The sequence below is a fragment of the Meriones unguiculatus genome, assembly GCF_030254825.1.
Source record: "Meriones unguiculatus strain TT.TT164.6M chromosome 13 unlocalized genomic scaffold, Bangor_MerUng_6.1 Chr13_unordered_Scaffold_34, whole genome shotgun sequence".
NCBI classification, from domain to species: domain Eukaryota; kingdom Metazoa; phylum Chordata; class Mammalia; order Rodentia; family Muridae; genus Meriones; species Meriones unguiculatus.
The window spans coordinates 2,845,541-2,917,629 of record NW_026843646.1 but is presented as its reverse complement, the minus strand read 5'-3'; the positions used below and the strand labels follow the sequence as shown (position 1 = coordinate 2,917,629).

General features: G+C 38.5%; 1 protein-coding gene across 1 annotated transcript; it reads right to left on the bottom strand.

Moving 5' to 3' along the window:
- Positions 1-31,407: 31,407 nt before the first annotated feature.
- On the bottom strand, positions 31,408-62,476 carry LOC110543309 (vomeronasal type-2 receptor 26-like). Its single transcript, XM_060376237.1, has 6 exons — positions 62,256-62,476; positions 49,606-49,897; positions 48,047-48,856; positions 45,883-46,110; positions 41,302-41,425; positions 31,408-32,340 (listed from the first exon to the last, which is right to left on the bottom strand). Exons 1-6 carry the CDS (start codon positions 62,474-62,476, stop codon positions 31,442-31,444), a joined length of 2,574 nt encoding a protein of 857 aa, XP_060232220.1. The 3' UTR covers positions 31,408-31,441.
- Between the last annotated feature and the right edge of the window lie 9,613 nt (positions 62,477-72,089).

The following is a 72,089-nucleotide window of genomic DNA, read 5'->3' as shown; positions in this document are numbered from 1 at the left end:
GGCTGATATCAATAAATTAGAAACAAAGATAATAATTCAAAGAATCAACGAAACCAAGAGCTAGTTCTTTGAGAAAATAAAAAACACAGACAAATTCTTAGCCAAACTAAGTAAATGGTAGAAAGATACTATCCAAACCAACAAAGTCTGAAAGAAAAAGATATAATAGACACTGAGAAAATCCAAAGAACCATTACCTTTTATGTCAAAAGCCTATATGCCCCAAAATTTGAAAATCTAAATGAAATATACAATTCTATTTAAAATCCACTTAGCAAAGTTGAATCAACATCAGGTAAAGATATTAAATAGTCTTATAGTAAATAAGGCAATAGAGGCATCCATCAAAATACTCCCAACCAAAAAAAAAGCCAAGGGCCAGATGATTTCAGAGCAGAATTCTACAAGACCTTCAAAGAAGAGTGAATACTGATATTCTCCAAATTATTTCATAAAATAGAAATGGATGCAACATGACCAAATTCCTTTGGTGAGACCACAGTCAACTTGATAAATCCTCAAAGATCCCCAAAAAGAAAGAGAACTTCAGACCAATCTCTTTTATGAACAATGATGTAAAGATACTCAATAAAATACTTGCAAACCAAATCCAAGAACATATCAAAGGTATCATCCACCATGACCAAGTAGGCTTCATCCCAGGCATGCGAGGGTGGTTAAGTATATGGAATCCATCAATGTAATCCACTGTATAAACAAATTGAAAAAAGCCATTTTGTTAGAGGCTGAAAAAGCATTTGACAATATCCAACAGTTATTCTTGTTTAAAGTCTTGGAGAGACCAGGGACAAAGGCACATATCTAAAAAGAGTAAAGATAGTATACAGAAAATATACAGAATATATACAGAATAGTATATAGCTAACATCAAACTAAATGAAAAGATTGTTAAGTCAATTCCACTGGACTTGGGGAAAAGACAAGGCTACACACTCTCTCCAAATCTCTTCAATACAGTACTCAAAGTCCTATCTAGGGCAATAAGACAACTAAAGGAGATTAAGGGGATACAAAGTGATAAGGAAGAAGTCAAAGTATCTCTATTCACAGATGATATGACAGTATACAAAAATGACCCCCAAAATTCTACTGTAGGGAACCTCAAAAAAATACACTCCTGGATGCCAAAGACAAATGGACTGAAAAAAAATAGGAAAATAACACCCTTCACAATAGGCAGTAAAAAAATGTATTTTGGTGTTATCCTCAACAAGCCAGTAAAAAGCCTATATGAACAACAACAACAAAACCAAAAACTTCAAGCCTCTGAAGAAAGAAATTGCAAAAGAAACCAGAAGATAGAAATATCTCTCATGCTCATGGATCAGTAGGACCAACATAGTAAAAATTGCCATCGTAACAAAACAATCTACAGATTCAATGATATTCCCATCAAAATATCAACACAATTCATTAAAGAACTTGAAAGAACAATTCTCAGCTTCATATGGAAAAATAAAAAAGCCAGAATAGCTAAAACAATCCTGTACAATAGGAGATCTTCAGGAGGTATCACCATTCTTCATCTCAAGCTCTATTATAAATCAATAGTAATAAAAACTGCATGGTACTATAATAAAAACAATTAGTGGATCAATGGAATTGAAGTGAAGACACATAAATAAACCCACACACCTATGGCCACTTGATTTTTGACAAAGAAGCCAAAACCATGCAATGGAAAAAGGACAGCATCTACAACAAACAGTGCTGGTCTAACCTGAAGTTTACATGTTGAAAAATGAAAATAGATCCATATTTATCACCCTGCACTAAACTGCAGTCCAAGTTGTTCAAAGACCTCAACATGAAACCAGATACACTAAATCTGTTAGAAAAAAAAGTGGGAAAGATCCTCGATCTCATTCGCATAGAAGGTAACTTCCTCAACAGAACACCAAGAACACTGGCTCTAAGATCAAGAATTAATGAATAGGATCTCATGAAACAAAAAGCTTCTATGAAGCAAAGAACTCTGTCAATAGAACAAAATGACTGCCTACCGACTGACAAAAGATCTTCACCAACCCTTCATACAACTGAAAGAGCTAAAAAACAATATATATAAAGAGCTGAAGAAATTAAACTCCAATAATCCAAATAATCCAATTTAAAACTGGGGTACAGAACTATACAAAGATTTCTCCACAGAGGAATATCAAATGGTGGACATTAAATGCTCAATATCTGTAGTCATCATGGAAATGCAAATGACATTCCATCTTAAACCCATCATGGCTAAGGTCAAAACCTGAAGTGACAGCAAGTTAGTGAGAATGTGAAGAAAGGAACACTCCTCCATTGCTGTGGGAGTGAAAACTTATACAACCACTTTAGAAATCAATCTGATACTTTCTCAGACAATTAGAAATAGTGTTACTTCAAGACCCAGCTATACCATTTCTGGGCATATATCAAAAAGATGCTCCACCATTCAACAAAGATATTTGCTCAACTGTGTTCATAACATCTATATTCATAATAGCCATAATAGGGAAACAAACTATATGTCTCTCAACCAAACCATTGTTTTACAGAAATTGTGGTACATTTACACAATGGAATGCACCTCGGGTATTAAAAAAAAAAGGAAACTATAAAATTTTCAGGCAAGTAGATGGAACTAGAAATGATCATCCTAAGTGAGTTATTCCAAAACCAGAAAGACATGCATGGTATATACTCATTTGTAAATGGATAATGGTCATAATATAGGATAAACATACTACAATTTATAGACCTAAAGGAGCTAAATAAAAAGGAGGACCCTATGGAGGATGCTTAATTCTTATGCAAAAGTGCATATAAAATCGACACCAGAAGTGACTGAGGAGAGGGAAGAGGATGAGAGCCTAACATACATATCCTCCAAAAGACGCCCAGCAGGGGTTCGAAACAGATGCTAAGATTCACAGCCAAACTTTGGGTAGAGCACAGGGAATCATAGGAAAGAGTGAGAGGATAGAATGTAGAAAGACCCAGAGCTGGCAGGACCTCCATAAGAAGACCAACAAGGACAACAAATCTGGGCCCATGGGGACTTGCAGAAATTGATGGACCCACCAAAGACCATTCATGAAGAGGAAACAGACCCCTGCTCAGATGTAGCTGATAGGCAGCTCAGTCTCCATGTTTGATCCATAGTAAGGGGAGAAGGTGCTGGCTTTGACATGGACTCTGTTGTGTGCTATTTGATCATTTCCCCGTGGTGGAGGGGCATTGCTATGCCACAGAGGATGCAGGAAGTCCTAGTGAGACTTGATAGGCTGGTTTCAGATGGTAGGAGAGGAGGGTTCCCTGTATCTGAGATATAGGAAATGGGATAAGGAGGAAAAAAATGGAGGGTGAGACAAGGAAGAGTCAAGGGAGAAGATTACAATTGGGATGTTAAGTGGATAAATTATTTTTTTAATTTAATTAAGTTATTTATTACAATGTGTTCACTTTGTATCCTTGCCATAGCCCCCTCCCTCATCTCCTGCCAGTCCCACCCACCCTCCTTCTTCTGCTCCTATGCCCTTTCTCTAGTCTCCTAATTGGGGAGGGATTCCTTCCCTTCTAGATTATCAGGTCTCATCAGACCTCATCAAGGTCATCCTCTGTGGCCTTGCAAGGTTGCACCACCCAGGAGGAGGTGATCAAAGACTCAAGTTCATGTCAGAGAATAAATAAAAAAAAAACAATTTAAATTAAAAATAAATTAAATGTGAATAAAACAAACAAAATTAAAATAAAACAAATACAACTGGTAAGAAGAGCGTCACACACCTACAATTCAATGACTTGGAAAGCTCAGATAGTGTTAGTGTCATAAATAAAGGGCATCCTAAGAAATTAAATATACTCCCTGCCAAATTTCAAATGCAAGATGTTGATGAAGATCAACACAATAACCTATGCTTACATATACAAAACAAAAGAAAATAAATACCTAAAACTCTATATTCCATGCTCAGCAGCCAATGATGGTGATGTTGATGCCAGGCATGTTGGCCTAGATTTAAGCCCAACACTTGACTTGAGTTAGAGCTGTTAAGTTCAAAACCAGCCTGGTCTACATACAAACTTTCAGGAAACATCCAGGAACTCTGGGACATTATGATAACACAAAACATACTAATAATCAGATTAGAAGAAGAAGGATGAGATCAAAGTTCCAGAAGATATTTTCAACAAAATCATACAAGAAAAATTTCTTAACCTAAAGAAGATGTCTATGAAGGCACAAGAAGCATAAAAACACCAAAGAGACTGGACCAGAAAAGAAAGTCCTCTTAGCACAGAATAATCAAAATACAAAACATGCAGAACAAAGAAAGAATATAAAAAGCTGCAACTGAAAACAAAAACAAAAACAAACCAAACTAACCAACCAGACAAACCAAACCAAACCAAACAAAACAAAAAATAACCCACAAAAACCAACCAAAAAAAAAAAGAGGCAGATCTATTGGAATTAATCCTGTATTCTCAGTAAAAATGCTAGAAGTTGAACAGCTTAGACAGAGTGCTTCTGACTCTAAAAAACTACAGAAGCCAAGACAAATTACTAACCATGCCCAGAAAGTTTCAATCAGCAAATGAAGAAAAATAAGATGTTTCATGATAAGATCAAATTTAAACAATATGTATCTATAAATATAGCCCAACACAGGGTGCTAAAACCACCACCACCACCACCACCAAAATACCAGGATTTACAATCACTGTTTGTTGATATCTCTTAATACCATTGACCCAAATTCACCAATAAAAAGACACAGGCTCACAAAAATGGATGATAAAACAAAATCCACCCTTCTTCTAAATACATCAAACACAGCTTCACATCAAGATAGACATTATCTAAAGGTAAAGGGTTGGAAAAGATATTCCAAATAAATGAATTAGAATATCAAGCTTGTAAAGCAATTTTAATATCTAACAAAACAGACTTCAAAATCAACTAATCAAAAGATGGCAAAAGACATGACATATTAAAAAAACATCCAGCAATATAACATTTCAATACTTAACATCAATGCCCCTAACCTAAGAGCACCCAAGTTATAAAAGAAACACTTCTGCAGCTGGCATCACATCCTGGCCCTCATAAACCGATAGGAGAAGACTTCAATATATCACTCTCACCAATGGACAGGTCCTCCTGACCAAACTGAACAGAGAAATGGTCCAGATAACTGACATCAAAACACTACCCAAATGATGTTTACAGAACATCCACCCAAACAAAAAGATTGTTCTCTCTTCTCAGCAACACATATATTGTTCTCCATAATTGATGATATACTTGAACTGTGGAAGTCTCAAAAGATATAAGAAACTTTCAATAACCTCCTGCATCCTATCAGACCACTAAGGTTTAAAGCAGCACATCACCAATAACAAAAACAATAGAAAGCTTACAAACTCATAAAAATTGAACAACACTCTATTAAATAAAAATTGGATCAAAACTGAAATAAAGAAATTAAAGACTTTCTAAAAGTCGATGAAATGAATACATAAGATATCAAAAGTCATAGTACACAACGGAATTGTTGACCAGAAGACAGTTCATACCACTAAGTACATTCAGAAAAAATAATCAGAAAGATCTCTTAGTAGCAACTTAACAGCACACCTAAATACTCTAGAAAAAAAATGAAGTAAACAAAACTAAAAGGAGTAGACAGTGAGAAATTACTGAACTATGTCTTCACTGGTAAAACCAAATGTTACCACAGGAAAAGAAAGGAGGATCCTAACAAAATTGATAATGATTAGATTTTAATAGTGGAGATCTCCTGAATAAGCAGAGGTAACTTTTCATCAGACAGTGTGGTCATTCACTCCAAACTAACTTAATAAAGACTGAAGTTTTTTTTCTTAAATAAAAAAGATACTTTTGTTGTTTCATATTAAAAACAGTTAAGAGCTTTAAAAAGTTTTAAGTAAATTCTAAGGTATAAATTTTTTGAGTTGGAATAATTTGGAGTGACTATAACATATCTGAGCAGCATGGTGATAGACCATGCATTTAATCCCAGAAGAGACAAGCAGTTCTATATTAATTAGTTGTTTTCTAAATTCAGGAGTTACAATGACAGGGTGTTGGTGGTTCATAGCCTTAATCCCAGCATTTGGGAGGCACGTGCCTTTTCATACCACCTGGGAGGCAGAGGCAGGCACACAGGATTTACACTGATTTTATTTAAAAGCTGCTTGTAAAAGGCAGGCTGAAAATCAAAGTGAATATCCTTTATTATCTAGAAATAAATACACTTTAAGGTATATTTGGAAACTTTCAAAGATTTTTTTTAACTTTAATTGAGATATTATACTTTTTCTATTTCGAAAAAAACATTTTGCTCTATAAAAGATATAACATGCCTAAAAAGCTACAACCCTCACCCCAGAATTAGGGATGGGGCAGGGTTTTGATTTAATCTTTTCAGGAGAATAAAATCATCCAACTAAAGAATATGGAGACCACTGGACACATGAAACTTCTGAAGAAAATGACAGATCACCAAAAAAAATGTGAAAAGAGAAGGAGTAAACTGGCCAACTGGTATCACTCACCTTCATGTTATCTCTTCTGTCTTCTACAGATATAAGTGCAAATTGTCTTTATGTGATTGCTAAAGAACAATCCAAAATCTCTATCTCATATCAGAAAAGCCACCTGGTAAGAAACAGAGGAAAACAGAAAAATAAGGGATGATTCCATTGCCATGAATCTCATAATCTTCTGGCATGATGTGACTTTTGTACTTACTACAAACTTCAATAATCAAGAATGTGTACAGTGTTTGTGAAAGAATAAGGGGGTGAGAAAAAAAAGCCCAAAAAATAAGCCTAAAATATAGCCAAGCTAACATGAAAAGACATAAGTAACTCCTAGCATGAAAAATTGGCATGGAACCAGAGATACCTTTGATTTTCTAATTAATACAAATTAAATAAACACAGATTTCACAACTGCTACAAGACAAACTCAAAGTGACACCTAAACAGTTATATTTTCCTGACCCTCCAGCTACTACTAACCTCCTTTACAGAGAGTCCTTTTGCTTTAGAAGTCTCTTAAAAAATGGAGGTGATCATAAGCTGGGCTATGGCTTGCAGTCCCTCATGTCCCGTTGTGGGTTCAGGCACAGCCCAGCCCTTGCATACACTCACACACAAAAAATGATGGAGAATAATTTAGTTTCTGTTTCCTTCTGCATGATTTATGTCACAATATGTGGAATCTTTCCTATCCTCTTATTTAAAACCAGGCACACCTGACAAAATTCTGCATCTCAGAAATTCCTTTTGTACCCTGGAATTGAATTTCCCTAAATCATGCCATTGTGACTGGTGGTAGTTGAAAGGTTAAAAAAATGTAATCAAGTATTGCTGAAAGATGACCACCACCCCTCTTTTCTTCCAGGTTCAAAACGAGTTGTAAAATTTGTTATGCAAATCTCTATGTGGAATACAACATTAATCATTTCTAGAAATGAGACCTTCAGTTTTCCAATCTGTCCACTGCAAAACTTATGCTTGCGTGTGTACACTAGATAGTGATATTATAAGCACCACAATTTTCTACTGCCCAGGCGGCAAAGTCCTCACTTCTCTGGACAATCAACACTCAGGAAGGGTCAGAGGCCAAGGGTCTCTGTCAAGATCACCACATGGAGACCAACAGAACCACAGCCTGAACCACAGTCCATCTCATTCAAAGCAGATCAGGCTGTGATAGCTCAGGAGCCTGCTATTCCTGGCCTGGGGACAATGGCCCCACACTCAGCATGACATGGCCTCTGGTCTCACTCACAGCTCTTTAGAGCTATATCAGAGGAAAATCCCAAAACAAACCCATAAACTACCTCCCACTGTTGCTCCTGCCTGCTAGGCCTGCCCAGAGTACATCATTAGCTTGAACAATACAGCTGAGTCTTAGGACAGTAGTAGCTCCTCTACCAGTGGATCAAAGATCAAATGATGCTGATAGCAGAGGCATTCTAGCTTTGCCCTAACCCCTATGGGCACACAGAATGCTAATGTTGTTATAAAAGAATGAAAATTCCAATTATTTTATTTTAAAACCTTCCAGTGAAGAGAGGCAGAGAAAGCATCCATCTGACCATCCTACTCACCTCAACTCCAAGAGTAAAAAGCCCCAAAAGCTCACCAGTTCAGATGACAGATCAGGGGAGATAGGCCAAAGGAACCCTAGGCCAAAGGCTTTCTAGCTCAAAGCTCAAAAAGCCCAAAATCTACTATGTTAAAACTCCTTCCACTTTTACACTCTTTCTTAAATACATTTCAGCTGAAAGTTCCACTTACTCTTTAATCCCTGTCAGCTGGCTTCTTGCTTTGCCTCTTGATCTAGGGTTAACATTATTAAATCCTGTGCACAGAGAGCTTTTGAATTAAAGGTATGTTCCAGGGCTGACGGAACCATACCATAATCACCTCTTTAGAATAAACAGAAAGTTGTTGGAATTAAGGTTTGTGTTAGGGCTCAACCATACCAAACAAAGCACAGGTTTTTACTGTTCACAATCTATGGGATCACACTGGGATCAAATATCCTGCAACATCCTCATCTTGGAAATGTTTCAAAATACAATCTTCTACTTTCCCAGGGCACCTGCTCATCTTCCAAGATACAGGTCATTTATGTTGCACATTCCATTACATGATCAGTGTCCAACGCAGTCATCTCTACCTCATATTTGGGAAGTCCTTCAGCCAAACTTTAGTCAAAGCCAAATAGTAACAACCATTAAAGAAACAAATGGCCATGAATTTGAAAGAAAGGAGTAGGTAATGAGAGCTCAATGAAAATGAGAAATAAAACAAAAAGGATATGGCTGTACCTAGGAATGTTGGAATAGAAAGTTTATTATAGATATATGAGAGAACATAGTCAGACACAGGAACATCTGGGACAGTCTAGGATTGACATGAACTTGAGCCATGTGAGAGGAGAAGAGAGCCAGATGAAAAGGGTGGGAAGGTAAATGATAAATGAAAAAGACCAGGTAACCAAAATGGTTGGAATACATAAGGAATGAGAGCTGGGAGGAGGGCAGCTCAACTTCTGAGGTAGAGATCTGTGTATGACACCCATACCTTGTAACAGGAAAAGATTGAGGGATGCTGGGAGAACCTGACAGCCAGGTCTGCTTTGATTGTTAAGTAGCCTCCTTAAAGATTCATCCCAGCATTTGAGATGTAAAAGCAGAGAGGAATGAAAAGGTTGAAATGATTTCATTATAACCTTAAAATTATTTTTAAAAGTTGAAAATGGCCTTATGGTCCAATATTCTTCAGAGACTTTGAATATGTATTAGAGAACACCAAGTATTACTCACAACTTCTTTTCTCAGGTTGTGCATTTTCAAATGTGGGGAGGGGAAACATCCCTGTTAGTCACTACCACAGCAGTTTATCCAGAACTTCTGTTTTGTTTGAACTCATGCAACTATAGAAATTTGCTTCCCAGAAACAAGCTCAGCAACTAATCCATATTCTTGATTCCCTTTGTGTATGACTCCCCCCAAATGTACAGTTTTCACTTTTATTGACCATCTAAAATTGATTACATGACTCATTACCATCTTCCCTTCTCCCCCTCCCTTTCTGTGTTGTGACTACACCAGCTTCAAAGTAGGTTAGTGAACTCAATTCTTACACAGGTCCCTCTTTATTTGTAATTGCCCACCTCTAAAAATTTAGGGTCTTCAGGGGACATTAATTCACTGTTCTATTTTACTTCACACTCACTAGTCAGGGCCCACCTAAAAAGAGCTGCAGGACTATGTTCTAGGCACTAGGCAGTAGGGGCAGCATTCAGTGTTCCAATAAAGTGTAAACTACATAGCATGTGAAAGGCTGATCTACAGGAGACATTGCTTTAACAAAAACAAATATCAAAGCACTAGGGGAAAAGGAATGAAATTCTTAATGACTGGATTATCAAAGAATATTATCTAATAAGAGACTAGAGCAGTAATGCATCAACAAAATAAAATTTAATAATACCAACAACTGACTTATTTATTTATTCATATATTTATTTATTATTGATACAGTGTTCTGCATGCATCTACACTTGCATGCCAGAAAAGAGAACCATATCTCATTATAGATGTTGTAAGCCACCATGTGGTTGGTGGGAATTGAACTCCTGACCTCTGGAAGAGCAGCCAGTGCTCTTAAACTCAGAGTTGAAAAAAAAAAAAACACATAGCATACTGACTTTGAAAAACACAGGCCATTCTCTTGTAGAGGGAAAGCCATTAAGAAGATACTGTTTGATGTTATCCCTGTGTACAATATTAGCTGCTGAGACCTGTAACCTGACAGACACAGCTTAAGCCCATAGCCTGTGTCTCAAATTTGAACTTACACAACTGTGTCAATGAGGATTGTACATATGGGCATAGGACAGTCCCTTAATTTGAAATTCAATATTTACTGGAGCAAGATAACTGACCCATATTGTACACCCACCAATCTTGTCTGCTTTCATTTGCATTCATGAATTAATAAATACACATTGGGAATTTACAAATTAAAAAGACATAACCCTGACACATTTCTACACAATCCTGTTGAGCAAACATGTGTATCCCGGGATCCTAATCTCTAACAGGTCTGGTTAGCATACTGCTTATCTGTGGAGTGTTTTACAGGCAGTCTTCCCTCAGCTAAATTCTAACTGGTACCACTAGTTTCTCAGCGATAGTAAATCCTTTACATCATCAGTTCTACTCTTCTATATCACAGCTTAATATTTGAGTGCTCTCTGACACAGGACATATAATTTATAACCCCAACAAAATCCAAATGGATCTTTTAGAATGGAGAGACATCTTCAAAGGTCACCAGGAACTAGGCCTAAAAAAGGGCACTTAAATTTCACCAGAATTGTGACTCTATTATAAAGCCACCAGGAATTGGACCATGGGTCACCAATTCCAAATACAAGGTCGTAAGATTCCTTACCCAAGGAACAGCCTGAGGATAACAAGAATGGGAAGGTATCTTATCTCAAAGTGGGGCATTTGTGCTGAGCAGTCTACCAACTTTGTAGTAGAACCTTCAGTGACAAAGAAAATACCCAACATTCCTGAGGCCTAGAGATAGCTCCCACAATGTTAGTTATGTTAGCTAGCCAATCACTTTGTAAAAAGCTTGCCCTTGCTGAATGTCAACCAATCCTGTAACTATTAAACCAGAACTTCCTGGTCCTTCCTAAAACCCCAATCAAAACCCTGCCATGCACCTGCTCAGGGCTCTCTCTGATCCACTGTGTTTGTAAAAATGGAGAGACCCAGCATAAGCCCAAATAAAACTCTTTGCTCTTGAATATGTGGTCTGGCTCCTGATGATCTTTGGTCACCCTAAGATCTGGCCATAACATATGAGTTCTTATATTGGATCCCCAAGTCTCCCAAGCACCCCAGGCACATGGAGCTGAACAACAGCCAGTAAATGAGCACTCTGTCTATATCTGTCTGTGTCTTTCTCGGTGTTTCTCTAGTTTGTTTTTTTGGGACTCAAGGCAAAATGTGTAATATGTGTCGTCAGAAAGGTTAGAGCTGATGCTCTGGACAGCTGTGGGCCACAGGGGGTCTGGAAAGTTCCAGACCCCCCCCCCACAAAAGGGCACATCTGTAAAGGGAGTTGAGCACTGAGTTTTCTTTAATCTCTGGATCTTTGGACAAGGATAATGCAGGTAGCTCCTGCAGCAGAGATTCACTGATATCCTACTTTCCTTTTCCACTGCAGGAGTGGTGGGATCTGCTGTCTGGCTCTGTGTATTTTTCTGCTGCACAAGCAATGGGATCTAGTCTGTGTCTTGTTTAACTGTTTTGACTCTCTGTCATTTTTTGTCTCTGGGACTGACTGAGGACATGGGACAAAATCATTCTATCCCCCTAGACCTGATTTTTTTCCCATTTCAGGAGGCTTGAGCCATGCTTCACAGTCTCCAGTGAGAGTGGCAAGAATGTGGCAAGGGATTGATACAGTATGTGGAGCCCCAGGATTGGCAACTCTGCCAATGTTCTCTGGTCTCTGGTCTGGCAGATCTTATCCACTACTCTGGCCTCGGGTCTGGCAGAGTGTGTCCCCTGCTCTGGCCTCTGATCTGGCAGAAATTTGCTGCTGCTGTGGTCTCTGGTCTGGCAGAGTTTGGCTGGTGCTTTGGGCTCTGGTCTGGTAGACAGAGATCAACAACTATGTTGCTGCTCCATTCTCTGGTCTGGCTGAATGCAGGTCATCATTCCAAACTCGGGTGTAGTTGGATGGAGCCTGATTTGGGGGTAGGTCACCACTAATGGAATAGGATAGAGGGCCCATAGAGAGACAGGCCACTGTTCTGAGTTTTTGGTATTTTTTCTTCCATTCTCTTTGAGCGCATTATACCCAGTACATTTTTTCCTTTGTTGTACTTTTGTGATTTTGTTTGCTTGTGATGGTCTCAGTGGGCTGGTGATCAAACAGCTGTGCTCCATTGTGACTTTGCCTTCCCCATGCTCCCAACACTACAAGCTGGGGCACCTCTGGTCATCAGTGGAAACACATATTTCCACATATTTGGCGAGGAAGGCTCGGTTGGAGAGGGGTCTGTGTGCAGATAATCTTTCTGGGCTTGACCTTGTTGCCTCCTTGCTATCTCTATGAGGAAGTTCGGTGACCTGAGGTTAGCTCTAGCTTGGAACAATGACCACCAAATAATGCTCTTAGTTGAAAGGTATTGTAGTTATTACTATTATTATTATTTGGTTAGGGTCCCCTGTAGCCCAGCCCGGCCTTAAATTAAACAGCTATAAGATGACCTTGAATTTCTGATCCTTCTGCTCCACCTCGTATCAAGTGAGGTACACTTCCAATCCCACAAACTTCTTTTTTTTAGCCATAGGTGGCTTCAACAAGGAAGTGAACCAAACTCAAATAGGGAAGGCTTGGCTCCACTGAGTTCCTGGGTCTGAGCCTGTGTACTGGCACTGTACACAGAATACCCACCTGAGCATCTTGATATGTCACTTATTAGCATGGCTGTACTTATGAGATTGTCACCTGAGAATGAAAACAATTCTTTTTTAGTTAAGGTCTCATACTGGCAACTAAAAGAATTTTATTAGAAAATCTTAGAAAGCACATGTATGATTGTGGTTTGAATGGGTGGGGAACCTCTGTCAATGTGCTCCCCAAAGTGCTAAAGGTCATAAGCATGGGGAACAGGGAGGAGTAGATGAGGAATTCACCATGTCTGGGTATCTACCCTACCCCCCAGAAAATGAGTTGCTTTACTTAATCACCAATGCAAGAAAAAAGAAAAAAAAATAGCTAGAATGCATTTGAGGTTCAAGGTTTAGAAGTGAGGCTGCAGGGGTCCTTTTGGCAATGCTTTTGAAGAACTGCATCCATTCAAGTGCAATGTTTGTAAATTCACACTGAGCAAGGAAGGCAGGGAAGGGAAGGGGAGGGAGGAGAATAAAAAGGAGGACAGGGGAGAAACATGTTCAAACTTTTCCTGTCAAGAAAACAAAAAGGAAAAAAAAATCTTAATGAAGTCCCACTTTTTGTATGTGTGCCCAAGAATTTTTTTATCATTATTTATTTAATTATTTGTGTTAAATATTTTTTTAATTTTTTAAACTTTTATTAATTACACTTTATTCACTTTCTATCCCCCCATAAGCCCCTCCTTCCTCCCCTCCTAACCCCACCTACTTTTCCCTTTCTTCATGAATGATCCTCCCCGAGTCCACTGATAGGGGAGGTCTCCCTTTCCTTCCTTCTGATCTTAGTCTGTTAGGTCTCATGAGGAGTGGCTGCATTGTCTTCCTCTGTGGCCTGAGATCAAAGAGCAGGCCAATCAGTTTATGTTACAGGCAGTCCCTCTTCCCATTACTATGTAACCCACTTGGACACTAACTGTCATGGGCTACATCTAAGCAGGGGTTCTAGGTTATCTCCATGCATGGTACTTGGTTGGAGTATGAGTCTCTGGAAAGACCCTGGTGTTCAAATTTTCTCATTCTGTTGCTCTCCTTGTGGAGTTTCTGTCCTCTCCAGATCTTACTATTTCCCACTTCTTTCATAAGATTCCATGTACTCTGCCCAACACTTGGCCATAAGTCTCAGCATCTGCTTTGATAGTCTGCAGGGCAGAGCCTTTTAGAGGGCCTCTGTGGCAGGTTCCAAACTTGTTTCCTGTTTTCTTCTTCTTCTGATGTCCATCCTCTTTGCCTTACAGGATAGGGATTGAGCGTTTTAGTCAGGATCCTCCCTCTTGATTAGTTTCTTTGGATGTACAGATTTTAGTAGGTTTATCCTATATTATATGTCTATATGAGTGAGTATATACCGTGTGCCAAGAATTTTTAAGTTGTGTTTATGTGTACATTCCTTTCATCATATTTACATATATACTCTAAACGTTTGCTGAATAATGGTGTTTCAATGTCGTTCCCACATTTCAACTGAATTATTTTTGGGCACTAAATCTAAACCTAATTCTTATCAATATTTGGAGGTTTTACTTGTTTTGAATGTGTGGTTTTATTTTCTTAGTTAACAGTGTGTACACAGTCCCTTATACCAGGGTCATCATATTTGTGTCTCTAACAAAGTAATGAAAAACATTAAATAGTACTAATAATGTTAATGACTAAAATGAAAATAACTGAGTGCATTGTACAATGATCTCAGATGCTCTTTTCAGACAGGACATTTTATGATGAAATTTTTTTCATGAGGCACAAAATGCCTGCTAAGCTTAAGGCTTGTTTACAACATTCTCTTGAAAACAAGGTTCAAGATGAATCCTGAAGTCATAACATCAAATGATGTACAGAGAGGACATAATCACCTTTGCAGATATGGGCTCCTAGGGATAAGTATGGTAGGATTCAAAGCTCAGGACACTTTCTGAGAATATGACTTCTCATAAAACCTAATGAAAAAATTGATTCATCCCAGAAAATGAACATATACATAAAACCAAATACATATAAAGCAGGTAAATGTCAGGAGAAGGACCAGGTTAAAAACTAACACCAAATAAGTATCACTGTTGCTGTATCTGGAATTTCTACCTTATTTGGAATGCAGAGACAAGAAGACTGTTAACTCCTGTATTGAAGGAAGTGCATCTGCATAAAGAAAAGCAATGTTTCGATTCTCCTGTTCTTTTTTTTCTCCTCTCCTTCCTCCTCCTTCCTTACCTCCTATATGTGAAGCAAATGTTCTACCTCTGAGTTGTATTCCTGCCTTCTGTACAAAACAGGCAGAAACAGATAATCTTTAGATATAATGAAGCCAGATGCTCAATCTCACTGAAGCTTAAAGGAAGTAACTTGTTATGGGATAAATTAAAGAGAACACAGAGAAGGCAACAGGCATAGAGTAGGCTGTCCTAGTAACAGCAGTAACAGAACAAGACAAAAAGACTCCAGGAAAAGTTTTTTTACAGATGGCATAATGGCTGTCATTAACAAATAAAATGCTACATGCTCCCATCCTTTAGGTGAGAATTCTGTTTTACTATCAGATTATGAAGACTTTGTTAAAGGAATTTACTTTTTAAAAGGTTATTTGTCCTTCCACAGATAGTTATTGTGAATTAGGTACCCAATATTCTGCTAAGTCCTGAACACACAAAAATGATTGATGTAAACACCACTTTCTCTATAAGCTTACAATCTTGTGGGGTAATCCACCATAAACAAACCCATACACCATGCATAGAAATGTATACATCACTATGAATTCCACTATGAAACCTAAAGGAAAGCAAGAGGTACCTAACACCCCAGAAAAGATAAAGAATATACATATTCAAAGGCTGAGAGATGAGAACATTTTAGTTCAGTAGGTGAAATGAAAGAAGGTGAATTTGTTTTCAGTATACTAGGGAAGAAGAATGGAATGATGATGATGATGATGATGATGATGATGATGATGATGATGATAATAATAATAAAAGAATAAAGAGGGATGATAGCCATCCCTCTATGCTGCTGCTGTTCTTTTCATCCTTGCACCCTCTCATGTGCTTCTGTGCCCTCTAGTGGTGACGGGGGGCAACTTCTCCATCATTTCTCTCTGGAATTGTTGATGGTTTAATCAGCAGAGCCTGCAGGGCTGGTGGCCCCCAGTGAGAGCCCATGAGGGCGAGGCTTGGGCAGGTGACTCCCGGAAGTGACCATGCTCCCTCAACATTGTTCTGGTTGGAACTCGGAACACTGGTTGCCAGGTAACCAGACGCCAGCAGCAACAGCTGCCTGGACAGACCAGCTCGTCCAGAGGAGCTGGAGAGAGGAGTGTGTTGTTCTGCTTCCAGACCCCCAAAGGCTTAGGTCTCTTGGAAGCCAATGGTGGTCGCCTGGGCCGCTGCTGGAGACATATGGTGTGCTCAATGACACGTTTCTGGCCTGTTCCCCACCGTGAGACCAAGGTAATCAGGGCCGCTGTGTGGTGGGGGAGCTTTCTGGTCCACTCCCACCCCCCATCCACCGCGGTTGCGGCCTGGGCGAATGTTCCTGTTGGGTCACTGAGGAACACGTTTCATGTCTGCTTCCCTTTTCAGTGTAGGGAAAGGGGTCGTTGGTGCCCCTCGGAGTTTGCAAACTTCAAGCCTTCCTCCTGCCGTGGTCCTTCCTCAGAGCAATAGGAAGCTAGCCTTCTTGCATAGTATCCCCATTTCTCAGCAATGATGGCGTGAACTTCGTGGAGTAGATGATCCCCTATTTGCCCACCACTATTTCTGGCCCTTTATCCAAAGTTTGCGACCACTGGAATGGTTTTCTGGACCTGATCCTGAAAAGGCAGTCGAGCGGCTCCACCAGGGATCCAGCCCTCAGACCTCCTCCTGCTGTTTTCTAGGGCCTGTGCCCTCACAGAACCAGACGACTGTGTCGCAGCAGCCTAGGTTCTGGCCCTTTAAAGTGACATAGCCATACATGGGCCATTGGGGCAGGGGTGGGGCTCTAGCAGGTGCCATTCACCTTCCCCAGGGAGTGTCACACACCACCCTTTCTCAAGCCCTGAGCATCCTTTGGGTAAAGGATTCTGGACCCCATCTGTGGTGTTTGGGATGGATGGAACCCCCAGCACCCCCAAACACCTTCCTGGGAAGATTCAAATATCTCCCTCTAGACATCTGGGTGGGTTGGGGCCACGGGCCTTAGGGGTGACATCCCTGTGGACTGTCATAGATATAGATCCTTCAGGCCCAAATGTGAGGAGGACCAGAAAACAAGGATGTGAGTGAGCTTGGTCGGAGGGGGAGGTAAATGGGGAGGAGCATTTGGGACGGCCAGGATGGAGGACCAATAATGGCCAGAAGCCTCACCATTGGGGTTCTTGCCCTAGGGACTGTCCCCGCAACCTCGCCGGCTGGTGGAGGACAGAGGTCTCCCACCGGGCTCCTGGGTTTTGAGCAGCAGAAGGAGGAACAGGAGGGGAAGGGCCCTAGTGGACACCCATGCCCCCCAACCCCGCAGCCCAGAAGCAAGCCCAGGCTCCTGAACCCAAGTCCCTCTGTCCTGCTCTTGCCCGCAGGGTCATCTTCTCGTTCCTGTCCCAGTGGCTGCAGAAATTCCCTGTGGGGCCCCGGATCTGACCATTATGAGGCGGGTGCTGTACAATGCCAGGATCCATGTGCCCATTACAGAGTTGGAGCGCCAGGCCGGGGAGATCCTTCAGGCAATGGAGGAGCAGAAGGTTGGGAGGATGAAGCCCGAGTAGGAGGAGGAGGAGGAGGAGGAAGAAGATGAAGAGGAGGAAGAAGAAGATGATCATGATGATGATGAGGAGGAGGAGGAGGAAGAGCTCGGGGAGGTGTCTGGAGAACCTGCAGCTGGTTCCATCCCTGGGTCTCACTGGGAAAGTGTCCTGAAGCTCTTGCCAGGAGAGTAGAGCTGGACGCCAGTCAGCTTGACCGTCCTACAAGCAGGAAAGCAGACTGTGCCTTCCCTGGCAAGTAGACGCCATCTTGGGAGAGCTCACACCTTTTTGGGTGCCTTCAGGCAGTCCCCCTATCCCGGCTGATGGCTCACCCTCTTCTGTGTTCAGATCCTTGGGTCCTTGACTGCAGCCTGCACATGCAGGAGTCCTTGGGGATACAGGAGACACTGAGACCGGCTTCAGGGGCAGGAGATATGCCCCAAGAGGATACTGAGCTCCTGGATCCCATGGCTGCGGGTCCCCCAATCTTGCCAAAAGCTGGACCAGTGCAACCTCTGGCTTTAGCATCAGAGGACGCGCAGTCCATTGTGCACTTGGTGGATGAGCTACTGTTTCTCTCCACTGTGGCACACTTGGGGGCACCTGATCCCATGTCCTAGCTGCCCGAGGTGGACATATAGTTGGTACAATCGCCGGCTGGGCTGCACCCAGCGCCTGCTCCCCTTAGAGAAAAGGTTCCCTTAATTTTGTGTATTTTTAAATTGCTGTTTTTTGCTCTTGCGATATTGTTGTTGGTTTCATATTATTATTAGAAAGGTGTTGCTTACTTATCTTAAGTGATGTATTCGGAGATGGGGCTTCCCCATCAGCCCACAGTGGGCCCAAATCTCTGGGCTGTGATCCGGGCTGAGACAAGGGGTATGAAGCCTATTTTTGTCAAGAGTTTCCCGCGAGTTGGGCATGTGCATCCATCTATAGAAGATGTTGCCAGGTATGTAGTTGGTGCCCAAGGGGTCTACTGGGATAGATTGAGCCCCAGAGAGAAAGCCCAGAAAGGCCAGCACTTGACAGCGGACTTTTGGGGCCACAGCTGGGCTGAGGGCTAGGCTCTGAGGACCAGGACCGGAACAGTACCAGGACCCAGCTCCTTGGGCACTATACCTGAAGGGGAGAAACCCTATAATTTGAGATATAGAGTACATTTTTGGGGATCATTTAAATACATGATATTTCTACATAGTCATGACTGATTTAGAACGCAATATTTGGAGCCGGGCATGGTAGCACACATCTGTAATCCCAGCACTCATGGAAGAAGAGACCTGAATTTGAGCCAGGTCTACAAAGTGAGTCTAGGACAGCCAAGGCTACACAAGAAAATTCTGTCTAAAAAACAAACAAATGAATGAATGAACGAACAAATACAAAAGAGAACTCACTTTGTTGACCAAGCTGACCACAGTCTCAGAAAGATTAGCTTACCATGGACTCCCAGGTCTAGGATGACAGGGATGCACCTCTGAGCCAAGCTAAGATATTTTTAATGACCTATTCTTGAATCAAGGAATGAAAGGATAAAATAAGATGTATAAAGCTACCATTTTTCTTTTAGTGAACAGTAATAAGTCTTCAATATCTACATTTATTTACAATTGCAAATCATTTCTGATGTTGTCAATAGGTGAGTTTTCTCCTTTACTTTAATTTCATACATTGAAAAATGTTTGAGTACGTATCTGCCAGTGAGAGGACAACTTATTGCTGTTTGCTATCTGTTTGCATCCCATATATGAGTTTTCAACATGAAACCCAAAGAGTCTTTTGACCAGTGAAAAAACTGGCCCTTATTTAGGTTTAAAAATGATTTATGTATGTGCTGGTGTGTGAATTTGTATATACAAGTGCCCAAGTATAGAAATATTAGAAAAATCTATAGGAGTAATATGGGCTATCCAGAAATTGAGTTCAAATTATCAGGCTCAGAAACAACCAACTATTCCCACTGAGACAGTTCTCTGACATTCACTTATAGAACTGAGACAGTGTCATGAGCAAGTCTTTACTCCTAAGACTGAACAAACATATTCCAAAACACGAAAGGATTATATAATTTTAATTTGGAAATAGCATTTATTATTCAAATTATTTCATGTTATTCCATCCTTATATAACAATAAGTTTATAATCTGGATAGAAGACAATATTTTACTGATGTAATATTTCATTTAAGGTTATTTGAGTATCAATGAAATCAGTGGAGAATGTCTGTGGTAAGCAAAACTGGCAACATGACTTTGAATATCATATAACAATGACCAAAATAAGCCCCACAAAGCTGTCACCAGGTCTTCACACATCTGTCATGGCCTAAGAACCCATAATAACATTACACACCATAACATCCTTTTTTGAAATAAATATAATTGCTGTTACATTATTTAGCACCTCTAGCTAATTCATTCAGAAGGCAGTACTTCAACATTAGGTGCCATATAGTAACTAAAGGGAACATGAAGAAGAATGGAACTTCAAACTGTACACACACACACACACACACACACACACACATATATACAGTCATACATTCATACACACTATTAAGCATTTTAACATTAATGTTGGTAAAAATAGAACACATTGGGGGAACATCCTCCACCCTTGGACGTGTACTCAGAAAGCTGACATGAGAATCAAGACTTCAAATGCAGCTTTGCCTAATTACTGACATCCAAATCAGGCTTGAAAACAAACATCTTAAAGGAATTTGTGAAAATGAAAAACAAAAGCACCGTGCTTTCTCAGAGGCCCTTCATTGAAAAGCATGATCACACTCTACCTGATATTAATAAGCAATGGATGATATAGATGATGGGAATCCCATTCTATACTTTGCAGCAGAAAAGATACCTATCACCAAGTAGAAATGCATTAGATCAACAACAGCCACAGAAAGAATATCAGAAAGACCTAATAAGCTTCTGTGATTGGATTTGATACACATACAGCAAACTTCAATACCTACACCAATGTTTCAAAATAGAACACAAACCACAATTGGTGACCTCCTCCATTGCATTATAAGTGAACATGAGAAATAATTTACTTCCTCCAAAGCTATGATGAAAAACAGATAAAAATGATTCTTTTCGTGATTAGATTCTTAGGGTGTACAGATTTTAGTTTGTTTATCCTGTATTATATGTCTAATACCCACTTGTGAGTGAGTATATACCTTGTGTGTCTTTATGCTCCTGGGATACCTCACTCAGGATGATCTTTTCTAGATCCCACCATTTGCCTGCCAATTTCATGATTTCCTTATTTTTAAATGCTGAGTAGTATTCCCTTGTGTAAATCTACCACAATTTCTGTAATTATTCCTCAACTGTGGGGCATCTGGGTTGTTTCCAGCTTCTGGCTATTACAAATAAAACAGCTACAAACATGGTTGAGCAAATGACCTTGTTGTATGCTTGAGCATATTTTGGACATGTGCTGGATCTTGAGATAGCACTATTCCTAATTTTCTGAGAAAGTGCCAGATTGATTTCCAAAGTGGTTGTACAAGATTACATTCCCACCAGCAGTGGAGGAGTGTTCCTTTCTGCATATCCTCTCCAGCATATGTTGTCACTTGAGTTTTTTATCTTATTCATTTTGATAGGTGTAATGAGAAATCTTGGGGTCATTTTGATTTGCATTTTCCTCTGATAACTAAGAAAGACTTTTGAGGGGACAGAAGTTCTACAAGGAGAGCAACAGATGAAAAAATACTGGGCACAGGGGTCTTTTCTGAGACTGATACTCCAACTGAGGAACATGCATGGAAATAACCTAGAACCCCTACAACCCCTTCCCAGATGTAGTCCATGGCATCTCAGTCTCCAACTGAGATCCCTAGTAATGTGAACAGGAACTGTCTCTGACCTGAACTCAGTGGCTGGCTCTTTGATACCTCCCCCTCAGGGGGGTGCAGAGTAAGATAATGCAGCCAGTCCTGATGAGACCTGATAAGCTACGGTCAAATGAAAGGGAAGGACAACCTCCCTATGAGTGGACTTGGGGGTGGGAATGGGAGAAAGTTTGGAAGGATGGTAAAAGAGAGGAAGAAGGATGGGGCTACAGTGTGGATACAATGTGAATAAGCTGTAATTTATAAAACCATTAATAAATTTTTAAAAAATGAAAAAAGGAAACTATCTTTCATTATTAGAATGTTTTTTTGTTTGTTTGTTTAGTTTACATTCCAGGATTTTTTTTTTTCAAAAGAGATTCCCTGTATGGCCGTGACTGACTTGTCATGTTTTCTAGACCAGGCAGGCCTTGAACTAATACAGATCCGTCTCCCTCTGCCAGTCATAGTGCTGGTATTAGAGGAATTGCCAACAGTCCAGGCTTTGATTTTTTCTTTTAATTTATTATTTAATTTAATTTGATGTGTTTTAATTTTGAGTCATGGTGTCTCAGTGCATCGCTGCCAGTCCAGGACTCTCTTTGTAAACCAAGATGACTTTGAACTCACATAAACCCACCTTCATCTGCCTCCAAAGTGCTGGGACTAAGGATGTGTGCCACCATGCCTGGCAAGACTTTCTTATAGCGTAGGCACACTATGTAATTTCAGACATATCTAGTCATGCAGGTGTGAAGGAGCCAGTTTTTTAGACAAGATTTCTCTTTGTAGCTGTGCATGTCCTGGACTTGTTTTGTGGACTAGGGTGATATTGAACTCACACAGCAGCATGCTCATGTCTCCTGGAGAGATAGGATTAGAGACATGTGCCACCATGCCTGGCTCAGATTTTTTGTTTTAATCTTATTTTTGTTTTGTTTTTTAAGAACGAGTTTCATTGTGTAGGCCTGTCTATCCTGGACTCTCTTTGTTAACCAGACAGACATTGAACTCACAGAGATTGGTCTGTGTCTGACTCTCATGTGCCTGGATTAAAGGCTTGTGCAAGCACACCTGGCAGGACCTTAGACATTTAAGGATTTGTTTAAGAGAGGGATTCATATATCCTAATATTTTTATAAGGTTTCTGAGTATTATTATCAGTGTGTGCGTGTGTGTGTGTGTGTGTGTGTGTGTGTGTCTGTGGGTGTATAGATATTAAATCAGTCATTGCTGCCTTCCTCCCAGTCCTTCTCAGAGCAGAGCTTTATTCTCATGACTAAGAAATTTTATTTTATATTTTTAGAAAAAAATATCTCTTACCTTCCTGTTTGTGTGAGGGTGTGATATACCCTGGATCTGGATTCACAGATAGTGGTAGGTGTTAGGGATTGAACCTAGGTTCACCTCGAAGAGTAGACACTGCTTTATCCACTGTTCACTATGTAATTTTAAAAATATAGTATAATCACTGTCAAACAAAATGGTACAATTCATCAGATAGTGAAATTTTTGCAGTGCATAAACTTCAGAGATGCTCCCCCCACTGCCTGTAGGAATGCTGGGAAGACAGGCGTGTGCTGCCTCATTCATCTTTTTTTTTAATATTTGAAAGAGAATTAATATCTGTGTCTGACTCCCAATGATGTAATTAAAGGTGACCCAAGGACTGCTTCTCCAGCTACCAGGGCCTGGGCCTTTATTACTGTATGTAGTAGCAGCAGCAGCAGCAGCAGCAGCAGCAGCAGCAGAAACAGCAGCTAAGTGTGTTAACTTCCGGGACAGGGGGCGGGGCGGTGACATCACAAAGCTTCTGACCAATCATGATGCTAGAATCAGTATGGCGTGGCAGGGAGATTTACATACACCCGGACCAGGGGAAAGGCTCTGTGGGCTTTGAGGACGACGTTATGCCACAGTGGCCATCAGCATGGTGAAGAGGCTTACTGAGCCTACTGCCGGGCTACTCGCCTAACCACCCGAGAGTTAAGGCCAGGAACGCCAACATGTGATGGTGGGTACACCACGCGTGGTATTCTGGGATTTGTAGGCGGTACCTTGGTGTATGCGGTGTATGCTGGAGAAGGGGAGGCCGGTGCTTGACTGCAAGCAATCCCAGGGGGCATCGCGCGGACTGGACGCCATTTTGGTAGTTCTCAGATGCAATCCTAGAAGACCTTGCTCCGAAGACGTTTGTAGTTCTCAGGCGGGTGGGTCTCTGCCGCGATGCATCTTGGGACTGACCAGCGAGCGCTCCCAAGTGGGAAACCAATGATAATGGTCGGTCTGTGACTAGAAGCTTTGTGTTTACGAACCCGTGTCCGAGGCCAGGGAGATGGCGGGAGTGGAAAGGGGGTGGGGGAGGGGACTCAGCCGTCAAGCCCTGAAGTCTCTGCTCTCTGCAGGGCAGATTCGGAATCAATGGCAACAGGTGCGTCAGTAGCTTTGTGGGGTTTCCCAGGTCAGCATCTTTCTTATTCAAGCTCTCCACCAGAATTTCACACAGGGGGAAGGTACGGGGTTCCCTGTCCACCACCCGCCTGCCTGGGGTCCTCGAGTGGCTCATGCATGGGGCCTACCGCAGGAAGGGAGATGGCGGAAAGAGAGAGGCACAAGCCTCCTCTCCCACTCTACCTGCATGCATCCTGGGGAGATGGCTTTACCCCTCCCTGGCATGAGGTTGTGCACAACCAGGTACAGGGTGTTCTGGCGCCCTCTGCTGGCTTTCAGGTGCATGAGCAGGCAGGACATTGTAAATAATGCTTAGGGTGTTGGAGCCTGAGTAGATAAGGTGGTCTGAGCTTAGCGGTTAGGGTGCTGGGGACTTGGTACACAAAGATCGGGCCATATCTGCTGGCCTGAATCATACACATTTGGGCAAAGAGAAAAAGTAACAGGTGGAGGAGAAGGAAGAAGAGGAAAGGAAGGAAAGAAAGACAAATGTCTGTGTGGGTTTTACAGAAAAATTCCCAGCTAATTAAAATGTGGGTATTATTTGGTGTTGATTTGCTGAACTTCAACATACACAGGAAAATGTACAGGTATTCTATAGTGATATTAATACCTGATGTTTTTCCACATGGTAAATAAAATAGTTTCGGCCAGAAGGAAGGTGTGGAACACGGCAGAGCAACACATTATATTTAGAGTCTGTATCAAATAAGAATGATTTGATGAACGTTTTCAGAGGAAGCTTCTAATATTCAAAGACAAGAACTATCCTTGGATTAATGAATTTTCTCTAGTCACCTACACCCTCCCAGTACCCAGGAGATTCTTACTTCCATAAGTTCCAGATTGACAATTTTGATTGTTCACCTCCTGCTTTGCTGTGTGGAAATAATAAACCGTATCCAGGAAATATTTCTACAAAGATTAAACTGGAAAAAATGATGTGATGACCATTTCTGAGCCTAGCTATTCCATATGGTGTGCAGTGTATGCAGTGGTGCTTGCCCTCTATAAAATGCTGTTGAGCAAAACAGAAATGAGATCTGAAGAAGATACAAATACCGACTGACTTTAACCATGGCAGGGGAGCATTACTTGTAGGCCAGGGAAGCATTGGGATCTTACATCATTGGTAAGTAATTTATGTGGTGAAGCCAATAAAACATTTTCATCTTATAAGTAAAAGTATAAGTTAAAATGGAAAAGGGTTCTGTCACAGAGTACATACGTATGTCTGTAGTTTTCTTCATGATTTTTTTACATTTTAATGTTTAGTTGAATGAAGACTATTAAAATGATTCGCTGCTTTCCTCAGTGCATGTTCTAGTGTGTTAGATCAAGATTGATGCGGTTGACATGAAATTAAAAGAATGAAGACAGTTTCTGGCTTTAGTCCAGCCTCTGAGGTTTCATTCAGTAATTGTGTATGCCCACAATTATTCTTGAGCATGGGGTAGATTTGAGCAAAAATTTCCAGTCTTGAGGTATTTTCTTTAGTGCCTGTCTTTGTGAGGCACTAGCTCTGATCAAATACTGTGTGTGTGTTCATAAAATAACAATAAAATAAACACCATAGTTTTGCAAAAGAGCAATGAGTGGTGTGTGGGAGAGTTTGGAAGGAGGAATGAGAAGAGGATAATGATGAAATCATGCTTGAAATTACATCATAATTGGAAAATAAAAGAAATAATAAAAATGGTAAATAAAATCACTATCATTGATGTATTAAACGTTCCTTGAAGGCAGCAAAATTCTCATTGAAATTTTGTCTAGCATCTTTGCCACTTTTTTAATAAAATTGAGTCTCGTACTACTGACCTTTGTCTAAAAGATATTTATAAATTTCCATTATTTTGTTTTTTTTTAGTGTTTCCTTAGATTTTTTTAATTTGATTATTATAAGTTACTTTCATTTCTCTGTTTACCTATAACCTAACTACAGTCACTTAGAACATTTAGTTTTCCTATAAAAGGAAATGTTGTTCAGCCCTGAAAACATACATATAGCATTATAAAAACATGCAGTTTATATTTCAAAGTACATGTGTATATAACACATGAAATAACAATGAAGAAAGAAGCCATAAATTTGAAGGTGAGCAGGGGGGGAGTCATGTGGGAAGGCCTGGAGGGAGAAGAAGGAAGAAATTTTGTAATGAAATTATAGTCTCAAAACAGTTTATAATTGTAATGTCCAGAAGTGAATACCCAGGATGGAAAGACTGAGACTGATGAATTCAAGGTCAGGGACTGATATTTGTATCTTTTTGTATACCTAAACTTAATCTGTTTAGGCATCTTGATGAGGTATTCAAAGGTTTTATTTAGGTGTAAATCCCCAATTTCCAGATTTGGAGCCTGGTGCTTTACCATCTGAGCTACTGAAGGCTTTCTGGTCTCTCAGCCACAAAAATCACTATTTAAATACTTTCTGTTACTTAACAACAGGAAGTCTTAATTAGACTGACAAAGAGCTCCAGGCTTGTTTACTCAGAGACTTTGTTCAGGCCTCTAGGGGTTCAGTGACAATCCTCTATCCTCTCTCTGGGGCAGGGTCCCTGGGATGGTGGAGGTTTAGGGGCCCATTAACCCTCTGCAAATGAAAATGGAGAGAAAAGAAAGGATAAGGTCCACTGAAAAAAAGTGGATGAAACAAGAAATTTTACCAACACATTCCCACAAGATTACATATGATGATGATGTTGATGTCAGCTAGCATCTCCTCTGCAGAAACTGCAGCATGTTCAGGGTGCCCTTGGGGAAAACATCTTCCCTGACCAGCTGTAATGGCTGGTTCACACATACATCCACACACATACGCAAATGATCAGACATATGAAGCTGTACATATTTATGCACCTATTTCATGGATGTTACAAAAGGAGCACCTTACAGCCAGAGAATTGACATATTCTCATGTAACATCTATAAAACACAGACATATTTCATGCAAACACATCGATATATATATTCACATATTTACAACTTATTCGTGAGGCAAATTTCAGTAGGCTTCAACCTGGTTTATTGTCTGGTCATAGCTTTTATATTTCTGATACAAAAGAATTACTTGTCACAGATAATGATGAATTTGAAAATGCAACAGGTTACATGTATTTACATTAAAACTAAAAATTGTGTATGTTTGTATTGATTACACAAGTTTGTAGCGAGTTCAGAATGACAAAGGGAGACAAGAATTAGAGATTAACAGGGTACAAGAAGATACATGCCTGTTCAATTAGGACTTAACTAGCTACATATTCTCCAGCTATCTCATTTTATAGTGAGTTCAGGACAGAAATTTTATCTGTCTTTCATTCCAAGATACAAAGTGAATTTAGACTGACAGTATTTTATGCCATAAGCTGACAAGACATAAGGAATTACAGTGAAACAATTTGTATATCTTGACATTAAGTTTTGTATTTAAATTAGACATTTTTTGGTAGCCCCATTATAATTTGCATTTTGGGAAGAATAAAGTTGCCTATATTTGTGGTATATACAAGAATTAGTGGAGCCATTCCTCGAGTGAGAGCTTATCTGAAGTAACAAATCTGTCTCAAACCCTTTTCTTAGTGAGGTATCTGGAGATCCACAAAAGTATTTATTGCAGCCATAAAACTGTAAAATTATTTTAGAAGTTCTAAAACAAGTTACCTTCTAAAATTGTTTTAATCAAATCAGGAATTACATGATCAGGAATTAATTCATCTGAACAGCAGTGAATCTCCAAAAAGATCCGATAGTTTATTGAATCTTAGTTGGTAAAAACCCAGAAAGTGAGTGTTCGCATAAAACCAGAATTTTTTATAATATTTTACTTTTATTAATTACGGTTTGTTCCTTTTGTATCCCACCTGTAGCTCCCTCTCTCTTCCCCTTCCAATCTCACCCTCCTTTTCTCTTCTCCACCCATGCCCCTCCCCCAGTCCATTGATACGGGAGGTCACTCCCCTTCCATCTGATCCTAGTCTATCAGGTCTCATCAGGAGTGGCTGTATTGTCTTCTTCTGTAGGCTTCTGTCTTCTTCTGTAAGGCTGCTCCCTTCTGAGGGGGAAGTGTTCAAAGAGCAGGCCAATCAGTTTATGTCAGAGACAGTACCTATTCCCATTACTATGGAACCCACTTGGACACTGAGTTGCCATGGGCTACATCTGTGCAGGGAACTTTTGAAGAGACACAGTAGCACAGAATAAAGGGTTGTCAGAGTCTCGAAGCAATTCTAGGGTATGTTGAGGTACAGACCTTGCAAAATACCAGCTCTCCAGTCCAGAAAGTCAACATGGCTATTGAACTTCCCCACATAAATGGCTCTTAGTATATACTCTCAAAAAATAAATAAATAAATAAATAAAAGTCTCACAAAAGAATTTTGGGCTAAGTAAGCACTGCAAAGGGAGAGCATACTAAATTATTCTTTCAGCTCCTCATTTTTAGAAAGACAGGGACTATATTTTTTCCTTTCTTTTCCATGAAATTTTATTTAATCCCATCAACCAAAGATATAAGCAAAGAAACATTAATGATTTTATTTATTCTTTTAATATTTCTTCTGTTTATCAGTCATGATATAATTTCATTATTACACCTACTCTTTCTTCCCTTCCAGACACTCCCATACACATATTTTTCCAGTGTAACTGTAGCTTTTATGGGGAAATGAAATCTTATATCCAAATACCTGATCCTCGGTCTCTTAAACATTTGTACTCCTTCCCTCTCAATTACAAAAAAAAAAAAAAATCCTAAAGTTGCTGGATGAAGATCATGCTTATCTGTGAATGTAAAGATATATGTATAAAGGATGAGGTTAGGAATTGTGTAGGTTAGTTACTGCCAAGGTATGCGTGCCACTACTTCATCCTTATGGGTATCAAGTGATGCTGATCAATCTTGTGGTTCATAGGCATCATAGCAAGGTAGGACTGTTGCTTATTTCCTCTTTTGGAACTGTGCATAAGACCTTCTCATACATGAATGCTATTCTTCCGGGAGGGTGTGTTCAAGACAGTTTCAGCTCAGATGTCTCTGGGCTAGTGTGTGAAGTGCTGCAATAGGGATATCCCTTCCAAGTTTGGGACAAAAAGGGAAATAGCAGTAGCATATAATGTTTGAGGAATCTGAGACAATCCCCACCAATAACACAAAAATAGACTTCTCATGCCTGGTGTTGGGAGTTTTTGTTAGGTGGAGGGACCGTTGTCATCAAAGATGGCAAAGTTTCATTTAAACTAAATTTTAGTTTTATACAACAGCTTACATGGATTATAAATGTTTTAGGTAGATAGATACTAGTATGATTCCATATTACTTTTTCAGAAATCTTTATTGTTATTTTACCACCCTCCCTTTAGTATTTCTCTCAGTCTCACCTCCATAATTATTATAACACCTCTTGTTTTCCCATTTTCTTTTTGAAATCACTTGTAACCTTCTACAACATACGGCCCCCACAATAACTCCATTTCACCTTGGAAATAATCCCTTTTCCATTTCAGGTTTTTGCAATTACTGCCAGATATGGACTCACATTTCAGTACATAAATACTCAGTTTTGAGCTAGGAAGCATAGAAGAGAGAAAATGTGAAGTTTGCTTTTCTGTGCTTGGATTACCTCAGATAACATGTTTTTTTTTTTTCTAGTTCCACCCATTTACCTGAAAATTTTATTTTTAAACTACTGAATAGTAATTCATTTTAAAATCAGGAACGAATGAACCAATATTTAGTTCATTTTTCAGGGTATAATATAATTACATAATTTTCTGTTTTCTCTTTCTTCCTTCTAAACCTTCCCAAACACCTCTCCTGTCTCTCTTTTTTATTAATTCATATTATGTGCATATATGTATGATGTAGACTTCTACACCATAAGTTGCAAAGCTTAATAGTGTGATTTCTATGCATGTTTTGAGGGCTGATTGTTTGGGGTTAGATGACTGATTTTATGTTCTTTCCTGGGAAGAATATTTAACCCACCCTCAGCCTTTATTAGTTCGCTGTAGATTTTTGCATAGGATTGAGGCCAATGGTTTGTTTCTGGAGAAAATTCGAATGTCTATTAGCATTTTCCAATTTTCAGTTCAAGGTTATGCAGGTATATTGGTAAGGTTTTTTTTTTCTTTATTTTTCATCTTGGTAATTCTTAGGGATGTAGCTTCTGGTATTATTAGGAGACACACTACCAGAACATACTCTGATGCTATGCCTTATATATTTTCTTTTACTACCTGTTCTGCATGATCTCTGAGCCTTAGATATGAGAATTGTTTTGTAGATGTATCAGGTGTGACAGTACTCCAGAATTTTGCCTTATGATTGGTTGTGGATTTCAGTCACAATTGTTGTTGCCAAGAAAAGCTTGTTTGGTCAGTGGCGGAGCATACTTAACTGTGTGCATTATTAAATATATTTAGGTTGCATTATGTTTATATTCATGCATGCATTGTAAGGATTTTATATAGATGATTCACAGTATGATTGCTTAAAACTCTTATAAATATTTACTGTTATTTCATTCACTTCCTTATTTTATATTTATCCACCTTCATATTTAGAATAACTCCCACACATTATTCCAATCAGATGACCTTTTCCCTGCCATTGTACTGCTTGCCCACCATGTTTTCTTGTTTCTACAGTTATTCCATGGTGAATACACACATCTGAGCATTTGGAGTTAGATTCCCCAGAGTAGAGAATGAGATATATTTGTCTTCTGGATATGGGTTACCTTAATTATAATTTTTCTACTTACATCTATTATGTGTATGATATTTTTATTATCCATTTATTATGTTAAAGATATTTATGAGTTTCTATTTCCCATCTATTCTGAATAGAATAGCAATGAAGGTGACTAAGAGCATATTTCTAGAGTGGGATATTGAGACATTTTTACATATGTCTAGGAAAAGAGAGCATAATCAGGTAGTAGATGTAATTTTTACTTTTAGAAAATTTTCTACACTGATATGTGGAATGTCTCAACCTGTTTAAAAGCCCTCCTCTTTCTAGAGAATGATTTTCTTGTCTGTTCTATAAAAGAATCCCAAATACCACACAAAGCCCTGCTATACTCCCTAAAAAAAAGAGAACAAGTAATTAGTTCATGTACTATTTATCTCAATTACTATCATGTAATTGCATTTTGAGTATGCATAGTTTCTACAAATTAATAATTAATGTGCATAACTTACTAAAATGTGATTTTAGCAGCAGCTTCTTTTCTGAAATAGAATGTCTGTGATTGTTCTACAAAGTGAGGGACTCTTATTTTTGTTTAAAAATACATTTCAGAAAAAGTTACTTAAAAGTGGTTAAATAATTTAATTTCTGTATACTAATGGAGTTTATTAGAAAACTAGTATATCAATTTTTATTTGCTATTTTTTGTTTTTAATACATCTCAAAGAGTTTTTATCAGGTCTTAAGAGAATAATGTAGCACTTTGGGAAAAAGATGCATCCCAACAGCCCTGCACTGGAGGCCAAGATGGAGAAAACCTCCACAGCTACCATGGCTTTGCCCTTGGTGCTCTGGTAGACAGGGATGAAGGTGACCCAGACACTGCAAAACACCAGCATGCTGAATGTCAGGAACTTAGCCTCATTGAATGTGTCAGGCAGGTTCCTCACCAGAAATGCCATAGTGAAGCTCCCTAGAGCTAGGGTCCCCAAGTAAGCCAACACACAGTAGAAAGCAGTAACTGAACCCTTGTTGCATAAAATGATGACATGAGCATGTTCAGAGTGTACATGTGTGTCAATATAGGGAGGTGAAGTTCCCAGCCAGACTCCAGAGAGAATAAGTTGAATCAGGACACAGATGGGGATAACAGCATTATACACACCTGAGACAAACAATCTTCTCATTGTTCTCCCAGGTTTCATGACTCTAAAGGCTAGAATTACAGTTAGAGTTTTTGCCAAAACAGTGGAAATAGCCAAGGTGAAGACAAGTGCAAATGTTATTTGTTGCAGTATGCAAGAGACTGTGTTTGGGCGTCCAATGAAGAGAAAGGAGCAGAGGAAGCAGAAGAGGATGGAGATGAGCAGAATGTAGCTGAGAGTTCTGTTATTGGCCTTAACAATGGGTGATTCTCGGTGTTTGAGAAAGATCCCCAAAACTGCAGTTGTGCTAACAGAGCAGAACAGGGCTGTGCAGGCCAAGGCCATGCCCAGAGGATCCTCAAAGGACAAGAAGGTCACTGTCTTGGGCAGGCACTGGATTCTCCCAGGGTCTGGGTACTGTTGACTTGAGCAAGATATGCACTCCTGCTGATCTGTTGGAAAGAAGTGAATCAACATTTCAGCTAATGCAATTATTTAGCCATTGCACATTTAATTCATGAGAGTGCTTTCCAATGAAGCCTTGCATATTCTGCTTCCTGATACTGCCAAGATCATGAACTCTATAATTTCCATTTCTACTGTTTATCTTGTTTACTTAATAATAATCTTTCTGCTTAACAATTTATCACTGTTTCTCTAGGGCATTGAAATCTATATTACTCATATTCAGATGAAGTAAAACTGTCAAGTAATCCTTCAAATGTTTTTTTTTAATACGTTGAGTTTCTAACTACATATATACATTGTATTTTGAACAAAAATATATTTTCTTGTTTCCACCATCATGGGCTCTTCTCATTTTTCTTGTTTCTCACAGTTTCAGTGGATATTTTTTACCCCACATTTATATAATTTTTCTCAAGGAACATGGAATAAGTTAGATACCACCTCCATGACCTATGGATCAATTCTGATTTGGTAGTAAATACACAACAGTTGCATCAACAATTGCATCTATAGGGTCAGATCAACTGCTGTGGAAGTTGCCCATAAGTATCTATAGTTTTGACATCCTTTGACTCAGGACAGGACCCTTTGTCTTTCATCATTAATTTCAGACTAATCTTGGGAATTGTTCTAATCTTCATTCTTGTTGTTCTAGTCATATTTTGAAGAATAAAAATGCCCTACATGTCACACAATAGGTTTATACATGCTAATCATTAAATCAGATAGGGGGAAATTCAGAGCCCTATTCGCTGGAATGGTGAGGCTGATGAAGCCACCTCAGCTGCTTGACGAAATTCCAGCAAAGCTGAGCAGAATGTTATAATCACTGTTTTTCTATCTCTTTTTTTTCTGTATGTTGCATTACTGGCGACTTTCTGCACGGATTCATTTTCTGTTTTTTTGTTTTGTTTTGTTTTGTTTTCTACAGAAAAGTTATGTTTTACTCTTTTTATGGAAATCCTATACTTAACTATACCTTTCTACAGTTTGGAAACCTTTATGCCATGGAGATCATTAAGCACAGATAAGCAGATAGAAAGATGAGGCCAATATTTCAGGAATTTTCTTGGGGTATCTGCTTGTAAACAGTATATTTCAGGTTTAGCAGAGACAATATGCAAACCACAGCAGGCCAGGATATTCGATTATAGATTTAAGACATCCTTTTATTTTAGGCTTAGAGCTCCCTGAAAATGTAGTTTAAAGATAAGAGGCCATAGATAGTACACTCCTGATGGAATAAAATTCAGTTAATATGATAGATTGACTAAAATAATGCTACTTCATAGCATAGATGATGATACATATAATAAAGGGAGTTATTTATTAGTATTTGCTATTCATAAAAATATCAGTTCAAGTATTATCTTTTTATATGGACTGTGGTCATACTGAAAACACTGCCAGCCTAAAAGCAGGCTTTCATATATTAAATGTGTTTTCTTGAAGGAGGCATTCTTTAGATTCCTTAATTTAGAGTTATAGGGGTAATAATAATAATTAAATTTGTTCTGTTTGTATTTTTTAAATGTAACTGAATTTGTAACCCTGGGTATGTGATGAAAAAAATTAAACACTCACTCTGTATCACTTGTATAATCATTAGACTGTGCTGTGAAACTTGTATAAATAAACAAGAGCCTTGTTGATAGTAAGTTAGAGCCACAGAAAGTCCTGAATTTTAGAGTTGGCAGTGAGATTCCCCTGACTACTCTAACTAACTCACTCCCTTCCCTCATAGTCCCCTCATCTGCTCTGTGGAGCAACCTATACGTAAAGACCCTCCAACTCTCCTTTCCCTGCTGAGGGTGGACCCACAGAAAGGCTCCTGATACAATCTCATAGTAATGAACTACTAGCAAGAAAGCATGCATGAAACAGATCTGGGCTCTCTGCAAATATGTAACAGTTGTTCTACTTGGTCTTCATGGGGGACACCTTACAGCAAGACCAAGGCAATCTCTATCTTTTTTGCCTGCCATTGGATCCCTTTCCAATAATTATACTGCCTTGTGTAACCTCAATAGCAGAAACTGTGTATAATCTTATTGCAACTTTATATGCCAAGGCTGGTTGATATCCATTGGAGGCTTCCTTTTTTTTCATAAATAAAGGGAGGAATGGCACATGGGTTGGGCGGCAAGGTTAGAAGGAAAGACTGGGAGGAGAGGTGTGAGCAGATGCTGCACTATTACATAAACAAATTAAATAATATATTTAAACAGAAATAAAAAGTTTGTAATAGAAATCAATGAAATAGAAACAAAGAAAATAATACACAGAATTAACCAAAGGAAGAGCTGCCTCTTTCTGAAGATAAACAAAATTAACAGATCCTTGTTTCAAGTAAATCAAAGAAAGAAATAGAGGACTTACAGAATCAGAAATAACAGAAAAAGATTAATAGAGAAACCAAAGAAATTCAGAATATTCAAAGGAAACATTAAAAAAATACTGTATTCCAGTCAGCTTAAAAATGCACATGAAATGGATAAGTTATAGATATACTGAAACAATCATGATTCAAACATGAATTCAACAATAATTCAACAACCAAATAGACCTAAACAGACCCATGAGGAAATTGAAAAGCTCATAAAAAGGCTTCCACCATGAAAGAAAGGAAGGATGAAAGATCAACAAAAGGAGAATCCAAGATGGTGGAGACCAGTGTGCACCACATATGAGGGGCAGATGATCTCAGTCTGAGACCAGTGAGTGGACAAGTGGCTAGATTCAGAGCATCATGTTTGGTGCTTCCTTTTCTGGACAGGACATTCAGGAATTGGAGTCGATCATATTCAGGCCCTTTGTGGCCATCTCACAGATCCAGGAGTAGCAAATATTGGGACACCTGCCCTTCCACATACTATATTGAGTTTGGACTCCCAGATCCAAGGACTCCTGCTCTAGCACGAAGACTTTGTATCCCTCCTGCTCACACTGTGGAAACCAGGTGAATAATAGAATAACATGTATCTTGGATCTGAGATGGCAGATGTCAGAGGAATCAGAGTACAAGGAGCACAGTTTTGGGCACGGTCTGTAAGCCTCAGCCCAGCTTTCTTTTAAGGAGCCCTACAGATGCCACCTGTGCCTGGAGCTCTTTGGAGCACCTACACCTGCACCATGCTCATGACCAGCACCAGTACCTGCACCCTGTACTTCAGGGCTCCAGTGCATGCACACCCACTGATCTTCAATTCACCAGCCCACCACCTGTTTGTGTGCCCACTCACAGCCCTTCAAGACACTGGCATCTAAATAACACCACCCATTTTTTAGCCACTGCACATTTTTCATCCCCTGAACACTACTCTAGACTCCAAAGACAGGTGGATCCAGTCTTTGGTCTGTGTCCCAGGAAGAAACAGCTAAGGCTACAGACAGCCAGATGCCTAAAGTCCAGCATAAGAACATAGTCAACAAAAAAACGTGACATCATTGCTCCACTAGAACCCCTCCCCCCAAATAAAGAACACCAATAGCTATTCTAATGCAAGTAAAACATAGGAAAATGACCGTATGTTTGTATTTATGCAGTAGGTATAGGCATATAAAGAGGAAAAGAAAAAAATCTCTCCAATAAGTTCAGGCAAATACAATCATACAAAGAGAGGCCATCATAGAGAGGAAAACACAACCAAACAAGTGAAGAAAATTAATAAAGTTATTCAAGACCTAAAAATGGAATTAGAATCAATAAAGAAAACACAAACCAAGAAATCCATGGAAAATGAGTATTTAGAGAAGGGATCAAGCACCACAAAGATAAGCATCACCAACAATACACAAGTGAGAGAGAGAATCTCATGCCTTGAAGATACAATTGAAGAAACTGATACATCCCGGAAAGAAAAAATAACAATGCAAAACATCGAAGAAATCAAGGACTCTATGAAATGATGAAACCTAAGAATAATAAGAATAGACTAAAAAGATGATTCCAGGATACAAGATCCAGAATATATTTTCAATAAAATCATAAAAGAAAAATTCTCCAAACTGAAGAAAGAGCTGCCCAGAAACATATAGGAGGCATACAGAACACCAAATAGACCAGACCAGAAAAGAAAATTCTCACAATAATCAAAACACTAAATCTACACAATGAAGAAAAGATATTAAAAGCAGCAAGGGAAAAAGATCAAGTAACATATAAAGGCAGACCTATCAGAATCAAACATAATTCTCAATAGAGATTATGAGAGCCAAAGGCCTTGGGAGGATGTCATGCAGACATAAAGAGACCGCAGATACCAACCCAGACTATTATACCCAGTAAACAGTACATTCAAAATAGATGAAGAAAACAAGATATTCCACGATAAAACTAAGTTTAAACAATATCTATGCAGCACCCATGACATAATGAAGCTGCTAGCAGGAAAACTCCAACCAAATGAAATCAACTAAACCCAAGAAACATAGGTTATAGATAAGATCACAACAAAAAAAAAATCAAAAGAAAAAAGCACACAAACACACTATCCACATCAACTCCACAGTACAAGTAACTGACATTCATTGGTCAATAATATCTAACAAAATCAATGTACTCAACAATCCAACCAACAAAAAGACACATCCTAACAGTGCGCTTACAGAAACAGTATCCAGCATTCTGCTGCCTACAAGAAACACATATAAGCCACAAAGATAGACACTTCCTTAGAGTAAAGGGCTAGAAATGGTTATCTCATCAAATGGACCCAAGGAGAAAGTGGCAGTACCCTCCTAATATCTAATAAAAGAGACTTCCAACCAAAATTAATCAAGAGATGAGGAAGGACACTTCATCCTCATCAAAGAAAAATTCACGGTGAGGACATCAATATCTTGAACAACTATGCCTCAAATACAAGGGCACCTGCACTTGTAAAAGAAACATTCTTAAACCTTAAATCACACATCAGTCCCAACATATTAATAGAGGGAGATTTCAAAACCCCACTCTCACTAAGGGACAGATCATTGAGACGGAAGGTAAATCGAGTCATAAATTAATGAAGCTTACACAGGTCATGAGGCAAATAGACCTAATAGATGTCTACAGAACTTTTCACCCAGACATGAAAGAGTATAAATTATTCTTAGCACTCCATGGAAACTTATCCAAAATTGACCATATAGTCAGGCACAAAGCAAATCTCCATGGATACAAGAATCTGAAATAATCCCCTGAATCCAATGACACAACCATGTTTTAAAGCTCTATCTCAATTATGACAGAAATAGCAAAACACGTATACACACATGGAACCCAAACAACTCTCTACTCAACAACAGGTGTCAGGGAAGAAATAAAGAAAGTAATTAAAGATTTCCTACAATTCAATGAAAGTGAAGGCACAACATGCCCACATTTATGGTACACAATGAAAGCAGTGCTTAGAAGACAGTTCATAGCACTCAGTGCTATGGAAATTTGAGATGCCTCATACAAGCAATCTAATAACACCACTGAAAGACCTAGAATAAAAAAAAGATGTAAACACACCCAAGAGGAGTAGATGGCTGGAAATAACCAAACTCAGTGCTGAAATCAATATACTAAACCAAAACATTTTAAAGAGTCAACAAAACCAAGAGCTGGTTCTTTGAGAATATCGACAACATAGACAAACCCTTAGATAAAATAACTAAAAGGCAGAAAATCACTATCCAAATGACAAAATGAAAAGGGGGACATAAGAAGAGATACCAAGGAAATCAAAGAATCTTTAAGTTGTACTTCAAAAGCCTATATGTCACAAAAATTTTAAATCTATATGGAATGGACAATTTTCTTGATAGATACTACTTACCAAAGTGAAATAAAGATCATGTAAATAAAGTAAATAGGCCTATCTCCTTTAAGAAAATAGAAGCAGTCATCAAAAATACCCTTCCTAAAAAACCCAGGGCCAGATGGTTTCAGTGAAGAGTTCTACCAGACCTTCAAAGAACTGCTAACTTCACAACTCTGCATACCATTCCACAAAATAGAAACAGAAGGAACATTATCAACCTCATTCTATGAGACCACAGTCATCTTGATACCTAACCTGCACAAATAGCCAACAAAGAAAGAGAACTTCAGACCAATTTCCCTAAAGAACATTGATGCAAAAATATTCAAAAAAAAATACTCGCAAACAGAATCCAAGAACTCATTAAAGGTATCATCTGCTACCACTAAGTAGGCTTCATTCCAGGCATATACTGATGCTTCAATCTACGGAAATCCACCAATGAAATGCATCATAGAAACACACTGAAAGAAAAACATAACAACAACCTATATCATCTCCTTAGATGCCTAAAACTTTTTGACAAAATTCAACACCCGATCATGTTTAAAGTCTTGGAGATATCAGGAATACAAGGCACATACCTAAACATAGTAGAGACAGTATTCATCAAGGCTACAGCCAACACCAAACTAAATGGACAGAAACTTAAACCAATCCCACTGAAATCAGGTACAAGGCAAGGATGCCCACTCTCTCCTTATCTCTTCAACATAGTACTTGAAGTCATATAGCACACTGCAAGAAATTTATCCCACGGTAGCATTAGATTGTAGAATATAAAGAATTTTTAATTAATCTTTCAACATTTTATTGTTTTTAATAAAAGATAAAAAGTTCTGTTTCATATAAAATTACCTAAGGGTTGGCTTTTTGAGTATAATAAATAATAATAGATTCTCATCATTATAATAATGCTTATTTCTCTGACTTCTTATTTTTTATAAAAATAATCCTCTTACTTGTTTCTTGACACACAAACAAAGCATATGAAGGACATATTTTAAATTAACGAGATGCTTTGAAAGTAAAGAGCAGAATCACTTCAAATAAAAAAAGGGCTTCAACTTTGATAATGTCCCTTACAGGGCAGGAGCCTACCATGGAGGGCCTCTGAAAGACTCTACCTAACATTGTATCAAAGCAGATACTGAGACTCATAACCAAACTTTGGGCAGAGTTGCAGGAAATCTTAGGAAAGAAAGGGGAGATACTAAGGCCTGGAGAGGACAGGAACTCCACAAGGATAGAAACAGAACCAAAATATCAGGGCACAGGGGTATTTTCTGAGACTGGTACCCCACCCAAGGACCATTCATGAATATAACTACAATGCCTGCTCAGATGTAGCCCATGGCAGCTCAGTATCCAAGTGTGTACCCTAGTAAGGGTAACAGGGATTGTCTCTCATCTGACCACCTCCCCTGGATGGGGCATCTGCCTTGCCAGGTCACAGAGGAGGACAATGCAACCAGTTCTGACGAGACCTGATAAGCTAGGGTCAGATGGAAGGAGAGGAGGACCTCTCTTATCAGTGGACTTGGAGAGGGGCATAGGAGGAAATGTGGGAGAAAGAATTGGATTGGGAGGGGAGGAAGGAGCAGACTACAGCTAGGATACCAAACCTCCTGCAGAATGCAGGGAATCAGACTTATTTTCAAAGCAGCTGCTCTACATGGGTTCCTTACTCATACAGATGTTGGCATCACAAAAAATTTGTTTTCATTCATTTCCTTAATGATGATTTTTCTCAGGTGATATGAGATTTTAGGGTAGTCTAAAGATGCAGTCCTGGATGCTCAAGGATATTTAACAATGTTAAAAATGTTTCCTACCTATTTGTTTTTGTTTGTTTCGAGAAATTTCTTTAAAACTCTACCTAGCTGGATAATTTATTTCATGTAATTGAAGAGAACTGAGAAATCTAAGGCTACCTTATGGTTTAATTTCCTAGGCCTTTTTTCCATATCGACTTTTAATTGGAAACAAAAGAAGGATGGAATGTCATAATGCATGAATACATTGTTGACACTTGTTACAATTTTCCTCCCAAATAATCTCCTGTAATTGAATGCAAGTTAGTTGGTCAAAGACCTTAACAAATCTTTTATCCTAACAGATTTTCTTGAGAATGAGTTCTTTCAGGTTCTTAAAGACTACTGTGATATGCAAAGGCTTTAAGAAGTTGCTCACACACCAAACTTTTACTCTTCTATAACGGTAGCATGAAGTGCAAAAATTTACCATACTGACTACATTCATAGGGTTTCTCTAGAGCTTGACTTTTTCTTCTATTTTCAAAGACAACTCCATGAAAAGGATTAACCACATTGCTTATCCATAGGGTCTTGCTGAAGTATGTGTTCTTCTATGTATGTGGAGATAACTGCATTAATAAAAGGCTTTATCAGATTGAAAAAAAATTCATTTTTAAAGTAAAATAATTGCCTCACTATATCTCTTGTCCTTCTTTCTAGACCTTATCCTGGACCCACATTATATTTATTGTCTCTCAAATTCATGGACTCTTTCTCATTAAATGTTGTATTTGTGTCTTTGTGTGTGTGTCTTTGTATTCATAAATACTATTTCCTCATTTCATGTGATGTTACATGTATATGTTATCACATATTTGACCACAACCTTAAACAGGCAGCCATACTTTCATTTATACAGATTGGCTTTTTCTGCTATTGTTGATACTGGAAATGTCAACTATTAGTGTTTTAAATGCAGTTCAATTTCTTGTACATTGAGAAAACAACTACACATCTACTTTTTCTGGAGTTACTTTTAGGCACCAATCATTACATTTGTTTATTACAGAAATATAATTCGATCTTGGACAACTGTATATCTCACATTCAATAGGTAGCCTATAGCATGGATCACTGCAAGAGTTGAGATGGCCATTCCATGAACCAAAAGAAAGGATTTTTAGGTAGGTTAATTTTGACACAACAGCAAGAGAACTGCCACTCAAACCTCACACAATGTGTGCATTGCGTGGAATCAGTAGTGGTTACTTATGGATTCAGCGATGAGTGAAAGAGACATAGAGAAGAGAACTACATTATGATACCATGGTCACTTCTTAGCTTTCCCATTCTACATTTCCAAGAAGTTTGAGGAAATATATTATTTTTATACCTGTCTGGTTGGAAATGTGCTGCTCTGGACAAAATACACAAGAAAAACAGCAAATAGGTCTTTCTTCTTGTGGAACTTTCCAGAATCCTGGACCACAGCTCTGTGAACATACAGATTGAGGAGTCTGAGGGAAACAGAGAAAAACTGGTCATAATATTGTACATTAATTTAAAATAATTTAGGCTAAATAGCTTAAATGCACATATCCTATGGAAATTCTTTGTGTTTATGAGGAACTCAGAGGGTTTAATATGGGGGTTAGAATGGAGATTTGAAGTTAGCACACTTCCCAATGCTAAATGTTCAAATCCTTTTATGGTGGCTAATGTGTGACTCACTTCTTCCTAGCCTTTGTGAAATCTGTACAATGTCCATGTATTCTCCCTTGTGAGGCAGCAAGCCAGAACTCATTTTTCACATGAATTCAGGAACAGTTGGATTATCAGACAGAAACCCAGTCCCTCTTTCCTCAACTATTTCTACCTTTACATTTTCAGTCATTTAGTAATACCCATGCACTCTGATTCACCTGCAAAAGGAAGTTTAGTTTTCTCATGAAAGATGGTTTGGCCATTGGTAAAATATGATCTATTACTCTGACTTTTACCCTTAATTCCCAATGCTAGGAATAGTTTCTTCTTTTTAAACATTAGTGATATTGTTACATAGGATTTTCACCAGTTGCACAATAGTTAATCACATTAACTACTAAACTAGCACAACTTTAGTTTGTTATATGTTAAAAATTGTGTGGGACAGGAACAAACATTTCTATCTATTCTTAGACCTCTTTTTTGCCTTTATTTGGATTCATTTTCTATCTCATAAATTTTAATATATTAACAGGAATATATTTGTGGATAACTGGCTCAGCAGTTAAGAGCCCATACTTTTTTTTTTGCAGAGAAATATGAGTTTACTTCCTGGTACACATATCTGGCAGCTCATATACATTTGTTACAGAAATGTGTTGTATCAAAATCCATAGTTTATTTCCTGTTCATGCTAATTCACAAACTTGTAAAATTATTGATATACTTGAGTATGAATTGTGTTAATGAAAGAATGCTTGAGCATGATCATGCATGCTATATTAAAAATATGTGAATATGTACATACATTTGTATGTATGTGTGTGTACACATAGAAACCCATACACCTACACATCTATAAAACCATGAACACTCATTCATTGACTGCAGCACGAATGAACACACATTGAAAATCAGTTCATCTAATTCTATCTGCCTGAAGCAGTTTACATTATGAGTTTGTTTGTATGTATGTTTATATGTGTACATATACATAATTCTGAAATACTGGTTTATTTCTGAAAATAATCAAATTGGACTGAAGAGATGATTTAGTGTTTGACATTCTTGTCACATGAACATGAATACCTGAACTGATCATGCTGAAGGGATAGAAAGAAAAGTTGAGTGTAGAAAATATAACTGTAATAGAAATTTTGTGGTCATGAAGATAAGAGAAAGTCAAAGAAATGATTTCCACTGAATATGGCAAAAACAATAAGCATAGGTTTCAGAGAGATAACCAGTTTAAAAATAAAAGGGAGTGTGGCCCTAACAAGTACATGTGTTCAGTCACACACAAGCTCACAATCACAATAGAGCTAAGAATATAGACTATAAGAATCATTTTAAATTTTCATAGAGTCATCATACAATCAGGGAGGCAAGACACATACTAAACACAATAAAGGCAACATACAGCAAGCCAATAGCCAACATCAAGCTAAATGGACAAAAACTTCAAGCATTCCTGCTAAAATTAGGGACAAGACAAGGCTGCCAATTGTACCATAACTCCTCAATACAGTGCTTGAGTTTCTACCCAAAGCAATAAAACAAAGGAAATCAAAGGGATACAAGCAGGAAGAGAAGAACTGAAAGTATCATTATTTGCAGATGATAACTCACCCCCAAGATTCTACCAGTGAAATCCTACAGCTGCTAAACAATTTCAGTGAAGTGTTTGGATACAAAATTAACTCAAAAAATTCAGTAGACTTTCTGTACACAAGCAACAATAAGGCTGAGAAACAAATTAGGTAAAAAAACACACTTCATAATAGCCACAAATACTATAAAATATCTTGGTGTAACTCCACCCAAGCAAGTGAAAGACCTGTATGACAAGAACTTCGAGTCTTTGAAATAATAAACTGAAGATTTTAGAAGATGGAAAGAACTCCCATCATCATAGATTGTTAGAATTAACATCCTACAAATGGCCATCTTGCCAAAAGCCATCCACAGATTCAATGCAATTTCCATTAAATTCCAACACAGTTCTTTACAGACCTTGAAAGTTCAACCATTAACTTCATATGGAAAAATAAAAGACCCAGGATAACCAAAATAATTCTGTACAATAAAAACTTATGGCAGTATCAACATTCCTGATTCAAGCTATACTACATAGCAACAGAAATAATACCTGCATGGTATTGGCACAGAAACAGATTGGTTGATCAGTAGAACCAAATTTAAGGTCGAACTATATGTCTACATGTAGAAAATGCAAATACACCTGTATGTATCATCCCACACATACTCAAGTCCAAGTGGATCAAAGAACTTGAAGTAAAACCAGAGACTCTAAATCTATTAGAAGATAAAATGGAGGAAAAGTCTGGAACTCATTAGCATAGAAGACAATAGAATGACAATAGAACAGGCTCTGAGATCAACAATTAATAAATGGGATCTCATGAAACTGTAAGTTTCTGTAAATCAAAGAACGCTGTCTATAGAAGAAAATGGCAGCTTACAGATTGGGAAAAGATCTTCACCAACCCTACATCACAGAGAGGGCTGATATCCAAAATACACAAAGAACTTAAGAAATCAAACATTAGGAAATCAAATAATCCAATTAAAACATGAAGTACAAAGGTAAACTGAGAATTCACAAAAAGCTAAGAAGCACTTAAGAAATGCTCAATGTCTTTACCCATCAGATAATTGCAAATCAAAATGACTTTAAGATTACTCCAGTCAGAATGGCTAAGATCAAAAACTCATGTGATAACACATGCAGGCAAAGATGTGGAGAAAGGGAAACCCTCCTGTGTTGCTGATGGTATTGGAAACTTAAACAGTCTCTCTGGAAATCAAGCTGGCATTTTTCTCAGAAAACTAGGAATAGTTCTTCCTCAAGACCCTGATATTCCTGTACATTTATCCAAAAGATTCTCTACCATACAACAAGGACATTTGCTCAGCTATGTTCATAGTGGCTATATTTTTAATAACCAGAAACTGGAAACAACTTAGATACCCCTGAACAAAAGAATAGTTAAAGAAATTATGCTACATTTACACAATGGAACTTTACCCAGCTATTAAAAACAAGGAAATCATTAAATTTGCAGGCAAATGGTGGGAACTAGAGAAAATAATCCAGAGTGAGGTAACCCAGAGCAGAAAGAGACACATGGAATATACTGGCTTATTAGCAGATATTAGTCCTATAATACTGGATAAACATACCACAATCCACAGACGCAAAGAAGCTAAGTAAGAAAGAGGGTACAAGGGAGGGATGTCACTGGAATGTCACTAAGAAGGGGAAATAGATTAGACAGCAGACATGGATGAAGAGGGGGAACTGGCAAGAGATGTAAGTGTGATAGAAAAAAATGGGTGGGGATCAAGTGTAAGGACAATGTGGTGGAAGGTTCTAGGGCTGGGAACAAGAAGGGAACACAAAGGGACTCATCTCTTTGTTAAGATGGAGGCCAGTTACAGTGCAGGCTCCTGGGAGGATATGGGTGTGCTCTAGCTGAGACCCCTAACAGAGGGAGACATGAAGCCTGATGTGACAACTTCCTAGCCAGGCAGGCATAGTGAGGGGAGGGGAAAACAACCCATCAACAAAACCTTTGATCCAAAAATTACCCTGCCTTCATGAAGTGCAGGAATAAAGAGGGAACGAAGATTGAAGCAAAGTCCAACCAGTAATTGGCCCAACCTGAGACCCACCACACAGTAGAGAACCTTACAGGACAGTTGTCTGGGAGGCTCCACCTGGAAGGGACAGGAAACCTCCAAGAAGATGAACAGAGACAACTAACTTAGATCCATGGAGGCTTACAGAAACTGAATCATCAACTAAGGAGCATACATGGTGTGGACCTAAGCCTTCTGCACACATATGGACAATGAGTAGTTTGGTATTCACCCAGAAAGTGTAGTTGGGGGCCCTGTTTCTAACCTGGACTTGATAGCTTGCTTTTGGACCACTTCCCCCTAGAAGGGTTGCCTTGGTTGGCCTCAGTAAATGATGATGTGCTCAGTCCTGATGTGACTTGATGTACTAGAGATGGTTGATATGGGGGGAGTGGAGATCCCCTTTTCTGGAGATATAGGGAGAAAGAGAGGGGCAAAGAAGGGGTGGGGGAAGCTGGAGGTGAGGGAGGGAACATCTCAGGATATAAAGAAAATAAACTAAAAAAAAAACCAATTATTTTAAAATCTCAAAGAGACATCACACCATCAATTTTAATAACTCTTTATAAATATTTCTCTGCATATTAATTATTGAACAATTCCAGACCTGATTGAAGTTGCTTGGCCATTTAATGAGAACTTCATTGATGAAAAAGCCTTGATCTTGTGGACTCTTAAAGACAAACTCTCCCACTTTAACTAGTAATGAAATATGCTTCGTATGTTCCACAAAATTTTGTATATCATATGTTTCCATAATTTTCTTGTTCTCATCAAAGCTGATTTCATCTCCAGCAGCATTTGTCACATGAATTTTCCTCAGAAATGGATGCAGCTGAAGAGAGACATCACTTGATGTGAGTGGCCCATACAAATTACTAGTTGATGATCTTTAAGAGAAATCCATTCTCTCCTTCTCTAACACAGCTTTGTTTTTTAAGAGGCTTAGTTTGTTTTGGTGCCCCCCACCTTGTTTTAGTAAAATGAACAGTTCTCCCCATGAAAGAAAGGCAAGAGTAACTAAACACAAGTAGAAATGTTGTCTAAGGTATGGAAAATGTGGAGCATACTCTTAGGGGAGCAATGACCTGTGTCTTTCCCCAGCACCAGCACAATATTTCTAATTAGAAAATGCAAACTTTTGTAGAGAAAATTTTGAGTAAAATGTAAACATAATTTAGTGGGTTCATATGTACTAAGATATGCCCATTTTTTTTTGTGCCACACAATGAATATGAGTGTTTTTCAATTAGTTAAATAGGTATACAGATTTCCTTCATGGGATAATATTAGTAGGAGTTTATACAAAGCTCCAGATTCATCTAAAATGTATATTAAACAATAAAAAAAATATGTCAGTTATAGCTCAGGAAATGGAAAAGAGACACACTGCCTTCCTTCATTCCTCTTTTGGTCACAACAGTTGACTTTCAGCTTTGATATGAACACTATGTGGTACAATATGCACTACAAATGTGCCTGGTGCCTCTGAAGGCTAGAAGGTGCTGGGTTCCCCAGAATTGGAGTTACAGAGATTTGTAAGCTTTTCTCTCGATACCAGGAACAGAGCGTAGGTCTTCTCAAGAGCAAGAAGTACGTCTAAACAAAGCCATCTCAGGCCCCCAGATTTGTGTTATTTTTATTTATTGCCTACAACTCTGTATGTACACAAAGTGCATGCTTGATGCCACAGGGAGCAGAAGAGCGTGTCAGATTCCTTGGAGCTGAAGGGTATGAACAGTACATGCTTATAACTGCTAACAACGAAAGTCCGGTATGAACAGCACATGCTTATAACTGCTGAGTCATCTTTTAACCATGATTTAATTACATATCTCATAAATAAAATGGGTTGATATACTTCAACTTCTGATATTCAATGTTGCATTAACTAATTCCAACTTGTGTTATAAATAACGGTGGCTTAGGTACTATGCTCTCTCTACAAGGGGTGTACTAACTGACTTAAGATCACATCTCTGGTATGTTAACAAATCGTGTCAATGTCTATGTGAAATATTATTGTTTTCCATCATACTCAACATTACATAGTACACTATACATTCAGAATTTATTTTTGTTTATCTATCTTTGATAGAATTTAAAGTGAAATTGACTTGTACAACAGTCTTCTTGATACACTATTTGAAGGTGATCATCAAGGATCATATGTATACTAATGCTTGGAGATAAAGCTTCGGTTTATTACCACTGTTTGTGCATGAACATTTAAGAATGGAAGCACAGTTTGGTTTAACCTTCATTTTATGCAACTACGGATAAATAATTTGCAATTACTTTTCAGTTACTTATGACTCTAGTGCAGGTGATTTGTTTTCCACACAAGATTCTTCGTATGGTCTCATGTTATGAAAATAAATAACTTTTTTATGTGAAATAGCAGCTTTCAGTGTGTTACTTTTTCTAATATCTAATGGCACTCAACATATCCAATGAAAGCACATTCATTTTGATTATTGCCCTTGCTTTATTTTTACATTATTATATGTACATATTACAGAATTCCATCTCACACTAGGAAAACATTTGTTAAACGACATTCAAATTTACTGTCTTCAAATCAGTGCTTTCAGTCCCAAAATCATGTAAGATAATTACAGACATACACACATACACGGTGACAGAACCCTTTTCCATTTTAACTTATACTTTTAATTAGAAGATGAAAAAATTTTATTATCTTAAAAACAGTAAATTACTTACTAATAATGTTAGATCGTGAGCTTCCGTTGCATACGAATGAGGCTTACCTGCCATGGTAGCAGCCAGTCCATGTTTCTGTCTTCTTTAGATCCCATTTCAGTTTTGCTCAATAGCATTTTATGGAAGGCATGGGCCAGTGCATACACTGCATTCCATATGGAATAGCTGGGCTCAGAAATGGTCATCATCTCAATTTTTTTGTGCTTAATCCTTAGGGAAATATTTGCTGGGCAGGGTTTAAGATATTTACATGGAAAAGCAGGAGGTGAACAAAAAAACCTGTCAATCCAGAATTTATAGAAGTAAAAATCTCCTGGGTACAGGGAAGGTGTAAGATTCTCAAGAAAGTGCTTGAAACCAGGGATTGCTCTCTTCTTTGAAAAGGAGATGCTTCCTCTGAAAACGTTTATCAAATAATTCTCATTTGCTATAGACTCTAAATATATGAAGTGTTGCTTAGCCATGATCCACACCTTCCCTCCAGCTATAAAGAATTTATTATCAATGCAGAATATCAAGTCATCTATATCACCATAGAATACCTGTACATTAACTTGTGTATGTTGGGTCAAGTCCACTAAACCAACAACATATTTTAAACCTTCCTTCCAATAAGCTGGGAATTTTTGTGTAAAAGCCACACATATATCTTCTGATGCCATCTCTGCTTTCAGATGAGAGAGGAACTCTTTTCCTTTCAGCTCATCAACCACAAAAAGCCCCACCCAATTCCAGCCAAAGTATAGCAATAAAGAGATCACCCCATGGACTAGACTGCTGTATTTGGGAGACATCTGGTAAAGAGATGGGAATGTAACTTTGTCATTTAGCTTGGTATCAAAAGGTCCGTATGTGACCTGAAGAAGCAAAGAAAAAGAGTGGAGATTCTGCTCTTCTAGGTATTTGGGGTCATCACCCTGAGAGAGGAAATGGGTTTATTCTTCACATATGATTTGTTTAAGTGAGTGATAACAATCAGAGTTACATTGTGAATTTTGTTGTCTTAATTATTCCTGGCCCTTACATTCACCCAATGCTTTCTCTGTTTGTACTAATGCCTTCTAATGGATGCTTTGCTTCAGTATAGGCTGGCAATATTCAGTAGTGGGACTATATCTAAGTCACTATTTTCTAAGACTTTTCTTCTGAGATCTACTATCCTGAAGGAGATCATGAAAATTCTTTAGAATATTTTCACTGGTGATGGTCTTGAGGATTGTTCCAAATTACATGTTCCAAGTTACATGTTCTGTACTTTCTGTTTTCTGTCATATATTGACCACTCTATTAATTATGAGATGTTTATATGCTAGATTGGGTAGTTATATATCTGTGTTTTAGAGTTTGACTTGTAACAATTACAGCCTGAGTATCCACAGTGCACCTTGCCAGCCTTTGGAGATAGAATCATGAATACTGCTTTGAAATTCTCAGAACATATTGCTCATTTTTTCACCACATTCTTTTCACTGTTAATCATAGCCTTATCAAGGTAATTCATTGACCGGTTTTTTAAATCAGCTTACACTAAACATAAAGCACTTGCATATTTCCTGTTGGTCAGATTTCCTATGTGATTGTGAACATAACTACTTTTCCAACTTACTTGTGGGACTTTGTAGAGCTCCAAAAGTGTTCCAATAGCAGCAGAAAATTCTGGTCTTGTTCCCGAAATGATTCCCAGAGTTTTGTGTTGCATTTTGCATTTGTAGTTAGGGATATAATCACTCTTTCCAGACAACAACATCAGAGGGCCCTCCAAGGTTCTTATGTTAGAATTAAAGGCATTGTAGACATGGAAACCCATGCTTACATTGGGAAGGAGTTGTGAGTCCTTATTAATCTCCTCAATGGCAAAATATATGGTCAGCAAAATTTGATAGTTTTTCCATCTAAATCTAAAACCATAGAGTCAGAGCGAAGAGTATAGTCAGTCCATTTTTCTCAGTGACTTTTAAAATCAAAATCAGGAATCTAGAAGTCTTAGGACTTGACTTTTCCTGTGACATGTAAAGCTATTGTAAATAAGCTCCTGACAACTGAGTTACCTCACGGAATGGCTACTAAACTCTCAGAATTTAAACTGCATCTACCAATTGTTTTCTTGTGGCACATTGTGTGGATAAATTGTCACTTGTCTGTGTCCTATGACTATTGAATGCATAGGTGCTTATCATGTTTCTGTTCATGGAAGCAGTGGGTTATGGAAATCACTGGGAGTGTTGGTAAGAGTTTCATGTCATTTTATTTTGTAATGATTCAATTTCATATGTACTGGAAAATTGTAACAAGTTTGTTTGTATGTACTCCCAGTGTTAAAGTGTCTGTTTGAGGGATGGGGAGATGCTCAGGCATCTAGGCACAATGACCCCTTTGATTAAAAACTAGCATTAGTTCTCAGTGCAAACAATGAGGCCTTGGTACCATGTGTAGCTTTAGGTCATAAGATCCTTTCTGGCATCTTTGGGCACCAGGCACACCTGTGGCATATACACATATACAAGAAAGTAAACACAAGCCAAGATGGCAACTAGCACACACAGTTTCTGAGCGGTGGAATACCTGAACTTCTGAGTTGGTGAATGGAAGGACCTCTAACCCAGGAAAACCACGGTGAGGCTTTCTAAACAACAGGGAACATCGCAGGAGGTGAAAACTTTGGTCTTGGGCCACCCGGGGACTTGTTTGGGGAAGGAGAGAAACGATCCTTTGATCTTGTGGTACTCCCTTCCCCCAAACCTCCTTCCTCCTTGGCACAGCAGCACAGCAGACTCATCTTTATCAGCACAGACCTAACTGCCTAGGGTATACAGCCGCTGAGGCGGAGCCCCAAGCCCTTTAGCAGCAGGCAAAAGCCAGCAGTACATGTCCCGGAGACCCAGATTCACGTGGCTGCTGCACCATCCTCCCAGGGCGCGAATCTGCTACAAGCCATACTAGCTCCGCAGGATTGCCATCACTGATGGTACAGCCCGCCCAATCCCACAGTGACAAAGAATACACTATATACTCACCAAAACCAGGCAGAAATATCATACAACCTGGACACACCAGGCGCTGGGCCTCCCAAGCTTGGAGAGCACAATGAAGAGACCCCAGGACTTCCCAGAAAGCATTGGGACTAGTGACCCAGTCTCCAGTTACTTGGCGGCGGAGCAGCACTGAGCTGGCAGGGCAGCACTGACCTGGTGGGGCACAATAGCCCTCCAGTTTAAGACTAACCAGGGCCAAACCAGAGAGCAGAGAGCCTGGATACCATGATCTCTGCCAAGTGACCCGCCTGTAAGTGAGTGCACCCTTGAGAATCTGCAGATCCCCAGATCCTGGGTCCTTCTAAAACAGAAGCCAGGCATTGAACCCCCTCCCACCCACATACCCACTTTGGGAAACAGAGGGGCACTAGGGACAATGAAGTTCCTGCTCTGTGGGTCTAATTGAGGAGTTAAGGCAGGTAATGCCAGAAATTGCACTGTGATCATCACTAGCGCCTGCGACATATACAGTGCAGAGCCCCTCCCACACACTCAAGAGTTCAACATTAGCCATTACTCTATCCCTCGAGACACAAGTCCATGCACACTTACACACACACACACAAACACACAGACACACACACACGCTTGCATTTGCCCCGTTTGCGCCTGTGTACTTTCCTCCCACAGGTACAGCTAGTCCTCAGCACATGCTGAGAGTTCTCAGCTTCCTGAGGAACTCTCCAGACGCCAAAGAGAGACAGTACCAGTCTGATCTGCAGAATCCAAAAACAAACAGGGAAGGTTTTAGATAAGCCAATGGCTAGGGGTAGGCAAAAGAACACTTCCAACATAAATCAGAACATCATGACTTCAACAGCAAACCCCAAAATCCATGGACACTCCAATTCAGCAGAAACACAGGAAAATGATTTTAAAGCCATGTTTGCCCAATTATTTGAGGCTCATAAGGAGGAAATGAACAAATCTTTCAAAGATCTGGCCAGTCAATTGGAGGTAAAGAAAGAAGAAATAGACAATATCCTTAAAGAAACACAGGCAAACATAGCCAAACAAATAGATACACAAGTAGAGGAAAACTTAGTGGCATATAAAAAGGAAATAAAAAAAGAAATAGAGGCCATCGTGGAGAGACAGGAATCCAAATTCAAACACATGAAAGAAATGGTGCAAGGCATGAAAACAGAATTAGAATCAATAAAGAAAACACAAAATGAGAAAACCCTTGAGCTGGAGAACTTGGAGAAAAGATCACGAACCACAAAATAAGCATCACCAACAGAATACAAGAGATGGAAGAGAGAATCTCTGGAGCTGAAGACACACTTGCAGAAATGGATACTTCTCTCAAAGAAAAAGTAAAATCAGAAAAGTTCCAATCACAAAATATCCAAGAAATCAAGGATGCTATGAAAAGACAAAATCTAAGAATAATAGGAAATCATGAAAAAGAAGACTCCAGGCTCCAAGGTCCAGAAAATGTTTTCTAGAAAATCATAGAAGAAAATTTGCCCAACTTAAAGAAAGAGATGTCCATAAATATACAAGAGGCCTACAGAACTCCAAATAGACTAGACCATAAAAGAAACACATCACGTCACACCATAGTCAAAACACTAAATCTACAGAACAGAGAAAAGATATTAAAAGCAGCAAGGGAAAAAGGCCAAGTAACATATGAAGGTAGACCTATCAGAATCACACCGGACTTCTCATCAGAAACTATGAAAGCCAGAAGGGCCTGGGCAAGTATCATGGAGACTCTAAGAGAACACAAATGTCAGCCCAGACTACTATACCCTGCAAAGCTTTCAATCAACACAGATAGAGAAAACAAAATATTCCATGACAAAACTAAATTTACGCAATATCTACACAGCAAACCAACCCTACAGAAGATACTAGAAGGAAAACTCCAATCCAATGAAAACAAATTCACCCAAAAAAACAGGGTATACAGATAATATCCCAACAAAAATGAAAAGAAAACAAGCAATGAAACAGGATTAGATCACCGACTCCATTACAAAAGGAACTAACATGCATTGGTCACTATTATCTATCAATATCAATGGACTCAACTCACCAATAAAAAGACACAGGCTAACAGAATGATTACGGAAACAGGATCCAACATTCTGTTGAATCCAAGAAACACACCTATGCAACAAAGATAAACACTACCTCAGAGTAAAAGGCTGGAAAACTGTTTTTCAAGCAAATGGTTCCAGAAAACAAGCTGGAATAGCCATCCTAATATCTAATAAAATAGACTTTCAACCCAAGTTAATCAAAAAAGATAAGGAGGGCCACTATATTCTCATCAAAGAAAAAATCCACCAAGAGGACATCACAATCTTGAATATCTCTGCCCCAAATACAAGAGCACCGACATTCATAAATGAAACACTATTAAAGCTTAAATCATACATTGATCCTAATACCTTAATAGTGGGAGACTTCAACACTCCACTCTCACCAAGGGACAGATCAACTAGACAGACACCAAATAGGGAAATAAAAGCACTCACAGAATCCCTAAATCAAATGGACCTACTAGACGTCTACAGATCGTTTCACCCAAACTCAAAAGAGTATACCTTCTTTTCAGCACCGCATGAAACCTTCTCCAAAATAGACCATATAGTGGGTCACAAATCAAGCCTCAACAGATACAAAAGGATTGAAATAATCCCTTGTATACTATCTGACCACCATGGACTAAAGCTAAACATCAACAACAACAGAAACAACAAAAAGCGGACACGCACATGGAAACTGAACAACTTACTACTCAATGACAGCTGGGTTAAGGAAGAAATAAAGAAAGAAATTAAAGACTTCCTAGAATTCAATGAAAAGGAAGGCACAACATACCCAAATTAATGGGACACATTGAAAGCAATGCTCAGAGGAAAATTTATAGCACTAAGTGCCTGCAAGAAGAAATTCCTAACATCACATACAACCAACTTAATGGCCCAACTGAAAAACCTAGAAAAAAAGAAGCAGATACACCCAAGAGTAGCAGATGGCTGGAAATAAGCAAACTAAGGGCTGAAATCAATCAATTAGAAACAAATAAAACTATCCAAAGAATCAATGAAACAAAAAGCTGGTTCTTTGAGAAAATCAACAAGATAGACAAACCCTTAGCCAAACTAACTAAAAAGCAGAGAGAAACTATCTAAATCAGCAAAATCAAAAATGAAAATGGGGACATAACCACAGACACTGAGGAAATCAAAACAATTATTAGGTCATACTACAAAAGCCTATATGCCACAAAATTCGAAAATCTAAATGAAATGGATAATTTTCTTGAAAGATTCCATCTACCAAAACTAAGTCAAGATCAGGTAGAAAGACTGAATAGCCCTATATCTCCCAAGGAAATTGAAGCAGTCATTAACAGTCTCCCCTCCAAAAAAGCCCTGGACCAGATGGCTTCAGCGCAGAATTCTACATGACCTTCAAAGAAGTGCTAACTCCAATTCTCCTCAAGCTATTCCACAAAATAGAAACAGAAGGAACCCTACCAAACTCATTATATGAAGCCACAGTCACTTTGATACCTAAACCTCACAAAGATCCAACAAAAAAAGAGAACTTCAGTCCTATCTCTCTTATGAACATTGATGCAAAAATACTCAATAAAATACTTGCAAACCAAATCCAAGAACATAACAAAGATATCATCCACCATGACCAAATAGGCTTCATCCCAAGCATGCAAGGGTGGTTCAACATACAGAAATCCATCAATGTAATGCACTACATAAACAAACTGAAGGAGAAAAACCACATGATCATCTCCTTAGATGCCGAAAAAGCATTTGACAAAGTCCAACACCTATTCATGTTTAAGGTCTTGGAGAGATCAGGGATACAAGGCACATACCTAAAGATAGTAAAGGCAATATACAGCAAGCCTATACCTAACATCAAACTCAATGGAGAGAAACTTAAATCAATGCCACTGAAATCAGGGACAAGACAAGGATGCCCATTGTCTCCATATTTCTTCAACATAGTACTTGAAGTCCTAGCCAGAGCAATAAGACAACTAATGGAGATCAAGGAGATACAAATTGGAAAGGAAGAGGTCAAAGTGTCACTATTTGCAGATGATATGATAGTATACATGAGCGACCCCAAAAATTCAACCAGAGAACTCCTTCAGCTGATAAACACCTTCAGCAAAGAGGCAGGATACAAAATAAACTCAAAAAAATCAGAAGCCCTCCTATATACCAAAGACAAAAAGGCTGAGAAAGAAATTAGGGAAACAACACCCTTCACAATAGCTACTAATAACATAAAGTACCTTGGTGTGACTCTAACCAAGCAAGTGAAAGACCTGTTTGAGAAAAACTTCAAGTCTCTGAAGAAAGAAATCGAAGAAGATATCAGAAGATGGAAAGATCTCCCGTGCTCATGGATTGGTAGGATTAACATTGTGAAAATGGCCATCCTGCCAAAAGCAATCTACAGATTTAATGCAATTCCCATCAAAATACCAACTCAATTCTTTACAGACCTTGAAAAGAAGATTCTCAACTTCATATGGAGAAACAAAAAAAACCCAGAATCTCCAAAACGTTCCTGTACAACAACAGATCATCTGGAGGTATCTCCATCCCTGATCTCAAGCTGTACTACAGGGCAACAATAATAAAAACTGCATGGTATTGGCATAGAAACAGAAAGGAGGATCAATGGAACCGCATAGAAGACCCAGAGATAAATCCACACACCTATGAATACTCGATATTTGACAAAGAAGCCAATTCCATTCAATGGAAAAAAGACAGCATCTTCAACAAATGGTGCTAGACCAACTGGATGTCTACATGCAGAAAAATGAAAATAGATCCATATTTATCACCCTGCACAAAACTAAAGTCAAAGTGGATCAAGGACCTCAACATAAAACCAGATACTCTAAATAAATTGGAAAAAAAAAGTGGGGAACAGCCTAGAACTCATTGGCACAGGAGACAACTTCCTGAACAGAACACCAATAGCACAGGCTCTAAGAGCAACAATCAATAAATGGGACCTCATGAAACTGAAAAGCTTCTGTAAAGCAAAGGACACCGTCATCAAAACAAAACAACTGCCTACAGATTGGAAAAGAATCTTCAGAAACCCTTTATCTGAGAGAGGACTAATATCCAGTATATACAAAGAACTAAAGAAGCTGAAAAACAGCAAACCAAGTAATCCAATTAAAAAATGGGGAACAGAGCTAAACAGAGAATTCTCGACAGAGGAATATCGAATGGCAGAGAAACACTTAAAGAAATGCTCATCCTCATTAGCCATCAGGGAAATGCAAATCAAAACGACCCTGAGATATCACCTTACACCCATCAGAATGGCCAAGATGAAAAACTCAAGCAACAACACATGCTGGAGAGGTTGTGGAGAAAGGGGAACCCTCCTCTACTGCTGGTGGGAATGTAAACTGGTACAACCACTCTGGAAAGCTATCTGGCGCTTTCTAAGACAATTAGGAATAGTGCTTCCTCAAGACCCAGCTATACCACTCCTAGGTATATACCCAAAGTTCACTCAAGTACACAAATGGGATACTTGCTTAACCATGTTTATAGCAGCTTTATTTGTAATAGCCAGAACCTGGAAACAACCCAGATGTCCATCAATAGAGGAATGGGTACAGAAATTGTGGTATTTTTACACAATGGAATACTACTCAGCAATCAAAAAGGAGGAAATCATGAAATTTGCAGGCAAATGGTGGGATCTAGAAAAGATCATTCTGAGTGAAATATCCCAGAAGGAGAAAGACAAACATGGGATATACTCACTTATATAGACCTATAAGATATGATAAACATAATGAAATCTATACACCTAAAAAAGATAATCAAGAGAGCAGACATGGCATAAGATGATCAATCCTCGTTTAGAAAGACAGATGGGATGTGCATTGAACATATGACAGGAGTCTACTGAGCGCATCTGAAAGACTCTAACCAGCAGTGTTTTCAAAGCAAAGACTCATGACCAAACCTTTGGCAGAGTACACGGAATCATAAGAAATAAAGGGGAGTTAGTCTGATGGGGAAAGGATAGGAGATCCACAAGGACCAAATATATCTGGGCACAGGGTCTTTTCTGAGACTGACATTCAACCAAGGACCATGTATGGATATAACCTAGAACCTCCACTCAGATGTAGCCTGTGGTAGCTCAGTAACCAATTGGTTTCCCAAAGTGAGGGGAACAAGGACTATTTCTAAAAGGAACTCAATGACTGGCTCTTTGGCCTCCCCACCCCCGAAGGGAGGAGCAGTCCTGTTAGGCCACAAAGGAGGACTTTGCAGCCAGTCCTGAAGATACCTGATAAAACAGGATCAGATGAATGGGGAGGAGGTCCCCCCCATCAGTGGACTTGGAAAGGGGCACGGTGGAGATGAGGGAGGCAGGGAGGGACTGGGAGGGAATGAGGGATCGGGACATGGCTGGGATACAGAGTTAATAAAATGTAACTGATAAGAAAAAAATAAAATTAAAAAAAACTGTTAAAAAAAGAAAGTAAACACTCAAATACATGAAATAAAAATAAATAAACCTGTGTAAAATAGTTTTCTTTGGGCATGGGAATGACTGAGATGTTATGACTCTTGCTGCTCTTGTGGAGGACCCTGATTCATGTCACAGTAGCCAGTTTTAGGTTCCAATAATATGTTCTAGGGGATCCTTGCCCTCCATTGGCCTCTTAAGGAACCATGAACACAAGTGGTACACATTCAAATATGTAGGCAAAACACTTGTAAACCTAATGTAAAGATTAATATATATATTAAAAATGTAAAAGGTAGTAACTAAAGGAAAAGTGTTTCTATAAGTTTTCAGATGAAAACATTGAATAGAGTTTCCTGGGTAAGGTGGAGAAAAAAAAAGTAAGTTAAACTAGCATACAAAAGAGAGGAAAAGGGGACATTAAGACTTTAAAAAAGTAATGTTCACTAGGAGAGATTATGGATCTTTGGTGCAGGTAGGTTGGCTGAAGTGTGTCACTCATGGCCTTCAGTGTTTGGGGATGGGTCCTCAGAAGCTTCTTTCAAAACCTGTGGTACATAAGAGTCTGGGTGACCCTAATAGAGATAGCTTAACAGAAATCATGAGCCTGAAGTCCACTGGGTTCTACTGAAGGAACAATTATGCCTCAAAATCTGTCATCACAGAAAGAAATGCTATTTGGTTGTACTGCATTAATCTGAGGTCTATGGCTAGATGATATGTTAAGAGAATATCTATTGGTCAAAACCAGGCAATTAGCAACAAATGAGATAAAGGGAATTAGTCTTCCCCAGAAATTATTCCATATTAAATATTGAACTGTATGAATGTATACATGTATCAATGAGAACTCCTGGGAAGAGCTGTGTCTGAAAAGACTGGCTATAAAAACTTCATTGATATGGAGCAATAGGAATATAGTAGCTCTAAGGGCTCATTACTGTCGTTCAGGCTATCTGCAGCACCCTGAGTAGCCAGCTATTTCTTGTACAAATTTGCAGTTGAGATGGTGTCTATATCTATCTTCTATCTATATATCTTCCTTCCTTGCTTGCTTGTTTTCTCTCTTTCTTTCTATCTCTGTCTAGCTCTCTCTATATACATATCCTATATCTAATGAATAAAATTATTTTGGAATGTCATAACCCAACACACCACTGGCTTCTTCCAATCTAAAAGACAAAAATGACATCACATAGCATCTTGGACCTGTATGATAACTTTTCCCATCTTGATGTAACCTCCTCTCTGATGTTTTCAGTGATGCATTGAATTTAATAGCTTTCTTTATACTGTTACTATGAAAAAGACACGAAGATTCTTTCACAGTGTAACATGGAATTTGGGATAACATAAATTGTATTCAGAGACTCTCAAATTTATTCTAGATTAAATTCTTTCTCTTTCCATTTAAGCTGAGGGCTGATGTTTTTCAAGTCACATAAAAGCAATACTAAAGAATAAGCAATGAATTCAGTTGGTTATATCTTCATACTTATTCATTCATGTAAGTGTGACAGGAATTCCACATGATGATAATTAGGGCCAATCAATATCGGCCCAGAGGGGCCTATGGAGCCTGAAGCACCCACCAAGGACAATGCATGGTCTGGACCTACATTTAAGTAGCTGATGTGCTGATTAGTCTCCATGTGTGCCTACTAGTTAGGGAAGTGGGAGGTATCTCTGACATGGGCTATGTTTTCTGTTTGTTGATCACTTTCCCCTGATGGTACTGCTTTAACAGACTACAAGGGAGATAGATGAACACAGTCCTCATGAGACTACAGGAGCTAGGGTGTGTAGGTATGGGGGAGAATGAGGGAGGGGGATGTGAGAGAGAGGGTGTGATTGGGAGGAAAGGAGGATATGAGGAAAGGAGGGTGTATGACCAAGATTTAAATTGAATTAATTAATAATAATATTCAAGTTAAATATGGAAATGAATTAGATGCTCTCTTTCAAACCCCTTAGAGAGTTCTGTTTAATATGGATTTAAGAAATTTAATGAAAAAGGCTTCCTCTGAAAGACTTCTGGAGTCAGTAGCTATGCCTATCCACAAATAAGATAGGCAGAAATGACCTTTTCTTTGATCATATTTCAACTGTAGTAATAATGACAGCTAAACCATGAATTGCCATATGTTTCACCAATCCATCCCTGCCAAACTTATGGACATTGTTGAGTTAAATGCCCTACTATCCCTGGCCAAATTAGCTTACTTTCCCCAATTTTCCCTCCACAGAAAAAAATCTTTCAGACCTCACTAGTTTGGTGTTTGAAAGCTGATGATATTCTGTGTGGCAGCTGAAGTCTTAATGTTGTGTTGGGTGACATCCAAAGACTGTCAAACTTTTCTCTTTACAAAGACTTTGAGATTGCCATGGAGGATCCCAAACTGGGTGCCCAGGTATCCCTTAAGTCTGTCATTTTGACTGATATAGAGGCCATTTGGATTATACTTCCTGCTCACATTTACCCCTTTTGGATCTCTTGTCATGTTCACAGCAAATTGTAACTGTAGAAGTTAAGCATAGGTAATGAATTCTTAGGCAGTCCTCTGAACAAGGCTGCAGCTGCATAGTTAGTCCATATCATACATGAAACTCAAGTGTTGTTCTTTTCTACAGATATTAGTTTCCCTGCTGAAGAAAGCATTACCTTGCTGGCTTAACAGTGAAAAACCTAATCTCACAATTTGAATGAAATTCAAAATGAAGCTACTAATACCTAATGGTTTACTTTTTACAGTTCTTTCATTGAAAAGAGCTTGATTGTATATCACTTATTACAGTAATCAAACAAATCTGTCTCCTGGTAAATGCTTGGATCGGGGAAACACTTTAAAGTTGATGTAAATTTTGAAAGAAAGTGATTTAAGGTATGTAATTGCAAGTTGTAAATGTCTAAGAAAGTGGTTTAAAAGTATTTGAAAATGAGAGTTAAAGATTTTAAAATTTCAGAGATTTAAAATATTAGTCAGTGGAGTTCTGATATGCTATGAAAACCAATGTGAAAGCATTGGCTTCTCTCACATAGTTCCAGAATCTAACTTTTTATTCTTTCATTTCTGGTGGGGAGATACTTCAATGCTTCTCATTGTGCTGAAATCTTATCTGTCATTACATATTCAGAAAGAGGAAATGATGTTCCTTTTCTAACAGCAGAACCAACCATCCTTCTTGGTGCCCAAGGTTTAGCTATAAAGCATGAGTTTAACTCAGCTGTTTACAAACACTTGCTACCTGCTTTTTCTACAGTGAGGATTGCAGTGGAGATTACAGATTGTGGTCATGTTAATATATTTAAAACTTTTATATCTTTTGGTAAACTCTAAAAACTTTATGATTTAAACTTCAAGGAATTGAGATTTGATCCACCTATCACAGGTGAAACAGAATTTACATTAAGACTCCTGTCAATTAACAGTTCAGTCTTTTCTACCTACTACCTATCTCTGAGGATGGACTCTTTCCTTCCTTTGGTGTTGGGATTCTTTCAGTCTCTGGCTGCAGTGGGCTACTGATCTATAGTATCTGTATCTTGTGAAAACATTCCTAAGAGTGCTTTACTTCCAAAATAAATCAGGCATCCTGGGATTTATTTTATTCGAGTATTCCATAACACTACAACTACTAGGAAAACAGGCTTATATGTTTGTTTCCTGCTCAGAGAGGAAATATGTACTGAGGACTCAAGAAGACACTTCACAGCAAAGGATCATCCTAATCCCAAAATTGATTTTCAAATGAACACATGTCCCAAACATAACATTAACTGAAAAACAGGTATTATGAAAAAGCTGACTGATTCCTCCACAGTATCATAAATAACCAACAACTGAACTCACAGTTTCTCAGAGAGTTAAATTGACAGATGAATACTTCAGAGAGTAAAAAGATGAATAACACAAAAGAAGACAGAAGCAAGCCATGAATTAAACTGGATATTGAGAGAAGAATCAACAGCGTGCAGGAGAATTTGGACTAGAAATAGAATAAATAGCAATCCACAGGAAAGTCTTGGTATGGTAAAAGACAAATCCAAATCAAAACTGAGATTCTGTGGGGAGAGAAGAACAGATATAAATGTTGGAAATGAAAATCATAAAACCTCCTATCAAAACACAAAGCACTGGGTTTCCAGCAGGCATGAATGACCTGACTGTCAGAACACTTCATTACAATGTCAATGGTAAATAAATAAGGCGTAAATATAACCACAGTGTCTGAACTCTGAGATAAATTAAAGATACTAAAACCAGAACATGTGGAAGAGGAGATTTGAAGATTTGTACTGAGGACATGGTGATATTCAAGTTCATTTAAACAGAAACTCTGTAAGTCGCTGGAAAGAAACAGATATTCAGACATAAGACATTTTGATGGCCAAATAGAGGAGAGCAGAGTGGAAATGTATCTTGACATATTTAGAGTCAATGTGTTAAAAATATGTAAGTCTGACCATGGAATAACACTATGGAGCAGACACAAAAGTTGGTGGTTTCTTTCTCTAATTTCTTCCTGACTGGAAACATAGCAAAGCAGAGTGGAAATATTTATAGATGCATAAGGAAGCAGGAAAATGTGAAACTGTCTTTCACATTGCTCCACATCTAGTTCATTATTCTCAATGGAATTACATGTGTTTAGCAGGTCATGTACTATCTTGTAGCCAGAACACCCATAGCATTTTCAAACAAGTACTCACAGAAAGGTGTTCCATCGTAGACTTGGTTCACTCTCAAAAATGTTCTGGACATTTCGGAGTAGATCAAGTGGGATGTGAATGGGGATAAATGTACTGAGGATTATATCTGCCTCCATGTAGGTGCTGGGCTCCCGGTAATAATGACAACTGAGCTGAGACATCTCCATTGTTGTATATGCAGATTGCAAGAAGAGCATGAGACCAAGCAAAGGAAAGGACATGTCAGGATCTTCACTACACAGGGATAGTCTCCTGTATTGAGGCTGATCCAAGGAGATTATTGGCTGTGGTCATGGAACAGGTTCGGACCTCAACAGTGTCAGAGAAGACTTTGTATGCTACAGTTGCTTCCTACTCTTTCTTCAGGCTCTCAGTCTATGGATACCCAATAGTTCTAATGACAGGCCAGCACACACACTGCAGAAAAGTCCAGACAACTGGGGGTCACAGTGCTGAAATATTTCTGTCACTATAGCCAGACTTGCTCTGAATTTTCTGTCTTTTCATTGTTTTACTTCCCTCTCATCCATGTGCTCTGGGAATCCTATAGTCCTGGGGCTCTGCACCTGCTTCCTCCATGTGGGTGAAAAACATGTTTGGTTCTTTCTTTCTTCACCAACCCGGATGATTTCATCATAGTCCATAGTGACTTTAGTGAGCACCATAGTCTGAGCCAGAATTATAGGTCATCAAAAACATCTTGTTTGTTTGGGATTGCTATTGTGAAAGTAGTTAGAACATTTGATTTCCTCTAGTAAGGTGAGTGGGGGCAGACACTGACATGAACTTGGTTGCCTGCTCACTTCCCCCAGTCAAGGTGGCTTTACTAGGCCACAGAGTAAGAGGGTCCAGAGTGTCCTGATGAAATCTTATAGGGTAAAGTCAGATAGTAGTGGAAGAGAGCCTTCCCTATTAGTGGACTAGGGGAGGAACACAGTGGTGGAAAAGATGAATGGAGGGTGGGACAGGGAGTAGATGGGGGAGGGGACTACGTTGGGATGCAAAATGAATAAACTGTAATATATAATAATAATAATGAAAAAAAAATCATCAAAAAGAACAGGTGATTTGAAAACTGCCATAGCTGTTTTCCACAAAGCACACTTAAAATATTCAGTTTTAAAATATTCAGTGCATTTTTTTAAGAAGAGGAACTTGTAATATCAGTTTCCAGTTTCTGACATTCAGAAGCCCATTGGCCTTTTACCTATCTTGACTCATTTGCAGCTACAATAATAAATATGTAAAAAAAAGTAAGTTTATTACAGCCAAGTACAGATGATCATTTTCTACCTCACTCTTTCATATTATTAAGATCCTCAAGCCTTAATCTCACAATTTGTGTTTTGCTGCTAGTACACTATTGTACCAGCCATTCCACAATTATATTTTTCAGTAAAACACAATGTGGGGTCAGAAATACCAAAATAATCCAAGAAGTTGCAAAAGTCCATCAAAGCAAGATGTTTATTTGAATAAGGAGGGAGAAACTGATTAGTCGGGGACAATAGCACAGATGTGGGCACTGACTGATTCTCTGAACATTTGTCATAGTATAAATATTTAAGCAGATGACAAAATGTTTCTGTGTTCAGGCTGCTGGTGATTATTCAGGCCCTCATAACAGATTCAAGAGCTGAACTATGACCTAAAGTGAAATTGTATACCATTTTTATAGGATGGAACCACAAGTCAATGGAAAACAGGCAGGTTTTAGCATTTTCTAATCATACTTAGACAGGGATTTTTGCCAAGAAAGTAAGCACTGGTGACTCAGGCTTATCCAGGACACCTGGGTTCAGGGTTCTCAACACAGGTTTTGCATTCACATCTCCTCCTGGAATTCTGGCCCCCAAATCAGAATGTTACAGGAACAAAAGAGGGGGATATCTGCTCATAGTCGATTTCAGTCATGACAAGAAACACATTTATGACTTTTGTGCCTTAGTTTAGATGATCAGCAACTTTGCTCATTACATTCCTTCCTGATTAACAGACAAACATGAAACACCTAAAGAAGCAGGATAGGAGAAGGTTTCTGGGCCTGTGTATATGAACTCAGTTTTGAACCTGGCAGCAGAAGTGCTGAGATGTCTGGACTCAGGCAAATGTCTCCTAACAACAGCAAAATGATACTTCATCTCTGTACTTTTTCGAACTTGCTGTAATACTGTTTATCATAAATAATATTGATATAATTTTATGGTATTATTATATATTATTGTTATTATAATATAATATAATGCAAATCAAATTTATATATCTAAATTATGGAAAATCCATTCATGAAAACACTGCCATGAGGTTTTTTAATTTCACTTTCATTCATTTTAATTTTAATTTAATTAATTTATTTATTACAATTTATTCACTTTGTATCCCTTCTGCAGCTCCCTCCCTCATGTACTCCCAGTTCTATTCACCCTCTCACTTCTCTCCCTATGCCCTTTTCCTAGTCCCCTGATAGGGTAGGACCTCCTTGCCTTCTAGCTTATCCTAGCTTATCAGGTCTCATCAAGGCTTGCTGTATCATCTTCCTCTGTGGCCTGGCACATCCCCCAGGGTTAGGTGAACAAAGAGCTGACCACTGAGTTCATGTCAGAGACAGCCTCTGATCTCCTTACTTGGGAATCCACTTGGAAACTGAGCAGCCTATGGGCTTCCTTTGAACAAGGGGTCTAGGTCCTCTCCTTGCATGATCCTTTGTTGGAGTATGGGTCTCTGCAGATGCCCCCATGCCGAGGTGTTTTTGGCTCTGTTGGCCTCCTAGTTGAATTCCTGTCCCTTCCAGTCTATCTCCCTCTTCTTCCATAAGGATTCTAGCACTCTGCCCAAAGTTTGGCTATAAGTCTCAGTATCTCCATCCATACCCTAGTGGGTAGAGACTTTCAGATTCCCCATGTGGATGGCTCTTGTTCATTGTCTCCTACTACTTTGTATGTCTATCCTGTTTACCCTTCTGTATGAGGATTAAGCATCTCCCCTTGGATCCAACTTGTTATTTAGCTTCTTTAGGACTATGGATTTTAGTGTGTTTATCCTATATTATATGGATAATATATACTTTAAGTGAGTATATACCCTGTGGGTCTTTCTACTTCTGGGTTATCTCACTCAGGATGGTCTTTTTTGGTTCCCACCACTTGCCTGTAAATTTCATAATTTCCTTGTTTTTAATTGCTGAGAAGTATTCCATTGTGCACATGTACCACACTTTCTGTATCCATTTCTTGGTTGAATGACAACTGGGTTGTTTCCAGATATTGGCTATTACAAATAAAGCTGCTATGAACATAGTTGAGCAAATGTCCTTATTGAATGGTGGGGCATATTTTGAGTATATACCTAGGAGTCATATACCTGGATGTGGAGGTAGCATTCTTTCTATTTTTTTTTTTTGAGAAAGCACCAGATTTATTTCCAAAGGGCTTGTATAAGTTTATATTCCTACCAACAATGAAGGAGGTTCCCCTTTCTCCACAACCTCTCCAGCATGCATAATCCCTTGAGTTTTTGATCTTAGCCTTTCTGATGGTTATATGGTGAAATCTCAGGGTTTTTTTAATGTACATTTCTCAAATGACTAATGGGCAAAAGTTGGGAATATCTCCACTGCTCATGGATAAATAAGATTAATATAGTAAAGTCCACATCCTAAGAAAGACAATCAACATATGTAATGCAACCTCCTTGAAAATTTCAGACAATTCTTCCCAGATGCCAAAGGGACAATTTTCAGGTTCACATAGAAGCACAAACAAACCATGATAGATAAAACAATTCTGAATAATAGCTGCTTGAGGGATCATGCATACAAAAATCAAATTCAACTATAAAATTATAGTAGTAAGTAAGAGCATGGTATTGGCAGAGTAACAAACCATTTAGTCAGTAATGAGATTGAAGATCCAGGCAGAATTCCATATATTTATGGAGGCATGATTTTTTAAATAAAATTCCAGAAATAAACAATGGAAAAAGAAAGCATCTTCAGCACATTGTGATGGTCAAACTGGATGTAAGCATGTAAGACATTTCAAGTAGATTCCTACTTATAACTCCACACAAAATTCACCAACAAAATAGATTAAAGAGCTCAGTAAAATCAAGAAACAGGGAATCTAATGGATGACAAAATAAGGAATAGCCTTGAACTCACTTGCTGAGAGAAAAAAGACTTACTAAATACAGTAGCATTTCTTCTGATATTGAGAGTTGGTTTTTCATGTTTTCGACTGTGTTGGTGAGGCTTATCACTTGAGATTTTGTTTGACCTCTTCAAATTTTTATTTCTAGGTTTATCTTACTTTTTAATTTTAATAATTCTTTTCCACTATGATGTCTTCAATCGTCTTCAGCATTTTATTTCACTGTTTCTTTGTTTTTTTATGGTCTTCATTATGGTTTTATTCATATCATGGGTAATGTCCTTGAACATATTTATATTTCAAAGTCATTGTCTTGTTCTGTGGCTATAGAATTTCTCATGGTCTTCTCTAGTAGTGTTGATGTGATTTGGTGGACTAGTGTTTTCTTGGGTGATAATGATTTCCGTTTCACACTGGTGTCTAGGTAACTGGGATTTGAAAGATTGTGACTCTAGCTCTTGCTGTCTGGACTTGTCTATTTTTATTTTAATTTCTTCATCTCTGTTTCCCTCTCTGCATCTTAAGAAAGTTGTTGGCTGTGTTTTGTCTTTTAGAGAATTTTTCTGAGGGCATGTCTTGATAAGTCATTAGTGATACTAGACAGAGGATGTTTTTAGGTGTTGCTGATTACACTAAAAATAATGATGGATAAAGATAGACATTACCTCAGAGTATAGGGCTGACATAGGTTTTCCAATCAAACAGACCCAAAAAGCAAGATGGAGTAGCCAATTTCGTATTTCATAAAATAGGTTTTCAACCAAAACTAATCAAAAGAGATGCGGAAGTACACTTATGCTCATCAAAGGAAAAATCCTCCACAATGGCCACTCAATTATGAACATCTATGACTCAAATGCAAGGGCAGCCTCATTCATAAAAGAAATATTACTAGAGCTTAAATCCTACATTGAATCCCACACATTAATAGTAGGATATTTCAACCCTCTTCCTCCAGAAATACAGATCATCAAGACAGAAACTAAATGGGGAAGTAAAGAAATTAATGCACAATTTGAATCAAATGGTCCTAATAGATATCTACAGAATATTTCTCAGCAATTCATGGAATTTTCTCCAAATTAGAGAAAATTCAGTCACAAAGCAAGCCTCAGCAGATAGAAAGAAAGTGAAATAACCCTCTGAATCTTATCAGACCACCATGGATTAAAGCTGGACTTCAACAAGAGAAACAACAGAAAGCCTAAAAATTCTTGGAAACTGAACTGCTCTACTTATCCACCACAGTCCTATAACCACTACGAATATAGAAGGAGTCATCAAAAAATCTGCCAACCCACCCCCGAAAAAATACTGAGGTCTACATGGTTTTAGAGCAGAATTCTACCAGACATTCAAAGAAGCGATAATATGGATACTGTTTAAACTGTTCCTAAATAGATGGAACATTGCCAAATTCATTCTATAGCGCCACAGTCACCTTGATACCTAAACCACACAAAGACCCAACAAAGATAGAGAGTTTCAGACCAATTTAATGCATGAACGTTATTGCAAATATACTCAATAAAATATAAACTGAATCCAAGAATACATCATATACATGATTGTAGTGATGCAGGGATGGTTCATCTTACAAAACTTCATTAATCTAATCCACCATATAAAGAAACTCAAAGGAAAAAAAAATCATATGCTCATCTCATTAGATGCAAAATGCTTCAGGCAAAATCCAACATCCTATCATGATGAAAGTCTTAGAGAGATCAGGGACACAGTGTCTATATTTAAACTTAATAAAAGCTATATACAGTAAGCTGATTGCAAGCATCAAACTAAATGGACAAAAACTGAAAGCAATTATAATAAAATAAGGGACAAGAGAAGGGTGTTCACTCTCTAAATATCTCTTCAATGTTGCACTTGAAGTTCTAGCTAGGGCAGTAAGACAACTAAGAGAGATCAAGGGCATAAAAATCAGCAAGACCAAGTCAAAATATTGCTTTCTGCAGAAGAGTTAGTAGTTTGTGTATACAACCCAAAAAATTCCACAGAAGAACTCTGACAGCTGATACACACCTTCAGCAAAGTAGCTCGATACAGGATTAATTTAAAAAAAAAATAGTAGCCCTCCTGAACACAAGTTAGAAATGAGCTGAGAAAGAAATCAGGAAAACTACACCATTCACAATAGCCACAAATACTATAAAGTCTCTTGGTATGACTCTAACCAAAAAAGTAAAAGACCTGTATGTAAAGAACTTTGTGTCTGAAGAAAGAATCAGAAGAAGATATCAGAAAAGGGACAGATCTCCCATGCTCCTGGATCTGTAGGATTAACTTAGTAAGAACGGCTATCTTACCAAAGGCAATCTAAAGATTGAATGCAATCACCATCAAAATACCAACACAGATCTTTACAGACCTTGAAAGAACAATTCTAAACTTCATATGGAAGAACAAAGAACCCAGAATAGCTTAAACAAGCTTATACAATAAAAGAACTTCTGGACTTATCTCCATCCCTGACTTCAAGCTATACTACAGAGCAATATTAATAAAAACTGCATAGTACTGGCATAGAGATAGACAGGTTGATCAATGGAATTGAATCAAAGACCCAGAAATAAACACACATACCTTTGGTGAATTAATTTTTGATGAAGAAGCCAAAACCACTCAATCGAAAAACACAGCATCTTCAACAAATGGTGCTGGTCTAACTGTATCTCTGTATGTACAAAAATGCAAACAGATCATATTTATCTCCCTGCAAAAGACACAAACCCACGTAGATCAAAGATCTCAATATAACAGAAGATACACTAAATATATTAGAAGAGAAAATTGGGAAGAGCCTGAATTCATTGGCACAGGAGATAACTTTCTGAATAGAATATCAACTGCTCCAGCTCTACAATCAACAATTATAAAATGGAACCTCATGAAACATAAAACTTCTATAAGGAAATGACACTGTCAATAGAACTAAACAGAAACCTACACTTTAAGAAAAAGTCTCATCAATCCTAGATCCGACAAAGTGCTATTATCCAAAATATGCAATAAACTCAAGAAATCAAACACCAATAAACAAAATGACCCAATTAAAAATGGGGCACAGAACTAAACAGATAGTTTTCAATCTTTGAATGGCTGAGAATCACTTAAGGATATACTCAACATCTCTTGTCATCAGGGAAATGCAAATCAAAAGAACTGTGAGATACCATCTCACACCAGTCTGAATAGCTAAGATAAAAATCTCAGTTACAGCACATGTTGGTGAGGATGAGGACAAATGGGAGCACACCTTCATGGCTGGTGGGAGTGTAAACTTGTGTAACCACTTTGGAAATCAATGTGGTGCTTTCTCAGAAAATTAGGAATTACCTTACCTCAAGACCTCATTACTGGATATATAACAAAAAGAGGCTCCACCGTACAACAAGGACACCTACTTAACTCTGTTTTTAGTAGATTTTAGTGGTAGTCAAACACCTATTTGTACTTCAGCTGAGTAATGGATACAGATATTGCGGCACATGTACACAATGGAATACAACTCAGCTGTTAAAAACAAAGGAATCATGAAATTTGCAGGCAAATGAATTAAACTGTAAAAGATCATCCTTAATGAACTAACCCAGACCCAGAAAGACATACATGATATGTACTCATTTATATGTGGAGTGCCATATAATACAGGATAAGCACACTATCAGGTACAGACTCAAAGAAGATAAGCAACATAGAGGCTCCAAGGGTGGATGTATAAATCTCACTCAGGGGAAGAGACAGAATAGACAGAAGTAGTGGTGGCAGAGAGAGAGAAAGGGTGGGGAGGAGATGAAGAGAGTTAGGAGAATACAGATCAGCCAAGCAGAGAAAGAGGAAGAGAGGACAGAAGGCCTTTAGGGAAAAGAGAAACCGAGGGTGGGATATATCTTTGACAAGCTGGAGACCTAACTTAGGATAGGCTCCTGGGAGGTTATGAGATAAATTCCAACAGAGACTGCTAATATCAGAGGCCATAGAGACTGAAGAGTGCACCCTCTAACTAGAGTAGTCTCCTAGGACAGGGAGGTGAACACCAACACTTCCTCAAAAAATTCAACCCCAAATTTACCCTGCCTTCAAGATGTGTATGTGAAAAGATAGAGCACTTAGAGCCAAGACTGAAAGAATAAACAACCAATGTGTGACCCAACCAAATACCTACATTATGGAAGAATGGCATCCTCTGTCACTAGAAATAATACTCCACTAAGGTTCCAGAAAGGAGCCTGTCAGAGATATTCTCTGAGAATCTTTACCCAGCAGCACCTCAAAATAGAACTTGAAATTCACAGCCGTACATTTTGCCATGATAGGGAGTCTTATGGAAAGTGGGAGGAAAGAGAGAAGGACCTGCAAGTGACAGGACCTCCACATGAAGACCAATAGAGCCATCCAACCAGGTCACAGAGATGCTTGCTGAGACTTAAGGATCGTCCAAGGACTAGGTAAGGACTGGACATAGCCCCCTACTAAGATGCAGCAGATGGGCAGCTTAGGAATCATTTGAATCCTCTAATAAGGGAATTAGGGTCTGCATTGGACACTTACTCACTAGCTAGCTTTCTCATCTCTTTCCCATATTGGGACTTCCTTGACAGACCACAAGTGAAGATGACTTGCTATTTCCTGATGCAGCTTGATGATCTGGAGTGTATGTGAAAGGGAGTTTTCTTTTACAGAGGAACAGATAAGGGTAAGGTTTTGAGGAAGAGACAGAGGGAGGGTAAGACTGGGAGGGGAAGAGGGATAGGGCTACAACTATGATGTAAAGTGAATAAAAAATAAACTTAAAAACTGAAATAATATAGGAACAAGAGGAGAAATGGTAGATTATTGAATCTCATAGATATTTGGATATTGACACCAAAATTAAGCTTATAATTGCTTGCATTGGTATAGATCATTTGTATATTGATACGAAATTAAGGTTATGTTTTGGTTACAGCATACAATGTAACAACTCTTTTTTAAGGTATTGTACCTGTGTAAACCTTGAAAATGCAATGTGAAGTTCTAGTCAGGTTGAAAGCTACTTTCATAAACTCTTTAGGATATCTAAGAAATACAAACTAATAATCAAATTTGTTGTTTTGTTAGGAACTAGTTTAGTTTCACACAGATGTTTGCTTACCAAATGAGTCAGTTCATAGCTAGAAACAAGTAGTTCAAATATACTAGGTATAACTAGATTGTTTTCAGAAACCTCAGAAATCTGTAAAATTTAAAGATATTTTATTGATTTGAAAAAATTTTGGCAATGAGACATGTCATCTCCTGGCAGCACACTTTCCACCTCAAAGAATATGATGGGCCTAAAAATTCTCCTTCAGGATATGGCTCCATATGTGGCAAGGTAGCCACTGGGCAAGGAATGCCTTTGATTATAGTGCAAACCGAATGCTGGACAAACTGGATGTAGGAATGTCAACTACTTTGTAAGGACAAGGAGTTGTGAGTGTGCAAGGAGGTGTGATCGTGAGCATGCAAGCAGGTGTAAGCATGCAAGGAGGTGTGAGCATGCAAGAAGGTGTGAGCGTTCAAGGAGGTGTGAGTGGACAAGGAGGTGTGAGCACGACAGCAGGTGAGAGCATGAAAGCAGCTGTGAGCCTGAGCATGCAAAGAGGTGTAAGCATGCAAGGAGGAGTGAACCTGCAAGGAGGTGTGA

Bases quoted from the DNA above. Each gene is read 5' to 3' on its own strand.
- LOC110543309 (XM_060376237.1), bottom strand. From the start codon at position 62,476: ATGTCCTTTCCTTTGCTTGGTCTCATGCTCTTCTTGCAATCTGCATAT. The intron at 48,857-49,605 runs GTAAGTTGGAAA...TTGCTTCTTCAG, and splicing joins AGCTCTACAAAGTCCCACAA to GTCACATACGGACCTTTTGA. The intron at 32,341-41,301 runs GTATAAAAATAA...TCTTTCCAACAG, and splicing joins GCACATTTCCAACCAGACAG to ATCAGCAGGAGTGCATATCT.